The following is a 72,089-nucleotide window of genomic DNA, read 5'->3' as shown; positions in this document are numbered from 1 at the left end:
TGGTGAATTTCACAACCCAGGGTTTAGACTCTAGGATGGGTCCAAATTAGTCATATCTTTTTATGTTAATACACCTATAGTATTATGCAAAGTCTATCATCAGTGTATGTACTTTTGAGGGCAGTGAAGTTTTAAGAACACGTCTTGTTTTATACTGTTGCTGAACATTAGAATTTAGCTTAGATATTCAGAACAGGAATTTGTTTTTCTAGATTTCATAGCCCTAGGGAGTAGTGATACTTTTTCACTAGTATTCAGGTGACCGATAAGGCCTGTGGGAGTAGTGATACTTTTTCACTAGTATTCAGGTGACCGATAAGGCCTGTGGGAGTAGTGATACTTTTTCACTAGTATTCAGATGACTGATAAGGCCTGTGGGAGTAGTGATACTTTTTCACTAGTATTCAGATGACTGATAAGGCCTGTGGGAGTAGTGATACTTTTTCACTAGTATTCAAGTGACCGATAAGGCCTGTGGGCCTCTTGTTAAATGATATTTAATGTATATTTACAATACATAAGTAAACAAGAGGCCCATGGGCCATATCGCTCACCTGAGTTACCTTGGCCCATATCTGAAGACTTTCCATATATATTTGCATGTAAAACCTTAGTCTGTATTGTGGCCCCAACCTACCCCTGGAGGCCATTATTTTTACAAACTTGAATCTGCACTATGTCAGGAAGCTTTCATGTAAATCTCAGCCCTTCTGGCTCATTGGCTCTAGAGAAGAAGGGTTTTCCCTATATATTTCTATGTAAAACTTTGATCCCCTATTGTAGTCCGAATCTACCCTCGGGGCCATGTTTGAACAAACTTGAATCTGCGCTATGTCAGGAAGCTTTCATATAAATTTCAGCTCTTCTGGCTCATTGGTTCTTGAGAAGAAGATTTTTAAAGATTTCCCCATTATATTTCTATGTAAAACTTTGATCCCCTATTGTGGCCCCAACCTACCCCTGGGGGCCATGATTTGAACAAAGTTGAATCTGCACTATGTCAGGAAGCTTTCATGAAAATTTCAACTCCTCTGGCCCAGTGGTTTTTGAGAAGATTTTTAAATAACCCCACCCTATTTTTGCTTTTTTGTGATTATCTCCCCTCTGAACGGGACATGGCCCTTTATTTGAACAACCCTGAAAGCCCTTTACCTAAGGATGCTTTTGGCCAAGTTTGGTTATAATTGGCCCAGTGGTTCTTGAGAAGAAGATGAAAATGTGAAAAGTTTACGAACGCCGACAAATTTTGATCGGAAAAGCTCACTTGAGCCTTCGGCTCAGGTGAGCTAAAAAGGTGTGTAGAGGGTTAGGGGGGTGTTGCATGATCCATCATGCCTCAAGTGCCTGTATATATTAAAACTACCACTATTGTGACCTCACCATGTGCAACTTCTGGTAAAATATTGAGCCCAAAACGTACGAATTAAAAATAAGCGATAAATTTTCTTCAGAAAAATTGTGACGTGCGGGTGCGCCGAATATAGCTAGCCATTCCTGGAACGGTCAACTCACCCATTAAGACTTTACGTGTGAAACGGTCAATTAACCTCTTCCAGTCCTCTTGAATCGGCTTCTGTAGTAGATAATGAAGTCTGGATACCATTATCGTCCACACAAGAACAATCTTCAACCCCATGTACACCGATGGTGCTGCATTTGTACGAGTCTCATATACTTTATGAAAGGTGTATTGTTCAAAGCCACCTCATGTGATTGACAGTTATTTCTACGAAAATGAAAAGTCATTTTCATCTGCACCACAATTGCTCGGGAATATGGTTTTTTTCTCGCTACAGAGTTGCATGTACGTTTTTTTCTGGCCTTATATTCAAGCTACATCTCTTAAACGATTTCCGGGTTAGAATAGGTCCTCTGTACCCCTTGCTTGTCGTAAGAGGCGACTAAATGGGGCGGTCCTTCAGATGAGACCGAAAAAAAACCGAGGCCCCGTGTCACGATAAAAATTCTCTCCCTGCCCAAAGACCGTAAGCGCCGAGCATAGGCCTAGCATTTGCACTGGCAATGGTGTCGCCTCCATATGAGTGAAAAATTCTAAAGCGGGACGTTAAACAATACACACCCAACAATCTAACCCGATTTTCATCAAACTTTTAGCAATGGTATTTTGCATACAAATCTTAGTTCTTCATCGTCAATACACTTTTAAGTTTATTCCTGAACTATGGTAAACACATTAGAATGAAAACATTAGCAAGGAGTGATTAATTTATTAATGATATAGGGCCGATTTATCATGTAATTGATAACAGCCGCGGTGGTCTAGAGGTTAGAGCGTTCGCCCCGCATGCGGAAGGCAGGGGTTTAAATCCCGGCCGCGACAGACCTAAGTCGTTAAAACAGGTAGTGACTGTTCCATCGCCAAACGCTCAGCATCAGGTGTGAATGTCACGGGTCCTCGGAGATGACCTTAAAAGACGGATATCGCGTGTCACAGTTGGTGTGACAGGCTAAAGAACCCTCACTGCTCAGTGACCGTAAGCGCCGAGCAAAGGCCTAAATTTGAAGCCCTTCACTGATCTTGGTGACGTCTCCATATGAGTGAAAAATTCTAGAGAGAGACGTTAAACACGATACAAGTGTACAGTAGTATCCAAAATGGAATATCCAGAGTTTTGAGTATGAATTAAGTAAGTGATTTATCAAAAGGATTCAATGGTATGAGAAAACTGACGGGATCAAAAATGAAAACTGTCTAATATGTCCGTAATGTGCCTCCATAATACTGAAAGGAATGCGCTACACCTTAAGATAAACTGATTGACCCTGTAAAATATATATATTAAGTATAAAACCTACTACTACTATCTACAACACCTTGAACCAGGACTTGGTAAGGAGAAGCTAGTAATCTACATTATAAAATCTACTAATGTTCTATCAAAATAATACTAAATACCTGCTGTTAACATTGACGTTTTTAGCAGTTCCTAACTAAACGCCTACAAAAATCATGCTTATTTCATGCTAGAATTATAGAGTTTGAAAACCATGAGGCCAATTCCTAACCAAGTGAGTAAAACTGACCAAACACAGCCTTATATACCTTGAATTTTTTTCACTAACTTAAGCCAATCAAAACCAAAGAAATTATCCTAACTTATCTAATAAGAAACAGATAGCTTGTTATTAGTCCCCTACCGACAAAGTCGAAGGGGACTTTAGGGTTTGCGGTCTGTATGTCCGTCAGTTCAGTTTTCCGCACTTTTTTCTCTGTTCTAGCAGATATTTATTTGATATTCGGTATGTTGCTTTGCCATAACAAGTTACAGATCAAGTATGAATTTCGTCTCGGTCTGTTGTTTTTTCACTTAGTTATGGCTCTCGGACTTAGAAAAATAGCATGAGTTATCAGTTTTCCAGACTTTTGTTGTTGTGTTTGCAGATATTTATTTGGTATGTTGCTTTGCCATAACAAGTTACAGATCAAGTTTGAATTTGGTCCCAGTCCGTTGATTTTTATGCCCCCGAGATCGAAGGGCATATTGTTTTTGTCCTGTCTGTCATTCTGTCTGAAACGTTAACCTTGTTAATAACTTTTTTGACATTTATGACCCAGTGACCTTGACCTTGGAGTTTGACTTACTTTATGTAAACTTTAACCTTACTAAGAAATTTTTAACAGTAAGTGTTAGAGATTTGATACTTCACATGAGTATTCCTTGTGACAAGACCTTACCGTGGGTACCAAAATTTTTGACCCCGTGACATTGACATTTGACATATTTTTAAAAACTTTAACCTTGCTAATAATTTATGAACAGTGAGTGTTAGAGCTTTAATATTTTACAAGAGTATTCCTTGTGATAAGATCTTTCCGTGGGTACCAACATATTTGACCCTGTGACCTTGGAGGATGACCTTTTTGAAAACTTTAACCTTGCTAATAACTTTTGAACAGCAATTGCTAGAGCTTTGATATTTCACATGAGTATTCCTTGTGACAAGACCTTTCCGTGGTTACTGAATCTTTTAACCTTGGCATTTGACCTACTTTAAAACAAATTGACATTGGTCATAACTTCTAAATGGTAAATATTAGGGTTTTCATAATGCACATGAGCATTTCTTGTGACAAGATCTTTCTACTGGTACCACGGTATTTGTCCTTATGACCTTGGCCATCTTTGGAATTGGCCATTATCGGGGGTATTGGTGTTTCACAAACACATCTAATTCGCTTAGTTATGGCCCTTTCATTTAGAAAAATAGCATCGATTTTCGGTTTTCCAGACTTTTTGTTGTTGTGCTTGCAGATATTCATTTGATATTTGATACACTGCTTTGCTATAACAAGTTACAAATGCAAAGTGAAGATAACAAACAGTGATCAATCCCATAACTCCTATAAGCAATACAAATACATAGTTGGGCAAACACGGACCCCTGGACACACCAGAGGTGTAATTAGGTGCCTATGAGGAGTAAGCATCCCCTGTCGACCGGTCACACCCACCGTGAACCCTATATCCTGATGAGGTAAACGGAGTTATCCGCAGTCAAAATCAGTGTGCCAAGAACGGCTAAAAAAATCGGTATGAAACACATCATTCCGTGTATTGTCAGTTTTTAAATCGAGGTAAGCTACTGACAAACAAGTTGATCAATGATAGGTTGTATTGACGAACTAGATCGTTATAACGACCATAGCATTTGCGAAATGCTGACTAAAATCGAGATCGTTGAAACCCCTGTACCATCAACTTGTTTGTCAGTAGCTTGCCTCGATTTGAAAACTGACCGTACGCAGAACAAGCTCTTGTGTATCGAATCAGTTGAGAGATAAAAACACCATATGTAGGTGATAATGGAATATTGCTACATAAATATCGGAAGTTGACGATGGAGAAGCTGAAATCATCCCGTTTGTCATACATTTGAGTTGTCAGTTTGCCGTTAATGTCTACTTTTCATACCGATTGTTGACCGTTCTTGGTACATTGATTTTGACTACGGATAACTCCGTTTACCTGATCAAGATATAGGGTTCACGACGGGTGTGACCAGTCAACAAGGGATGCTTACTCCTCCTAGGCACTTGATCCTATCTCTGGTATACCCAGGGGTCCGTGTTTGCCCACCTCTCTATTTTGTATTGCTTATAGGAGTTATACCAATCAATTCTAGAGGTGTTGAATATTCTATAGTTAAGTGCAGTAAATAAGGGTGATTGTGACGTTGATGCAGAAGGGTGATGGCAATTAAGATGTTTCATGAATGAAACATAATATTAATTTTTTCCAACTTTATGCACCTTCGGACTGGGGATATCTGGCTGAAAAAGTTGTTGACTCATCTCTGGTGATGCGGTGAACGAAGTGCTGATTCCCGTCGGGTTCGGCAATATATAGCCCTTAGTCGTCAGTAGTAACAATCCTTTAAACATCTAACAATTAAATTCCTAGATCATAACAATATCAAAGACAAAAACATTGGAAATGTAAATATTTACTATTGTTCATCTTCACTAGTCAAGGGTTATTGATTAATTACTTCGCACTAATCCTTGTAACCATTCAAAACATGGGTTCGATTGATTGATTGATTTATATTGTTTAACGTCCCTCTCGAGAATATTTCAGTCATATGGAGACGTCACCATTGCCGGTGAAGGGCTGCAAAATTTAGGCCTATACTCGGCGCTTACGGCCTTTGAGCAGGGAGGGATCTTTATCGTGCCACACCTGCTGTGACACGGGACCTTGGTTTTTACGGTCTCATCCAAAGGTCCGCCCCATTCAGTCGCCTCTTACGACAAGCAAGGGTTACTGGGGACCTATTCAAACCCGGATCTTCATGGTGACAAAAGATGATGCAATATTTTAAAATGAAATCAGCCAATGATATTTCTTGATTAAAAAAAATAAATAGAAAGTAAATCCGAAAACATAGGTGAAGAGCATCTAAACGTTGTCTAATTGTTTCTTCAAAGAAAAGAATTTCCGAAAATCAATCGACGGTATCTGTCTACTGGTAACTGGCCACAAAGTCTACACAGTACCATGGTGCCGTCGCTATGCGTGTTTAGTTTAGTTTTCGGTCGATTCTAAAAACCATTTTATGATTGACTCCACGTTACAGGCTGCAACACCAATCATATGCTCAGTCTCGAACTCATGTTTGGAATGGTGACTGATGTCAAGGGTTAGTGCGAATCAATAACCCTTGATATGTGAAGATGACCAAAAAATTTTTACATGTTGATGCATGTCCTTAATTCAGCACTCCAAGTATCAATAAAATAGAAATTAAAAAGCTGAAAATCATGTTTGATATATTTACAGGAAAATAATTATTTTTTTAAAGTCAGTACGACTGTTTTGTAACTTTAGCTTTAGGAATGAACTGTCCTTCGTTCTCCTCTTCCCAGATTTCTGTGGTACTGGCTATCAGATTTATGGTAATACTTCACAAGCTGTTATAACACTTGTAATGAAGTCTTACAGCAACTATTTACAATCAATTTACTCCATTTCGTATAAAGTACGTCCGACCTCAATTGTGAAATAAATCACTCGATCTGATTTGTCTAAACTAACATACCCAAATAAACAAGAAGCCCATGGGCCACATTGCTCATCTCAGTCACCTTGGCCCATATCCAAAGCCTTTCCTTATGTGATATTTGCATGTAAAACTTTGATCCCTATTGTGGCCCAACCTACCCCCGGGACCATGATTTTTATAAATTTGAATCAGTACTATGTCAGGAACCTTTCATGTAAATGTAAACTTCTTTGGCCCAATGGTTCTTGAGAATATTTTTATGCCCCCCCCCCCCTTCAAAGAAGAGGGACATATTGCTTTCAACCTGTCAGTCGGTAGACCACATGTTGTCTGCTCAATATCTTAAGGACCAACCACTTGATCGTAATGATATTTCATATGTGGGTTGGTTATGAGTAGAAGAGGGTCCATATTGTTTTTCAGGTCAAAGGTATTGGGTCAATCTACTCTGGACATAGGAAGACACTGTCCGCTCAATATCTTGAGAACCCTTTGCTTGACAAACATTAAAAACTTGGTACACTGGTACATCCCAAGGAGATGACCCCTATTGATTTTGAGGTCACATGGTCAAGGGTCAGACTGGACAAGAATATACTGCCCGCTCAATATCTTGAGAACCCTTTGCTTGACAGACATCAAACTTGGTACACTGATGCATCTTCAGAAGATGACCCCGATTGATTTTGAGATCAAATGGTCAAGGGTCAAACTGGACATATGAATGTACTGTCCTCTCAATATTTTGAGAACCCTTTGCTTGATAGATATCAAACTTGGTACACCGGTAGATCTTTAGAAGATGACCTCTAATGATTTTGAGGTCACATGGTCAAGGGTCAAACTGGACATAAGAATATACTGTCTGCTCAATATCTTGAGAACCCTTTGTTTGACAGACATCAAACTTGGTACACTGGTACATCTTCATGAGAAGATGACGCCTATTGATTTTGATTGATTGATTGAATGTTGTTTAACGTCCCTTTTGAGAATATTTCACTCATATGGAGACGTCACCACTGCCGGTGACGGGCTGTAAAATTGAGCAGGGAGGGATCTTTATCGTGCCACACCTGCTGTGACACGGGACCTCGGTTTTTGCGGTCTCGTCCGAAGGACCGCTCCATTTAGTCGCCTCTTACGACAAGTAAGGGGGTACTGAGGACTTATTCTAACCCGGATCCCCACGGGACTATTGATTTTGAGGTCATATGGTCAAAGGTCAAGGGTTAAACTGGACATAGTAATATATTGTCTCCTATATTTTAGAATTATTTGCTTGATTGACACCAACCTTTTTTTTTAGGTCATATGGTCAATCCACTCCTGACATAGGAAGATATTGTTTGCTAAATAATTTGAATATTTGATACTACTATCAATTAAATGATGCATGTGTATAACCCATTTCAATTTCGCACCATGGGAGGGGGGCATATATGTTTTACAAACATATCTTGTTTTAAAAGGTTTTCCTTTTACATTTGTATGTAAAACTTTGATCCCCTATTATGCCCCCTTCCCCAGGGGATAATTTTAACAAACAGGAATCTGCACTATGTCAGGAAGCTTTCATTTTAAATGTAATTTTTTCTGGCCCAGTGATTCTTGAGAAGATTTTTTGTATATATTTGTATGTAAAATTTTGATCCCCTATTGTGTCTCCGTCCTACCTTTGAACAAACCTAAATTTGCACTAAGTCAGGAAACCTTCATGTAAATTTGTACTTTCCTGGCCCAGTGGTTCTTGAGAATAAGATTTTCAAAGATTTTCCCTATATATTTGCATGTAAAACTTTGATCCCCTATTGTGGCCCAAACCTACCCCTGGGGGTCATGGTTTTCACAAACTTGAATCTGCACTATTTCAGGAGGCTTTCATGTAAATTTCAGCTCTTCTGGCGCAGTGGTTCTTCAGAAGATTTTCAAATGACTTCCATCCTATTTTTGAATTTTGTGATTATCTCCCCTTTGAAAGGGGCATGGCCCTGCATTTGAAGAAACTTGAAATCCCTTCACCCAAGGATGCCTTTTGTCAAGTTTGGTTGAAATTGGCTCAGTGGTTCTGAAGGAAAAAAAATCGAAAATGTAAAAAGTTTGCAGACAGTAAGACGACGGACAACAGGCGATCAGAAAAGCTCACTTTCACGAGCTTTCAGCTCAGGCTGGTGAGCTAAAAAGGATTAGCGAAATGTGAAAGGTCATGCAAGATTACTGAAAGGCAAATTGACTACGTTTTTGTGTACAACTTTTAAGCTACGTTTTTCATCTAAATTTTGTTTGTAGGAATGAAACAGTTTAAGGTACTTGGTTACTATTAGTTTTAAGGTTACAGGTAAAGGTCGTGGTCACTGTGAAAGCGACAATTCCAAAATATATTGTGTACAAGATTTAATTAAGGTAAGTTGTTTTTTAACCCAAATTTTATTAGATTTGCGAAATGATAGTTTGGATATATAGATCCTAGTCCCTAATAGTCTTCAGGGTTTTATTCAAAACATCAAGGTCAATGAATAGGAAATGTCAAAAGTCTGAGTAAATACGAGATTTACGTTCCATTTCTTGTTTCATCCGGGAAAATGAAACCTTGCATAAAGATCTGTATCTTTATTGGTTTTCGGGAAAGAACGTAAAATGTCAACATCATTGGATGAATATTATCCTCGTAACCTTGATTTTGTTGCGTAGTTTGGAATTGATCTCAAATGCACTTGCAAGGATGCTATATTACTACAAGATCTTAGTTCCTCCTGGCTTTCAAGTTTATATAACAAAGGCCGAGGTGACTAGAAAGAAAACTTTAAAGATTGCTTGTGTTTCTGATTTTAATCTCACGAACGAGAATGCTATGTTATGAAGAGACACCTAGCTTTCCCGCGCACCTATTAGTCCCCTACCGGTTTGTAAAATAAAGGGGACTATAGCTAGGTTTCTCCTCCGTCTCTGCCCGCCCGTCCCTCTGTCTGTCAGTTTGTGTCATTTGGTTTTAGGTCATCTGACTTTACTCCGTCGTCGTGCGTTAACGATTGAATATTTTTAACTTCTTGATAACTAGCAGTCCAATTCTTTTCAAATTTGATATGAATCATCTTTGGGACAACGGGGGTGGGGGCATAAATTGTAAATTTCATGACTCATGGGGGCCCTAGGGGGCAAAAACTGCCCAAGATTGACCAATTTTCAAAAATCTTCTCAAGAACTGCACACATGTAAGAAAATCTAAATGCATAGTGATGTAGAGCAGGAAGGCCTCTACTAAGATTGTAAATTTCATGATCCCGGGGGTAAAGGTTCTGACCTCAGGGTGGGGCAAAACTTACAATATAGTGTTTATGTGTAAAACACTTAAATAACAACTTCTTTAGTGCTATTGATACTAAATTGAAACCAAATGGATATGTAAAAAGAGCAGGTAGTCCTTTACCCAAATTGTAAATTTGATGATCCCAAGGGTAGGGGTTTTGCTATTAGGGTGGGGCCAAAATGGTCAGTTATTAAATGCGTGAACAATAGAAATCCTTTTGATAATTATCATTCCAATTCTTTTCAAATTTGCTATGAAGCATCTTTGGAACAAGGAGGACATAACTTGTAAATTTCAGATTCCTGCACCCCGGGTGCCTTAAGGCGGAGCAAAAACTGCCCCAAATTGATAAATTTTCAAAAATCTTCCTCACTACAACCGCACATGTTTAAGAAAAGCTAGAGCGAGAAGGCCTCTACCAAAATTGTAAATTTCATGATCCCAGGGGTATGGGTTCTGACCACAGGGCAGGATCAAACAGACTATATAGTGTTTAAGTAAAGCACTTAAATAACATCTTCTTTAGTGCTATTGAAACTAAATGAATATTTAGAAAGAGCAGATAATCCGTTAACAAAATTGTAAATTTGATGATCCCAGGGGTAGAGGTTTTGGTATCAGGGTGGGACCAAAATAGTCAGTTATTAAATGTTGAACAATAGACATTTTGAACTTCTTGATAATTACCATTCCAATTCTTTTCAAATTTGGTATGAAGAATCTTTTAGACATAAATTGTAAATTTCAGGACTCTTGCACCCCTAAGGCCTTTGGGGCGAGGCAAAAACTGCCAAAAATTTACCAATTTTCAAAAATCTTCTTTTCTACACTTGCATATCTTTAGAAAAACTAAATACAAAGTGATATAGAGCATGAAGGCCTCTGCCAAAATTGTAACTTTCAGGGGGTTTTGATCACAGGGTGGGGTCAAATTTGGTATATATAGTGTATATGTGCAAAATACATAAATGATATACTAGTATACTTTAATGCTTTGATACTGAATTGAAACTAATTGGATATTTAGATGGAGTAAGTAGCCCTTTACAAAAATTGTAAATTTCATGACCCTAAGGGGAAAGGGTTTGGTTTCAGGATTTGAAGGACTTCTCTAAGTTTGCTAATACCGTATGGAATCTAAATGGATTTTTAGGAATAGCAGAAAAGGATGTACAAAACAATGGCGAATTTCGCTAACCCAGGGTTTTGACTGTAGGATGGGTCCAAATTAGTCGTATCGTTTAAAGTTAATGCATACGTATTATATTATGTAAAGCCTTTCATCAGTGGATACACTTTTGAAGACAAATCAATGATAAAAAAAACTAGTGAAAATATTCTTCTCTAGAAGGAATGGAAAAACATTGACGAAAACTGTATAGAAACATCCTTATATAGTGCAGATTCAAGTAAGTTCAATTACTCCGTTTACCCATCAAGATAAAAGGCTTACGGTGAGTGTGACTGGTCAACAGGGGATACTTACTCCTCCTAGACACTTGATCCCATGAGTGTGTTTTATGTGCTCTTAATTTTGTATTCCTTCAAATAGAGGATTTCTGAGATTGATCACTTTTCGTTATCTCCATGTTTTTCCAAATGGTGATTCCTGATGTCAAGATGGGTCTTAAGTTTTGATATAAGAATACATGTACATGTTTGAGAAAAAAATCTTCCAATCCTCTTTAGTAAAACTAATCAACAGTACAAAAACATCATATATGTAGGAATGAATAGGGAAATGAATTTACAAACCAACTTCTTCAGAACGACTGGACTACAACGAGTGAAATCATTATCACGGAAAGCATCTTTATGGCAACACCAGGACGAGATCATAAAAGGGGTTTATATGAATATATACATGTAATGAAATATCTTTAAAATATTCATCCTAAGAATAACTGGACTACACTGAATGGAAATAATTTAAAATGTTGGTCCTAATAAGATGTTAATTTCTATCTATAACTAGACTAGGGGGAGGCATATACGGCTCACATGAGTGATGGGCCTTTTGTTGATGACATGCTTCTGGTTTTGTGTTGTTGTTTTTGAATGGGGTCTATTGGAATTAGTACCAAACCTACGGGTGTGTAACCTGGACGCAGTTTACACAAGATTGAGCAGAGGTATAAATGTCTAGGTGTTGTGTGATTGGCTAATATCAATATACCTAGTACCACTCCACTTCACATGGATAGTTGTAAATTAGTCAGATATCTAATACAAACAAGGAGTTCTTTAAGATATTTATGAAAAACTTGAAATTTCAGGTTACCTGGAAACTAAAGGTATAAGTAGCTGACTTCGTTAAGTATGATATCCGAAAATTGTTGGCATATGAAGACACCTAATATCACACCTTTTCACGTGGGTAGTTGTAAATTAGTCAGATATCTAATACAAATACAGAGTTCTTTAAGATATTTATGAAAAACTTGAAATTTCAGGTTACCTGGAATCAAAAGGTATAAGTAGCTGACTTCCTTAAGGGTGATATCTGGAAACTTATGGCATGTCAAGATACCTAATATCACTCTTCTTCACTTTGATAATTATAAATTAGTCAGACATTTAATACAAACAAGGAGTTCCTTAAAACAGTGGTAGACAACTTGAAATTTCATGTTACTTGCAATCAAAAGGTATAAGTAGCTGGCTTCCTTAAGGGTGATATCTGAAAATTGATGGCATATCAAGATACCTAGTACCACTCCACTTCACATGGATAGTTGTAAATTAGTCAGATATCTAATGCAAACAAGGAGTTCTTTAAGATATTTATGAAAAACTTGAAATTTCGGGATACCAGGAATCAAAAGGTATAAGTAGCTGACTTCCTTAAGGGTGATATCCGGAAATCAGTGGCATATCAAGATACCTGATACGACTCCACTTAACATGGATAGTTGTAAATTAGTCAGATATCTAATACAAACAAGGAGTTCTTTAAGATATTTATGAAAAACTTGAAATTTCAGGTTACCTGCAATCAAAAGGTATAAGTAGCTGACTTCCTTAAGGGTGATATCCGGAAATCGATGGCATATCAAGATACCTAATACCATTCCACTTCACATGGATAGTTGTAAATTAGTCAGATATCTAATACAAACAAGGAGTTCTTTAAGATATTTATGAAAAACTTGAAATTTCAGGTTACCCGGAATCAAAAGGTATAAGTAGCTGACTTCCTTAAGGGTGATATCTGAAAAATGATGGCATATCAAGATACCTAATACCATTCCACGTCACATGAATAGTTGTAAATTAGTCAGATATCTAATACAAACTCAAAGTTCTTTAAGATATTTATGAAAAACTTGAAATTTCAGGTTACCTGCAATCAAAAGGTATAAGTAGCTGACTTCCTTAAGCATGATATTTAAAAATTGGTGGCATATCAAGATACCTAGTACCACTCCACTTCACATGGATAGTTGTAAACTAGTCAGATATCTAATACAAACACAGAGTTCTTTAAGATATTTATGAAAAACTTGAAATTTCAGGATACCAGGAATCAAAAGGTATAAGTAGCTGACTCCCTTAAGCGTGATATCTGGAATTTTACGGCATGTCAAGATAACTAATATCACTCTTCTTCAATTTGATAATTGGAAATTAGTCAGATATCTAATAAAAACTCAAGAGTTCCTTAAAATATTGGTAGAAATCTTGAAATTTCATGTTACCTGCAATCAAAAGGTATAAGTAGCTGACTTCCTTAAGCGTGATATCTGGAAAATTATGGCATGTCAAAATACCTAATATCATTCTTCTTCACTTTGATAATTGTAAATTAGTCAGATATCTAATACAAACTCAGAGTGACTTAAGATATTTGCGAAAAACTTGAAATTTCAGTTTACCTGCCATCAAAAGGTATATGTACCTGACTTCCTTAAGTGTGATATCTGAAAATTGATGACATATCACGATACCCAATATCACTACTCGCCATACGTATCGTTGTAAATAAGTTAAATATATGATATAAACACGGAGTTCCTTAAGGTATTCATACTGATCTTGAAATTTCATTGTACCGATAATCAAAATGTATAAGTAACTGATTTCCTAAAGAGCGATATCTGAATATTCGTGGCGTACCAAAACATCATCTATCACTTCTTGCCATATGTATAGTCGTAAATTCGTCAGATATCTAATACAAACATAAAGTCAAACATAAAGTTTCTTACGGTATTCACACTTATGTTGAAATTTCAGGGTAACTCGAATCAAATTGTAAAAGTAGAAGATATCTCAAAATGGATGGTATATCAAATGATTGAAGGTCTGAATTCAATCCGTATCACTTTAAAAGTAAACACTCAGTTGAAAAAGTTTATTCGTATTTTGCATTGCAACGTTATGTAACTGGGGATAATTGAGCATGAAATATCATACGACTCCTCGTCCTCTTTAGAAATAAATCTGATAGATAATAATTTTCAAACTCATTAACCATTATCTGGTAGCGAGCTGTCAGTAATTATAACTTTTATATTTTGTAGTAGCTGGCTACGAGTAGCTAACTTTTCTTACTTTTAGTAGCTGGCTACTAGTAACTGGCTACTAGTAGCTAACTTTTCCTGGTTCAAGTAGCTGGCTACTAGTAGCCAACTTTTCTCTTTTTAAGTAGCCAGTTACTAGTAGCTGGTTACTAGTAGCCAACTTTACCGATCTTGGTAGAGGTGTGTTTAAAATGAACGGTGCAATTAACTGCAGATTACTAAACGTATGTGTTGTAAGAAAGTTCAAATATGACCAATAAAAGCAACGGTACACAATATAGTTGTTGGCGTTTTTAATTAGCACTTGGAATGAACTTTGAAATGTTGGCAATCATTTGTCTAAAATTGATATAGCTAATTAGTGAGAAGGCCAAAGGTTAGTATTGAGGTGTATGTGAAACGAATTGGTACTCTTTTCCCCTGTATCAGGTTGGGAATACTGCAGTGAGATATTCTCGCAAAAACGTGATTATCCCTCTTTAACGGAGTAAATATATCCCGTACAACCGAGAAAAACACCCATGGAGTACATCACTTCGTGTTTCACGTGAAAAGAAGAAAAAGTACTAAAACACCTGGTACTTCTGCAAATATATAAATCAAAACAAAAACACTCACGATGTGCATTACAGTACAGCCTCCTCTCTTCTTACGCAGCAACGTTGATATGAAATTTATTGACTGTTGTCCATTTTATAGAGACAATTCGCGTCATGTTGAGTGCGTGTCGCACTTACTCAGCATTGCACAAAATTTGCCATTATCTTTAATCAAAACACTCGCTATAGAGGAAGTGTTCCCAACCTGTAGGTTGCATCACTCTATATATGTGAAGGTTCACGCGAATCATGGCGGAAAGAAAATAATTCCTGGAACTTTGCTTGTTTTATGGGACTTTCCTTATGAGGTAGGCTCTCCAATTTTTGTGAGGTGTGAATTCAAGTATTGTGTTTGAAATTTTGTGAGTAAAAAACATTAAAGAAGGATTTAAATATTCTTTTGAATTTTTTGTTGAAAATGTGGTTGATCTGGCGTTTGACAAGCTAATTTTGAACCTGCTTGACTTCAATGTAAACAAACTCTCACGCCTTGCTGGATGGGTTTCTATTTTTTGGTATGAAAATGCTAATTAAGAACAGTACTACATGATGTGAAAATAAAACTTCTGAGAAGATTACTTTAAGGAAGCAGGGTCAGGTCAAAGGTGAGTAATTTTGGTAAGAACATTTCGGCAAAATTAATAGAGTGGTGCAACCTGCATAACAGTTGATGCATGTATATCAGGAGTAGTAACTCGCGTGCTGTACAGTTACTATAGTTATAGTTAATAGCGAGTTACTATCCATGACAGATCAACTATACTACCCCCATACTATTGTAGTATGCTAAAGAAAACTCTTCTCTGTTGCATCATGTTTACAGACCATTGTATTGATTTCTATTGGAGACAACAATACAACCGGCGGCATAAAGCCAGTATGTACAGACCAATCGGATCACGCGCTCGTCCTTTTCCGTAACCGGTAAGAAGACTCGGACGTGGATCGGCGCAAGAACTGCATCAAATCGATGCATTTCTTCGCCGGAAGCACGCCTGTGGATGGAGTTAAAAGGACAGAACCGAATCCCGGTATAATGTGTTATTTATATTTTCAGCACAGATTCAGTTTTGGTATTATTAACGTCTTACTCACTCTAATACATAAACATGTTAGTGGAAAATGATAGTGGTAGAATACCTTAGTTATGTATGATATTTTAGATGCATCTGAAAGTTCACGTTTCATATTGTAACGTACGACTGTGACGTCATAGTTACATTTGTGTACACATGGCAACAGACTCTGATGGCGTCGATCCACATACGCATTCTCTCACCAGAGGGCGTGTTACGCAAGCTTCACATACACCTCTGTCAACGCTTGGAATCACGTGACAATATAATCACATGATAAAGTGTATAAACAATAATTCTTGGTTTCCTTTCCGTTTAAAAGTTCTGGTAATAAGTGATGACATCAGGCTCTTTTCATGGCCCACTGGCACTTTAAGTACATATTTATCATTGAGCTGTTTGTCTCTTATTTCACAAGTTTTATCGTATTTTTACAGCCTTTCTTACTTTTCCATGTTTACATTCAAATCTTCACCACGTGGATATCCTACATTCATACGTACATTACGAAGTAGTTCCAAATTTAGGATCAGAAAACGGCGATTTTAAACAATTTACAGTAAGCATCAATTTAATTGCACCAAAAACATTTCATAGTATGACTAAATATTTAGTCGAAAACATAAATGTTGGATATTAGAAACTTTTACAAGATTTCTGTAAAAAGCCGTTGACAGAGGTGTAGTGCGAGGAGCGCACGGAACTCTTGATAGAGAATGCCACATACGAGGTTCCTTTGTGGTTACGGTGATAGCCGAGTAGTTACGATTGTGTACAGATGTGTGCCTTACCAATTTTTCTTATGATTCCATGCATAGCTCTGGGCTTGTTCACTTAAATGTTTCTTAGCTTTACAAAATGACCCTGATCTAGAAAATACAATACCAAAATATTTGAATTCTTTTACATTTGTTATAATACCACCGTTGTAATAAAATTGCCTTCTCATTAATGGATCCTTTGAGAATATCAAAAGTTTTTTCAACATTAACATTCAATTTCCACTGAGTACAGTATATACGAAATTCATTTAACGCACATTGTAAATCATCAGCAGATGCAGTCATTATAACCGTATCATCTGCATATACATGTAGTAGAATTAAAAGTTTCAAGTACAACATAAGTTCCTCTTCAATTGAATTAATAACACTTTGTAGGCCAACTATGCCTTTCTCTTGTATAAAATTATTCAAGATCGTTAATGTACAAAGCAAACAGAAAGGCAGATAAATTTTCGCCCTGTTTTACTCCAACATTACATGCCAAAAAAAAAAAAACCCAAACAATTGACATACTATTTTCTTAATAATTGATTTAATTCCTATATACATATTTCTGATATAAGTAAGACATTGATACTGTTTGTAGTTGACTTATTCCACAGACCACTTCTCCACACAATGTAAAATGCCTGTTTAAAATAATAAATGTTAGGTTATGCAACCCAAAATCATTACATTGACTTTTCGCTGGGTTGAGGGACACACACAGTCGGGAGATTCGGCTTCATCCTTGCGGCGCCATATCAAAATTCTCTGGGTTGCACCCAAAACAACTTGACTTTCGTTAGAAAAGTTTTTGTCCCACTGACCATTCACATTCCAACTCACTTTACCCCTGTACCAGTTCAGTCTCTTTTTAAGGTTCGCTTCCCTTACTCTTACTTCTTGCCGATAAAAACATCGATGTGCTTGCTGTTCGTTGAGGTATTTGTGTAGGTCTGTGTCGGTGAAATCACCCATCGAGAGGATTGTACAATTTGTCCGAACCAGTTTCACTAGAGATTGTTCATCTCTGGGGTCCAGCATTTGTGGTCGCCCGCTTTGAGATTTGTTTTCTGTGCTTCCCCTCTTCTTTAATCTTACAATCAGAAACTGTTCCACGACGAATGTTTAGTGTATCAGCAATATGCTATCCCTCGTTCCTCATTAATAGAATATCATTTTTTCCTCGGACATCTTCAAAATCTATAAACAGTCTACTAAATATTGCGGACGCAATCTAACTTCCGGTATATATGTAAATTGGAAATTCCATGATACTAAAAACAGAGCAGACGATAACGAAGTTAAGATGTAAACTCACTCGGATCACCGGTCGATTCCATCTAATCTAGATGTAGGGTACCGGAATCTGCTGAATGGATGTAAACCATGCCTTTATTTCATCGTGTAATTTTTATTTGCCGCCATTTTGGAATTTTGCCGGTGACTTATTGCACGTATCTGTATACTTCTGATTTGTGCGAGTTTAGTTGATTGAAGTAAATCATATCATGAACCTGAAATTTGTGTTTGAGCCAATGAAAAAAGACCAGATCACTCTATAACAATACTGGTTTCCAAAAAGAGCATTTTTTCAGTATATGATACATATCTTTGGACAAAACATTGAAGGCTGCTTTGATTTTGTTGAATAAATAAAATGTTGAATCAGTGTACACATATACGTTCATACCAAGTATACCATTCCAAGTATAACCCATGAAAGCTAGAAAGCTTATTTCCAGTGGGGTCCTTTGATGCACATATGTTGGCGCTAGGGGTTCATGATGTGGAAGGAAACTGGAGTACCTAGAGAAAACCCACGTGTACTAGCTTGGAACCATCATACTTCTCACATACAACTACTGCCGAACACGGGGATCGAACTCTGGTCGCGGCGGTGAGAAGCAAAAGCGCTTTGGGTTTTTTTTGTTTTGTTTTTTATCTCTACGCTACCCGGACAGACAGGAAGCGCAGTGCATCGCGACTTCTCTTTGTCATGGTAGGATTTATAAACCAAATAAAATAAAGAAAGGAACGTGGGAGATGTTCAGTATTTTTATTTAAAAAATTACAGTCACTACGGAGTAATCCGTAGTTAAAATCAGTGTGTAAAAGAACGGCCTAATAGTTGGTATGAAAAACGTCAGACAGCAAATTACCCAATGGCAGGTTGTACTGGCAAAAGTAGATCGTTATAACAACCATAAAATTTGCGAAATGCTGACTTTAAAGTAATTCCACCCCCCTGTGATGTCATCAGATTTTGCAAAATCAAAGATTTATTTTGATTTATGCATGATAGGAACATAAATTTTGTTAGAGTCTTTTCCGATAGTTATTGTAAAAAAAAAAATTGTAAGATTAAACTAGTTCAAAATTGTAAGTTATAGATGAATAATCAATGATACGTTTTAAAATATTGAATCCAAGGGCAATAACTCTGTTTTTATTCTTTCTTTATAAAGTCTATTATGTGTTAGATTTCCTTTGTTTTTACAGACATTTTGTATATTTTTGTGAAGATAGTTTCATGAAATTGTTATGAATGATATTATATCGTCATAATAATCAGTTTGTATGAAATTTTGATAACGCTGTTTAAGGAAAATTGCAATTTTCTGACGGTGATATATGATTCTGTTTATGTACGTCTCGCATCTTAAAAAGTGTGATGATCTATGTATTTTATTTGATAATTTGTTAGTTTGAACTCTAATGAATGGAAATAAATACACTTTTAAAACTTGTATCAGATAAAACTGGGAGTATGGAGTTACCTTAAATGAGACTGTTGAAACCCTTGTGATAATGGAATATTGCTACATAAATGTGGGAAATTAACGATGGAGATGCTGAAGTCATCTCGTTTGTCATAAAGTTGAGTTGTTAGTTTGCTGTTAACATCTATGTTCAATAACATATCTAAATACAAAGCAGATGCTGAAGACTGTGGTGTATTTTATTTCTAGTTCATTGAGACATATCGAATCGACAGGTAATGAAAATGATTAGTATTAATAGATAAAACATCGTCGATATAATTATCTAAATGTCATGCTGAAGGATTGATAAAAAGACAACGATCAAAACAAAGAATTGAATCATTTTGTTCCCAAATGCTCAAGAATTACAGATAAAACTGATTTTTATTTTACAGATACAATAAATTATTCCATAAAGGGCAGATAACTCCGAAATTTCAATCACAATGCATACACATTTTTAAATTCCCTGCCAAATGCCGGTAGCTATGAAGTGCGAGCAATACGTCCAAACCATTATGACTTCCTTGATGTATACACCCATACTACTATAAAATACCATTATTGTCTACTTATAGACTCGATCAAGATAATCTCTTATTATCAATATGAAATATCATTAATATCTATTTATAGACTCGATCACGATATACCTCTAATTATCAATATGCACGGTTCTATGAGCACTGCTGAGTTTTTTTCAAAAATCTTTTTTTATATACCCAAACTGTACTCTGACGTCACAATAGAGTAACATGGAAAATAATGACTTTCGTGTGATGCCCCTATGGATACAATATCAGCAGAAGAGAAGCGTGCGTTTTCCACAAAATATACAAGGACAAGGTGCTCTCTGAAAATTTTCAGTATAATTTCAAAATTCTGACCGGATGATTTGCCACCATTACTTATCATCTCTCCAATGCTATTTATATATATAAAAAAAATTAAGTTCACACGATCAAGGTTATCCGGTGACCAGAGTAAATACAGGAACGGTCCGAATAAACAAAATTACAAAGTGAAGGTCAAACGGAAGCCTCAAGTGTCCGCGCTAACAGGAGAATTAATCACATCCGTGTGATGTAGCGAGTGGGCAAAATTTTAAATCTGACTTTTGTGCACTCCGATATTAACATAGCTGTATAGTGCCCCTCAATCAATACGATACATGTAGCTGTGCGTGTGTGCAAGTACTAATTCTACTAACGTAGTATCAATTCCAACACGCCATTAAATAGCCACACACACTTTAAACCTTGTAAGTAGAATTTAATCTTTAAAGGAATGTTGCACAACAACCTTGAGTAATCAAACACACACCATAAGCTGGCGGTCAGTATCGACCGACACGGCGATAAGGGATGGTCAGTACATGTAAATACTCCGCAAACGCATGCGTTAACACTCGTCAGATCTCTGTGTGCAGCTTCTCTTTGATTCTACAGAAAACAAAAACACAGGCTCTCTACCAACATCAGTGTTCGTGTGTATGATTTTATGTGATGTGGAACTTACCGTGGCTGTGTGTCACCTGGACTCTTCATCAGGTAAGTCCCAGGTTAACCTTACCTTGATCAGCTGTATCTGGCGTTCAGTCAATCAAAGCAGCCGCCATACCCTCACAACTCTCAAACACTGCACGTTATAGAATGACCAGTTTGTAAGCATGTAAAAATGTTTGTGTAGTATGGGATATTTAAGATGTAAAATTTTATTTGCATAGATTTGTTTACTTGGAGATTTGTAGAGTTATTCGTTAAATGTACACACGCATAATGACGCAAGAAATCGCTTCTTTGAACTTTGGACTTCAATTTATTTTTGAGGAACATCTTGACTAGTACCTACTCCCGACGTGAGGTTTATCCTTATTTCAGAACATATATAGCATTGATCTTATTATGTTTTCTGATTCTTTTGAAATATGAAATTTAATTGCTTAATAGGCTTTTCTTTGTAACCCTGAGCAAGACTTAATGTAATCGGGATTATACGTTCAACAACAAAATACTTTTCTTTTGAACTTTCATTTAAACACAATACTCAGGTGTCGGTGGGATGAAACATATGTGAGCATTTCCACAAACCAGGTATGTCCAAAAAGAACCCCCAAAAAATCTATACAATAACAAGTCCTGTAAATTAGATGGAAGAAAAGGATAAATCCACGAACTTCCGCTGTGATTTTTATATTGTTTAAACGTGTATTATATAAGGTTTACAAATTAAAAAATAATTCATATTCTTGTAATTACACAAGTTTATTAGAACAACTTTAAACATTCTTTTTGTCTATTGGAACCAAGTTTTTTTCCCTATATTTATTGATAATACCTTACAATTCTGATCACTTATTGATATATTTTTTTTAAATCAGCATTGAAAAAAAATCATCTTGATAGAACTACTTAAAATTTAATGAGTAAATGAAATTTAAAACTATAACAGGATATAAATAAAAAATATTTATTTTAGGACTGTGTTACAGGTTTGAAGAAAGACCACTATCACATAAGCGTGTTGTTTGTGTAGTGACATCAATGAATAAATTACAGACTTAGTAAGGACGCCTGGATTGGAAAAGGCGCTTTGGCAAACTTTCTGTCCTTCAATGATAATCAAGTTTTGTCCTGTCACGACCTGGCGAAACAAACAGGGAACAGGCCGATGCTCCCAGAGCGGTAGTACCAAAGTACTGTTTCTGATCTAAATAATCAATTAAAAGAATAATTATATTTTAATTTAGATTTCGTTTTCTTTCAATTTACCATTGGTAAGTTTTATTAGATTGTGTGTCCTCTACGGGATGTAACATATGTTTTAGTCATGTTCTACCGAGTATATTTCATTAGATGAAGAAATAAGATGACACTTACTACAAAGTCCGTGTCTATGGAATTCTTCACACAATGTGAATACTATTTGATATCTCATGTAAATACTGCGACCAGAAAGAAAATGAAAATATTTATCATTTTGCAATGTAAAAGTATCTTAGAATCCCTCTTAAAAATATCTTTAAATCTATTTTCATACAGGTTTCGAAAATCTCTGTTTATTTATGGATATTCTGTTATTTCGTCTTACAAAAGAAACACATGTATTCAATGCTTTAATGATACCTGTCAGTTATCGTAGAAGTAGAAGAGAACGAGTTCGCAGGTGCGGCAGGTGCACGATAGTAAAAGACAACATCATTACTACTGTAACAAAACACATCCAAAACTTTCTTCTACCAGGCATCGAGGCCTTGTGGTCACCTGAACACGGCAGACAATTTCTGGATCTGACATTGAAGACAGTTCGCTAGATGGATTTGTCAATACATCCATGTGGTACCTTTCTTCTGTGTTCGTGTGGTGCCTTTTGACAATACTTGAGTGGTGATTAGAGTTGACTGACCTGAATAGATCGTGTGACAAAATTTTCTTCGCCTGTTTTATAAAAGATCGTGCGGCAATCATCACGTCTTCTGTTTCATCGTGTGGCAGTTTTTTCCGTCTCCTGTTTAATGATAGATTGTGTGGTAATTGTCTCGTCTTCTGATTTATCATAGATCTGTGCTCTTCTGTTTTTATCATAGATAGGATAGCGATCCCTTGTTTTATCATAGATCATGTAGCCATCTCGTTCCCCGTTTTATTGTTCTCATCATACAATTCTGTATTTCTTAAGGTGTTTTATTAATATTATATTGATGCCAGCAAAAACAACCCTATGTGCAAATTGCATTTTTTTTAAAAATTATTTCTGGGCTTTGCTCATTTCTTCTTGACCTTTATAAAAACAGCAGAAATCCAAGACCCTTTCCCACAAGTGACTGTGTGAACCGTCTTCATTCAAATTTAATAATTAAAGAAGCTGCAGCGAATTTATATAATTCAATTTACACTCTGTATGCTGGCCATCATCCGCAGTACAAGTCATCGCATTCTTAAGAGTATCTTTTCCCCATCTATATTTGATATCCCGCGGTGCACATTCTTAACCTCTACCACTTAGCCGGACCTCGTGCTGACTTCCATTTTCTTGTTGCTTGAGAAAAAGGAAGTGTTGTGTAGGAATGATTTCATCGATCTGAGGAGGGATGAAGGAAGTGTATATTGTAGGTTTGTTTTGACATATGATTTTGTAGTTTGCTGTTCAGTCTCTCTTCCTCCAAGAGGAAGTATATGTGCTTTAACGTGCAAAGCTTTAATTGCAAGATGCCTGCTTTATTTGGCTGCTTCTGATTTGCTAACGCAGAAATATGGTCGTTTTCGTTTACTTTCACTCACACAACTTGATATAGGGTGATATTCCGAGCATAATTTGGCTGTAAACATGAAAACTACGTAGACTTTTAAAAGATGATGAATTCTTTGTGTTAGTCGCAATGGAAGAGTTTTATAACCCCACTATAACAGTTTTACGAGTCATGGGGTTATGTATCATTTGGTTCAATCTACCCAAGTCAAACTGGTCAGCTGATTTCTTCTAGTCCATTATGTAAACTTCGGTATTGTTTAGATTTGATTTTCATGAACAAAGAATTAAGCATTGGCGTGAAACCACTTAGTTGATTATTGTTTGTTTATGAAATGAATACAAACATTTTGATGTATATCATACGAATTACATTGCATTCTAACTTGTTACAGGGAGTTTCAAACCTGACTAACAGAAACCAAGCCAGTTTGACTTCTCAAGAACCTTTTATGCCTCTCTTTACCAATACAATAGTACAATTAAACCTTCCCACAAAAGCCTTCTGTAATTCGTAAGAATTTCACAGGCTCTGTGTTTGTCATGTAAACTCAGAATTAACAATTGGGGGTCTTTGATCCCGCCCGTACAAATCTAACAACTTAAATGACTATCGCAATGTTACATAATTCACTAACATTCAGTCCCCTTTCTCTTCCATACAAGTCCAATAGAATTCTCTCATCAATCGTAAATTAGCTTATTACTGCTACACTATCATTTATCTCAATGGGGAAAAAAGAACCAATTTCTAAGAAAAGGGTTATGTCGGTTACAAATTTTTCGTGGGCTCAGGGAGATCTGCACCCGAGTATCCCCGGGCTTTATTTGTGTTGTTTATGCGGAATACATGGCGCGGAGTTGAAGGACGGGTGAGGCTAATCACGCGTTAGTTGACCATTTTCATATCTCGCTATTAAACCTAGGCTGTATATTTAATAAGTAATCTTATTATATTGCCTGTGTGCGGTGTTTGGGGTATTTTCGTTGACAACTTGGTTGTGGTTCTCGATAAGAGGGGTATCTGACCGCGAGCGAGGGGACGCGCGCGTTTCACTGTCACGAAGCCAAGCTGATAACGAAAGTGACAGACATTGTATGAATATTGAACAGATCCTGAACGTATACGTTTGTCGCGAAAGCTAATCACCCAGATTATTGATTCCATTTATTTTGTATGTTGATTTGTCTATCACTCAATTTTAACGAAGAGTGACCTCGCATCACCTTCATGGTGGAGAAATTTGTTATCTATGTTTGACTCGCCTTTTAAATACAACACATGTTGATTTATTTTCATGAAAGTAAAATGGTCAGGGAATAAATGACTTACATCTTGTTTTAAACCGCCTTGTTTACCTCGCTCAAACAAATGACCTACCTGAAAAACAAAAATTGTTTATGATGTCTATAAGTACTTGACAATACAGCGGGTATAGAGGGAGATTTGTAAATAGGACGGGAAGTGCTTTTGGAATCGTACTTGTTTGTGTTGATGTGTCTTCTGTAATGGTCACTTGACGGGAATTGATGGTAAGCGGCCAGTTACTGCATTAACAGGTAATCGAATCGTGCAGATTTCAGATACTGGACTGTAGAGGATTTCTTGTCATATCAAGGTTATCTCAATACTGAGTGGGTTATTGCCACTTGAAATACCAAAGACGAGAGGCAAATAACAATGGCTACAAACATTACCGTTCTTATTCTGAACAAAGATGAATTAATGTATAGAACCTGTTAGATCAATCTCGTTTTAACATCAATCAATTGATACTGGTTATGTTTAATACGTTTAAAGGAACATTTTCAATTTAGAAAAAAATATTACAGTAGAAAAAGGTACATTTAAAAAAGCACACTGTTTTAATTACTACTAAGTTGATTTGCACTAATGAGTTACCATGCACTGTTTTAGTCTCATGAAATTGCATCTATGCGTTACCATACAAATGCATCAATTATGTTGAATTATATTGATATATTATCATACAGATGTCTCCACATTAATTTACACTGTATTATGAGCTGAACATGCTGAATTATGAGATACAAATGTCCTTTATAACAACCTGCCATTGGGTCGAATGCTGTGTAACTTGTTTCATCGTTAGGCTGTTCTTTATATACTGATTTTGTCTACGGATTACTTCGTTTACCTGATCAAGATATAGGGCGCAAAGCGGGTGTGGCCGGTCTATATGTGATGTTTACTCCTCCTCGGCACCTGATCCCACCTCTGGTATGTGTTGGTGTCCGTGTTTGACCTACTCTGAGTTTTGTATTCTTTATGGGATTTATGAGGTTGTTCACTATTCGTTATCTTCACTTTTTTTTAATATCGCTACGGGTTTAGATCAACCTATTAAGTTTTCGGACATTGTGTTACATCATGTTCTCATAATTCAGGCCACATACCACGAATAAAAGATCCTTGATCCTCTTTGGGCTACCTTATGCAATGAAAACGATACACCTCCATTTAAAATGAATGGGCATTAGACGATGTCTGTTCAATAGGCCTGTATGTGTCATTGCTGTATACAATAGATATTGCTACCTTAATCCGAGGTAATTCAGCCGAATGACCATATCATTAACGATATGTATTATTGATGCAGCAATGAGTTTGTAATCAGGGCAGGAGTATTTCATCGCTGTAGGCCAATCCAGTCCTATTACAGTCGCATTCATTGAGTGGAAATACATGTACCTGTACACACAAAAATAATCAGGGGTAATTAAAAATCATCATAGGAAACAGAATTATGCCTTTATAGAGACATTCAAATGCTGTAGAGAAATAACAGCTGATTCAAGACATATTTGGTTAACTCCGTGTCGCTTTCACTGCTGGTCTGGAAAATCAGGTCGGTCTTGTGGGGATAGCAAAAATTTCCATCAAAGTATTCACCCAAGACAATATAGATTAATCTAGTTATACCCCCCGCAACAAGTTGTGGGGGGTATACTGGAATCGGGTTGTCTGTCTGTCCGTCCGTCTGTAGACGCAATGGTTTCCGGGCTCTAAAGCATTATCCTTTCCACCTACCGTCACCATATCATATATATGGACTACCCATGGGATGAAGATGTTCCCTGTCGATTTTGGGGTCCAAAGGTCACGCGCACTGGATATTGAAGTAGCAATATGGTTTCCGGGCTCTAAAGCGTTATCCTTTCCACCTACAGTCACCATATCATACATGTACATATGGACTACCCATGGGATGAAGATGTTCCCTATCGATTTTGGGGTAAAAAGGTCAAAGGTCACGCGCACTGGACATCGAAGTAGCAATATGGTTTCCATTTAAATTCTTTAACGGCTTTTTTCATCGCATGGAGATGCTGTGTTCCTAGATAATCCATTTCTCCCTACAAACGAGAATACCCAAGGTTTGTCATGCCATTTGTTTTTTACACGCAGAAAAGAGGTAGTTTATACCTATTACCAACACCCTTTGGGAGATTGGGGTAAGCGGGGGTATTCTTAGTGAGCATTGCTCACAGTACCTCTTGTTTAAACTGCATTTATTTCAAACAAACAAAAAATTATGATGAAGTACATACATGTATCACTAGAATTGTTGAGATTGGAAAACAAGCGCATATACACTTACACCAATTCCTCTCTCATTATTAGATGTAAAAAAACAACAACAACAAACAACAAAAACAGATTGCTTTAAACCAAATCTACAATTCTGTAATTTTTTTTAGGATTTAGTGTGAAGAAGCCACAGCGAGATGAGGACTTCCGGTGAGGAAGAATGGCGGACGACAACCTCAAGCAACTGCTTTCCTTAATTCTGATTGGCTACTTTACATCCGGGATACGGGGCGTCACCGTGTTCAAAGCTTGTGGAGGACGATTAACAGACCCCAAGGGTGTCATTCAGTCTCCTAACTTCCCCAAAGAATTCCCCACCCCTATCCGATGTGAGTGGGTGATCTATAACCCCCAGACTAGAAACACAGCCATCTATCTGACTCAGTTTTACCTCAAGGGATTTGTCAGTGTCTGGCAGTTTGAACATTACTCCAGCCAAAGAGAGTACATCGAGCCCCGCCAGCTTGCCACACTAAATGCCAACAGCGAAATTAAGCACATAGTCTCCAATAAACCGTATGCTGTCATTAGATTTGCAACCTCCGAAATAAATGACATCAATGTTCGCGTGTTAGACCACATTGTGGACGTGTACGGATTCAATATCACTTATGAATTTTTGGACCGGTCTTCCCCCCGCCTGAAGCGGACCTGTTCTGTTCGGGAATGTTCGTACCTAGGAAACTGTTACGCCAGTGCCGACTTTTCCGTCTATGGGTGTCACTGTTTTGAGGGATACCAGGGGAACATCTGCCAGTATGGGGAACACTGCGACCCAGCGAAGGGGATCAATCAGTGCAAGAACGGGGGAGAATGTCGGTAAGTGGCGGATCCAGCTCTTCCAAGGAAATGTAATTACCTGCGGGGCGGGGGGGGGGGGGGGGGGGGTCAGCTCACCAATGTATGATACAATATCGTGTGTGTACATGTAATATGAAGTTTCGATGCTTAACTAACAAAATACAAAGGGCCTGTAAAGCAGTGCAACCCTTCCTAACATGGCAACGATAGCAATCATGCGAACCAGAAGGAATTTCCATTCAAATTACCTTGAACTATATATTTTACTTTGAAGGAATTGCATTTTAATAGTGTAAGGCATTCTACCAAGTGAATTTTAACGTAACGCAAATGACACAGGAACAACTACTACTAGTTTACAGGTTACTTGTGCTTTTTCTTGAAAACCGATAGGGTTTAATATGTTTCATTCCAGATTCAAGTAAATACCTTAAATCTTGTACATACAGAATATGAACATTGTGAAATATCCCTTTCAATTGCACTTAAATAGAAAATAAAAATGAACCAAGAACTTGATGAAGATATTCCTGCAAGTCTGAAAAAAAATAAATATATTTTGCTTAAATCTGATGCACAAGGTATTTATATTTGGTACTATTTCGTCTATTAGCTTGTAATTTGTGGGTTTTTAAAAAAAAAAAAATACTTAGTACTCTCACATTACAGTTCTTATAGCGCTGTTAAATTTATTTTTACAAATAAAAAAAAATAGAAAACAAAACAAAACACAAAAAACCTTCAGTTGCTATTTCAACTGTGGTTTGCTATTATACTTAATATATCCTTTCTATGTATTTAATTATTCCTAATGGTTGTTTTAAATTATTTTTATATGTTATTAGGGTAATTATATCATTACATTAGGCGCTATATAATAATATTTATGCATTTAATTCTGACACTGAATATTTTATTCACATGTACATGTACATCGATTTTATATTATCTTTTCTCTCACATTTGTAAAGCGCTTTAGAGAACTAATGTTGATAGGGCGCTATATAATTCTTTTAATTACAATTACAATTAAGAAATTTAGAATCCCCCCCCCCCCCCCAGTGACCGCGACCTTTCATACGTAACCGTGTAAATGATCAGAACTAAGAACTTTAAACTATCTATCATTCCAACAAGACTAAGTAAGAAAAATACAGCTTGAATCTTGTCCTGGAGAAATTTTGAAATTTCCATACAATGAATTTAACATTCGTAACCTTGAACACCTTACTAAACCAATGCATCACAAGGTCATACTAGTGGTTGGTTCGGTACTGTATAACGTCCCTCGTGGGAATTCTTCACTCATAATGGCGAAGTCACCGGGCTGCAAAATTAAGGCCTATGCTAGACGCTTACGGCCTTTGAGCAGGAAGGGATCTTTATTATGCCACACCTGCTAATACTAGGGGCCTCGCTTTTTGCGATTTCACCGAAGGACCGCCATATTTGGTCTCCTTTTACGTCAAGCAATGGGTACTGAGGACCTATTCTAACCCGGGTCCTCACGAGATTCATAATATAACAACGTTAGTAGATACTTGTATTGATCGATACGTCCCGCCTGAGAATGTTTCACTCATATGGAGAAGTCACCATTCCGATGAAGAGCTACAAAATTAAGGCCTATGATCGGCGCTTGCGGCCTTTGAGCGGGGAGGGATCTTTATCATGCCACGGGGTCTCGGTATTTGCGGTCTTATAAGAAGGACCGATCCCATTTAGTCGCGAATACAACCTGTCATTGGATCGAGTGCTGTCTGACGTGTTTCATGCCGATTGTTAGGCCGTTCTTGGCACACTGATTATGACTACGTTTAATTCCGTTTACCTGATCAAGAGATAGGGTTCATGGCGGATGTGACTGGTCGATAGGGGATGCTTACTCCTCCTAGGCACCTGATCCCACCTCTGGTATATACAGGGGTCCGTGTTTGCCCAACTCTCTTTTCTGTGTTGCTTATAGGAGTTATGAGATTGATCACTGTTCGTTATCTTCGCCTTTCTCTTGGAACACGCTAGAGGACAGGTACTGAGGACCTATTCTAACCCGGAACCCCACAGGACGACTAGATGCTTAAGAAATTTTAAATATGTTTTAAAATAGATACTGAAAATACTTTTGATGCGTATGAAATTTTGAATTGATTGTATATTGTTGGATGTCTCTCTTGAGAATCTCTCACTGATATGGAGACGTCAACATTGTCGGTGAAGGGCTGCGAAATTTGGGCCTATGCTCGGTGCGTATGGCCATTGGACAGGGAGGGATCATTATTGTGCCACACCTACTGTGACATGGGACCTCGGTTTTGTGTTTTCCATTTTGAATTGAAATATGAATTCAATTTTAATTGACTGACGATTCGCCCAATAGATGATTCATTTTATTTATTTTGAAAATATAAGACATTTGATCATGCTTATTGATGTTTGAAAAGATAAGATTTATCGTTGCTTTTTATAGCCGTTTTGGTTACGAGTACAGACACCAATATAAATTGCATAAATGAATATTGATATTGTAATTCTAGGTATTTCTACGGAACTAATGTAAACATCTGTAACTGCACTAAAGGCTTCACAGGAAACATGTGCGAAGTTCCTCTGTCCGACTATCTTCCAGATGGTAAGCGGGTTATGGAAGATTTATTTTATATTCTCCCTCACTTTGTTCGTCCGAATATAAATTAATTAGATGCTAATTACCAAAAAACAAGAAACTATATAGTATAAGTAGGATGGCAGCTCGCTAGCACTTTATTCATCACTCGTAATGTCCTTAAGAAATATATCGCAAACAAAACTACTCATGTTAATACACATCAATATATACACAGATTAATGTCATCTGATAAATGGTTACTATCCGCCATAGAAATATTGTAAAATTTACCTGTACGTAGAACTAGCGAGCGTGCTTAGAATGCCGCACAAACACATGTTCGCCTATTTATATGCCTTCACCACGTGACCAATACAAATGATATTCGAACCCGACTACCTATAAAACACCCGCATATAATTATAATTATTTACCAAAAGTTTAAAAGAACTACTGGTGGTAAAGAGGACAATGCAGTCATTTATTATGAAGTTTTGTCCATATATACCCGTTAACATGCATATGAATTAAAGAAAGTCCGAATTTAGAGCCATTGACTATGTACACTGTCCGGTTTCAGCTTGCGGTTACCTGGGTTGTGGACAGACTTGTATTGACGACCAGAACGGTAACAAACAGTGTGCATGTTACAAAGACTTCAGGCTGAATTCCGACAATAGAACGTGTTCACATATAGGTAAGCCACTCACCTGGCCAAGGTCATTGCAGTGTGTAACTGTGATAAAATGGTCAGCCAAAACCACGTTATCAAAATATTTATTCATTCAGAAAAGTAAATTGTAATGAATGGCATGGATCAATGATCGCTTTTGACATTTGGCGAATCTTTTTAGTTTTACTGTGTATACTTTACAGATCGAAATCGAGTTGTTGTTACCATGCGACCGACCGACAGCTACCTCAGGTCAATTTCCCGAACCGGAAATGACGTCACATTCAGTGAATCACAACTAAACAAAGTTTTCCAAGATGTAAGAAATTTTGATAATTTGATCAACAATATATATTTAAATTGTATATGACTAATACAATTGGTTTTGAAGAAAAAGACTGAAAGAAAGGGACTAGTACTGGTTCACGAATTTTTATGTTTACAAACAACCAATGAAATGATAATTTTGTAATTTAAAGCATTTTAAATTTTGTACAATCACAAATTTACCTTTTAAATGACACATTTAACTTTAAGACTACTTTAAATGTGGTATATGTAATATCCAATTATTTTTGAAAACTTTGTTAACAATAACATACCCCAATCTTTGTTTACACAAAAAATAATAAACTCTCTACAATGAGCTTCTGTCCTAATGTATAACCTTGATATTTACTGTCAAACCATTTAAATACATTAGACAGTAGATGTTGATCATTAGAAGTGAAAATAAAATTTGGGGGGGGGGGGGTGGAGGGTCGTGAATCAGTCCCTTTAATTAAGGTGTTACTTATCTTTAAGATTTTATGCATATGTAATTTAGCATGAAATAATCTTTTATATTATATTAGCTAATATCACGGAACTGGCTTGGATTTCTCAACAAACTTAAGTTTGAATTTTCTTTTATTTGAACAGTCAAAATTTGAGCAAAATCTCATATTTCGGTCCAAGTTTGGACTTGGGTTTCTTTCGAGAAACCCAGGCCTGGTGTGCTAACAAATTGAACATCATGCATATTATTAAGCGCGTTATGAAATTTCCCAGCACATTTTTGATTTTTACATTGAAGGAGAATAAGGAAATTAAAAAGAAAAAACTGGGATTATTGAGCTACAATGGTCTAAACATGACCTTTTTACACTTAGAAATGACTCGAGATTTGTCTGTTGGTATCAACACTACATAAGCAACACACATCAATCATGACATCAAATAGATATATAATCATGCCTTCTAAGAATACAGATAAAAAAGTTTAATACTAGTAATGAAAATAGATAATGACCTTTTTGCACTTGATATACGAAAAAATTCATGATATCAAATTTGAGAGTTTATAAGGACATATTAGGAGTAATATCAATTTCTAAAATTTCACATAATTTTCAAGGTCTTGTCTTCAAATATAAAATGGAACTAAAAAAAAAGTGGGGATTAGAGATAATGTTTTAAAATTATTTAGTGATAATATTGATTTATTATACAAAATATGTAGTAAATGATTTAAACTTTTTAAAGAATCAGTGCACTGTTTGAAAAAATATATCAACCAAATCAATGATTTACAACACAACATTTGAACTTGTTCCAAGTTTCAACTACTTGTATCATAAATTATAAAGTGAAATACACATATATGTATAGAAGTATAACAGTAGAGGATATATATTGGATGAAACAGAAACTGTAAAATCGTGCAGATTTAGAACTTTTTGATTAATCAACCCGTCCGCCACACAAAATAGTCCCTGCCAAACCCTTTCATAATTTGAATCGACACAAATTTTTTTTCAACTGGATAGGGTTCAGCAATAGACGTGTGTTAGGTTTGCACCAATGGGATCAGTATTGATCCAGTAAATACTTAGTTGTAGCATCCTGCGCAGTTGTGCTCAAAACCACAAAAATCGACGCTGCTTTGAACCTGTATATGAAATTGATAGAACAACAGAAGCTGGATCGGTCTACTCAGTGCCGATATTGACTGGTTCTTAACACGATGAAGCGGTGTTCTGTGGCTCTCCATACATGGCTTAGTCGCTGTTTTTTCTCAGATGGAATGACTGGGGTGGGGGCAAGAATGCTTTCATTTTTATTGTGGAATTAAACACAAGGCTTGCAATGCAGTTTAAAAGAAAACACAGTGGAATGTTAATTGTAGTATATGTATATCGTACTAACTTCAGAGCTCAGAAATAAGATGTTTTATAAGGGATCGCTGTAATTCACTAAACAAAAGGTATTACCATAGAGGTCATTGTACTAGTATCTTTAAAAAAAAAAAAAGGATAAATATAGGTGTGGTATGTATTATTTCAGATTCAACTCAGTCTCGCAAACATTGACATCCACACAATGACGAACTTCAGTTTTATTGGATTCAGGTATGGCAAACACTGAATAATAATTGTTTTAACTTTATGTGATTATGCAGCACGTGACTGTCTATGAATCTATCCTGTTATGTACGTAGATTTTTGTACGTTGACTTCTTCTTTTTTTTTTTATGTATTACAGCCCATCAAACTCCCAAACCTTTGAATTCCGTTTCATTATCGAAGCAACCGACGACTCCAAGATGGAGGACTTCAGAAACACTCTCGTGGGGCGAGGATACGTGGGAGACATTCCCTTCTACAACACGTCATTATCAATCCGAATCATCCCAGGTACAATCAGATACAATACCCTTTTACAATAGGTAGCAGGGGACAGTTTCGCACTATAGGCCCGGTCAACTTTTTCAAAAAATGGAATTACCCCGTATTTGAAGTGATATTACATGTGTAAAAATGTATACAATAATTTTAGGATGCATGTCAAATGTAGCTGAGTGCTTAGTAAAAATGTTGATATACAACATGTAGGTGTCACCATGATTCCTAGCATATAGATGGGTGCAAATACGAAACTAAGACACGTGGTCAGTTGCTGAAGAAATTCCGGTGAAAACATGCAGGGTCTAGCAAAAGGTCTGTAGCTGTGAGGGAAGGTGGATGTCCCCATATGAGAGGTAGATTTTTGAGAAGGGCAGATAGGGTTCTTGATTGTGCACAGTGTCTAAATCCCCATGTTTGGTACTGTGATGGTGTGGGGGTGGTGCGGATTAGCCCAAATGAGGGGAAATCAAAGCAAAAAAGGGGAACCTGCTCAGAGCATGTTTTGTGCACCAGCACCAGTATTTATAGATTACATGTAATTTAGGGTAATAATTTATTAACTACACTAATATGAAATACAAGTATGGACATAAAAGGGAAATATGATTTTTCATTAGTCTGTCATAATCTGACTTTGGTGTATACCCCCTATCCACATGTTTCAAAACCAAAGAAACTGTCCCCTGCCACCAATAGGTTATTATTAGTCCGAATCATCCCAGGTACAATTAGATACAATACCTTCTACAACACGTCATTATTAATCCGAATCATCCCAGGTACAAACAGATACAATACCCTTTTACAACAGGTTATTATGATAAGTCTGAATCATCCCAGGTACAGTTAGCCTGGTGCCCTGGCCTTCCCCAATCTCTACCCAGAGTTGTCGTTCCTTAAGTGAGTGTAAGGAACGATGACTCTGGGTAGAGATTGGGCCTTCCCATTTGCGGAGCATTATGGGAAGGTCAGGGCACCAGGCTAAGGTACAGTTTGATACATTACCTTCATCAGTCCGAATCGTCCCAGGTACAATTTCGCACTTTACTTCGTTACCAGGGCCGTAAATTAACCTTCAATTTGGAGGAGGCAGGAAATTAGGCGGGGGTCTGGGGGCCGCCCAGACGCTGAGCACATTTTGTGCACACTGAACACGTTTCGTGCAAAATCCTTGATTCTAGGGCCTTCTAAGATGTTACTTGACTAACTCATTCTAAAAGAAAGATTTGGAATGCTTTTTAAGGGAGGTATCATGTTCTTAGTTATTGGAAACAACATAAATTCTAATGAACTTTAAATTTTAATTTTTTCTGGCTCAAAAGTTGGAGGAGGCAGCTGCCTCCTCCGCCTCCATGTAATTTACGGCCCTGGTTACTCTGTCATTCATTCTCTCACCAGAGGGCGCTTTACGCAAGCTTCACATACACCTCTGTCAACGCTTGGAATCAAGTGACAATATAATCACATGATATAAACAATCATTCTCGGTTTCCTTTCCCTTGACAACTTCTGGCAACAGGTGATACATCAGGCTCTTTTCATAGTCCACTGGCACTTTAATAAGTATATATTTACCATTTAGCTGTTTGTCTCTTATTTTACCAGTTTTATCGTATTTTTACAGCCTTTCTTACTTTTGATTCCATGTTTACATTTAAATCTTCACCACGTGTATGTCCTACATTCATACGCATTTTACGAAGTAGTTCCAAATTTATGATCAGAAAACGGCGATTTTAAACAATATACAGTAAGCATCAATTTAATTGCACCAAAAACATATCGTAATATGACTAAATATTTAGTCCAAAACATAAATGTTGGATAATAGAAATTTTTACAAGATTTCTGTAAAAAGCCATTGACAGAGCTGTAGTGCGAGGAGCGCACGGAACTCTGGGTAGAGAATGCTCTGTCATTATGCAAGTAATTTTGACACACACACTCTCCCACCCACCCCATGTATATATATATATATATATATATATATATATATATATATATGGACAAACAGGCAAATCGCGTAAATGGACAATGCTTTCATTGTTTCAACATGAAGTCTTCAATCGTACAATGCTTGACTTGGTAAGGTTTAGAACAGCTTTCTCTCTTTATAAACTATTGGGATAAAATCGTTTTCACTAGTGGTTTTTAATTAAAGCTTAAATGGACAAAGCATTCATTGTTTCGACATGATGTTTTCAATCTGTACAATGCTGGAATTGGCAAGGTTTAAAACAGCTTTCTGTCTTTATAAACTTTTTGGTTGAAGTCGTTTTTACTTGTGGGCTTGACTTATTTATTAATTTTATAAATTGAGGGGACATGGTACGTAATCTGAGAATCTGAAACCTTTCAGTGATGTACCTAATAGAAGTAGTGACAACGGAGGAAGAGCACGATTCCTTCTGGGGTGATGAATATATCAGTTACACCATCCAGGGCAAGTTCTTAACCATTTCCTGTCTCGTGCGGGGATCAGAGAACACAACCTTCCGGTGGTTTAAGGACGGAATGTTGATCGACATGAGCATGGCGACCAGACAGGGGTACCAGACCGTCATCAATTCGAGGCTGGACGGAACAATCCGCTCTGTGTTGTATTATGGGAGTGTAACAGCATTCGACAGAGGTAAGCTTCCTCAATGACAGTGGCAGGGACGTCAAAAGTAGCAACAAGCGCATTAAATAACGTGAATATTGATAATTAGCATCATCGTCACCTAAATATAGTGCACTGGATGATATCGTAGCAAGTACTGACTTTAAAGATGTGAATAAATAGGCTAGATGCATGCCCAAATGATTGAAAATAATTTTCAAATAAAAATAAACGGTATGTATGACATACACACGTGATCTAACATAACTTGCAGAATGTTATCTTGTTTATTCGTGTAACCATGACGAGGGGTAGAAAATACACACTTTTTATCGTTTATTTTGGTTTTAGCCGATTGGTGTTTTTTTTAATTTGTAACAACGCACAAGTCTCAACAAAAACAAACTTTGCAATGAATGACAAAAACGTATCATTAAGTAACATCGTATGGTTTGTGAAAGAAGTTTTGCTCAAGACAGATAACAATGGTTGAAAGCTGAATCACTCGGTACGCGGTGGAATAAAAGACAGATCCGTCGATGTAAAACTATGGATTAGCCTCAAAGAGATAAACGCGTTTTGTTTCTTTGTTTTACGTTTTATTCAAGAATGATACTTAACCAGGATTAAATGAGTTGCCCTAAATTTTGATTGATAAATGGCGCTCAAGGCCGTTGTAATAAAGGGTTTTTTATTGTCCCAACGCCTACCATGAAATGGAACCTCAGTTTTTAAGGACACGTGACATTCAATTCTATTACCGGGAGGTTAGAAAAGGAACAAACACTACCTATTATAGAACCTTCTTATGTTTGTCATGGGGCTGTAATCGAGAATCGAACTCTCAGTTTCGAAGTTAATGCCCAGACCATTCAGCTGAACATGCATGTAGGCTAAACATGTTTTGGAAAATTGTGATAGGTTATTGAGTAATAATAACCATTACATTTAGAATTAAGGTGATCAAATGAATCATTTTTCAGGTGAGTACACTTGTGAGGCTAGTGATTATGGAATATCGCAGAATAAATCGGACCTCGTAGATGTGATCACGACTCCCATGGTGGATATCGACCCAATGTCGGATTACGTCCCATTCCGCGGATCTATCCGGATCCGGTGTTTGTCTTTTGATCCAGACGCACCACAGTACCACTGGTACGTCAACGGATTTCTCATCAAAAGGGGGCGTTCTGACATGATCCCGGAAACCCTTCAGCCGGCCGGTTCTCAGCTTTATGTACGCAGTTTGCAGACACGTTCGGTATTTACTTGCAAAGTCGCTAATGCTGCTGGAGCTCAAAACGTCACAGCCGATATATATGTTCAGCCAGGTAAGCTTATTCACCAAAAAAAAATACTTCGCTGTCCATTCTTTATTTCACTTTTAGCTTTTCATGTACATGTGCTCTTTTTTGGTCCATTTATGACTTCTTTTCACAGCCAATCGAGCAAATGATACATGTCCCCAACAGTGGTACAAAAACATCATCTGGGCGGAAATGGCTGGAGGACATTACCGGAAGGAGCGATGTCCGGCGGAGGCAGAAGGTGAGAAATCATTGTTTCTCATTGATACTATGAATAGATTATCGAAGACAACTCGTGTTCAGGTGTTTTATATTTGACCATACTTTGTACAGATTTTCAAAACTATATCCCCATTGACACAGGTAAGCTATGGAAGCCCTTTCTGTGTATGACCTTGAAAACACTACTCCTTCAGGCAGTGGGCGTGTACCCCCATGTATTCTGGTGTTGAGGATGTTGTCATTGTATCACTATCTCTGCACTGTACTTAACAACATATCAAATGTCGTCAAATCTATATGTGTTTCAGTGACTTAACTAAAAATTGTTTGAATTGTTTTGATTTCTGTATAATTCAATTTCACTTCTGACTTTAACAATGTCCTTTTTATCGTATACACTAAGGTCTCGTTAAGTCGTGCCATAAGAAGTTCGGGGAATTATGGCTTCTGTATTTTAATAATCATTGCTATGACAATATTGCTCCGCGTCATATGAAATCCCTGCTTTCATTAGAATTATTCATCTAACTACAGCAAATGCCTTTTACTAAATCAGATTCCCAGTACGAGGAATGAAAGTATTTTCTACTTATCTTATACGGTATAAAGTGACTCGAGACAGTTTACACCTTTTTAATAAACCGTTAAACCACATCGCGATTTATAATGCGTGGACTGTCCCAACTTCCTTTATTTCGTCTAAATGAGTATAGATTACTTTCATCCCTTAAGTACAAGTTGTTTTTATGGCGAATATAAAAGCAATCCCCATAATACAAACTACCTAGAAATGCCAAATGATACTTTGAGAAATGAAATACAAATGTACATTGAATCAGCATAAATATTACAAACAAATCATTGGTGAATGTAGTTATATATATAGCAATATTTAATACATATACATCCCTATATCTATCAAAATATGTATTTATTGTTTCATAATATTATATATATGTATATGTTTTGACTTATTCAATCAACACGAATGAGCCAACTATTTGCAGATTTGCACTTTTTCACGTTTGGTGGATATTGCTTAACGACGAAACTTGAAAGAATTGTGTTTACTTCCAGATTTTGAGATTAAAATCAATTTGATATTTATATTCTACAAGTATATGATAACCAGGTATGCATCTTTTACTAATATTTATCTGTGAAATTCCAATCGATAAATGAATATTCACAGGATTTGTAACGAGAAAATGCCGATGCCGAGCTGAAGGAAGGAAACAGGCGTGTTCGTGGGAAGAACCCAATTTTTCAATGTGCCAGTCCGTTAGTCTAGTTCAAATATACGACGAGGTACATTACCGCAGTTCCTAATTCAAACGTTGCAATTTTCATTACTGGAAATTTGATTTGGATTCCATGAAAATAACTGTACAATAAAAGTGATAAAACTACCTGTTTCTATTTCAGATGGAAATCATGCGGCTGGGATACCGATCATCTTCTCTACATAACGTGTTCGATAAGCTTTACCGGTATGCCACGAAGCCCCAGAACCGGATGTACTCCGGTGATGTTGAGATTGCCGCAAACGTATTACTAAAAGTCCTCCATCACCTCGCCAACTTACCCTCTCTGTCTCATGATGGATCTAAAATCTCATTCGTGGTATGTCATTATTGTTATTATCATCATCATTGTTATCATCATCGTCATAATTATCATTGTCATCATTCTCAACATCATCATTATCATCATCTTCATAATTATCATTGTCATCATTCTCAACATCATCATTATCATCATCTTCATAATTATCATTGTCATCATTCTCAACATCATCATTGTCATCATAATTATCATTGTCATCATTCTCAACATCATCATTGTCATCATAATTATCATTGTCATCATTCTCAACATCATCATTATCATCATAATTATCATTGTCATCATCATCATCATCATCATATAACCATCATAAATTTGGTCTTTCTAAATTTCTCTTTTTTCTATCTTTAGAACGTTGTATATTTGTTGGACCAGCTTCTGACAGCTATTTCCAACGCAACAACGGAGGAAAAGGAGGTTCGTTGCATAAACATCAATTAAGATTTCTTTCGGCATCTAGGTCCTTAAATATAAACTATTGATAACAGCATGTTGAAGCTTGATATTGGAATAATCGTGAAAAAGTGTTCTTCAAATGCCCACAATAGTTCTTTGGGCTCCATTGATCCTCTTCCTTCAACTACTGACCGTTCTCTCTTAAGGCTGTTAGTTTTGGAGGCAACATGGTGGGGATTCTGAACGCCTTGACCAGCAACTTGTCCAGCTACCTAGAGTTTTCTCCCCACACAGAGATTTCGTCCGACAACATCGGTTAGTTCAAGGCATTTGTCAATCATACGTTTTACAGGGAAATGAGCCCGAAAGGACATTGCTATGCAGACAAAGAAATAATATTTTCCTTGAATTTGTTCAATATATAAAATTTGATTTTTCGAATTTCCCGCCGCTAAGGAGGCTTATATCTTATATTTGTCTTGGTGGCGACGTTGGATTTATTCAGGTTTCCAGTCTTTATCAAATAGTTGGGTAAACAAATAATGACATAGTAGATATATTTCTTAACTGAAGGGCGAAGGTACATGGCAGTACGGTGTGAGTTTTTTGTGAAGTATGATATAATGTAGCTGTCGATTTACCGAGTCTTACTGGCATAACCGTATTCGTTTGCTATTTCTTCTTTTATTGGACGAGTGCCTTAATACTGCTAAATTTACGGTCAAAAGTGAACGTACATTTATGAAAGTTGAATCAGGCACTGGCCAATCCGTAAGATCGTAAATATGTTAAGAGAATATATTAAGGATTTTTATTGCAATATCGAAGAGAGTATCCTTGACGTGCATTCAGTGTGTCAATAAATTTGGGATAGAGGGATCAACCTTCTAGGTGTTCTATGCTTTTGAGAAGATTACCTTCCAGTAGTGGTTTATTTTGACACTCAAATAAATCTACCTTTCTTTAACAGTGCTGAACCATAACAAACGATAAAACACACTGCAGTAATGTCTTCCTGTCATTTTCGTTATATTACGTATACAAACTACCCTTCAAAGTAATTGACAACGACGGCAGAATTGGAAACTTGAAATTCAGTTATTTGAGTACGTCGAATATGTATAGAATTAATGGTTTTTATGATTTAAAACAAACAAATATTACAGATGTGAGATTTGGAAGCAGTTTAAACAAGCTTGTTAAAGTTTATACAGCGAACGAAGAAGGAGAGTTCGTGTCTGAAAATAAAGGTAGGGTGTTGGAAAATACTGTAATGAACAAAATCTGGATAAAATTATAAAGTACCTTTAATCTGCGACCAGCACTTGTTTACACTGTACATTACCTTCCTACATTTGTTTACTTTATTTGTTTACAGACTACCCGGTGATATTAATTTCACTGCGAAATTTGAACGAAATGTTTCCTGTGAAGATAACGGGGTAGGTCTATAGCAGTGGTAATGAGATTCTAACGTAAATAACACTGTCATTTTATATATCGACAGTTACAAATATAGCTGTAGTTCATGGACAGCTCAGCTAATGTGAAACCCGGCTTTAATTGTTTTTACAGAAAGCATTACTTGCGCACTGTGACAGATATGTATGACGCCAGTCTTTTTCCCAGTGAGACATTTGCAGCAAAACGTGTTACCGGAGATATCAAAATCCCGCTCAACACACTCGTACGTAACCAAAAAAATCGTCTGTCACATTTGTTCAATCCGTTATAAGATTAACTGTATATCACAGTGGCGGATTAGGGGGGGGGGGTCGGAACCCACCCCGCTCTTTTTTTTTTTTTATATACCACACCCAAACCTATAAAGGATCTGGTGACTATAAATGAAAGGAAGAAGGAACAAGAATTTCAGTCAAAAATGCTTTGAAATGCACCATTTTAAATCAAGCTTTTTAAACTCTTTTTAAAATTTTCCCAGGGGAGGAACAAGAATTTCAGTCGAAAATGCATTCAAATGCACCATTTTAAATCAAGCTTTTTAAAATTGGGTTAACCCCCCTCCCATGCCCACCCCCTTCGGGCCTCAACCCCCCAACCCCCAACCCCAACCCCCCAACCCCAGTAATGTCTAGATCCGCCACTGTATCATACGTCACACTGGAATAAATTTTGTTATCAATAGACAATATCTTTTTCATAGGTTTCCGTTAAAGATTTTCATAAATTCAGATGTCTCTCTCTGGAGAAAGATGAGAGGTAAGTATAAAAAAAAAACCAAAAAAAAAAACAAACCCGCTGCGTAAGTTACTATATACCCATTGTCGTAACGATAGAAACTAAATTGAGGAATTTTACATAGATCCAGGAAAAATGAATGGAGGAACGAGAGCTGTCAGTTTGTGTCAAGCACTGAAGCCTTTATCACGTGTCATTGTTCACTTCCTGTCAAGTTACACGTGGTCGGCATCTATCAGAATGAGACGGTAAAGTTTTGAATCAATTTTTTATTGGAAGTGAAATTTTCGACATTGAAACTTTTAACTGGATCTCTTGTAAACTCTAATGTTGCAGATTGACATTCCTTCCATTCCGAACAACAACAGACTGCTCTTGGCCGGCTGTATCATCGCAATGTCCGGTCTAGCTGCCATATTCATCGTCATTCTCCTCTACTGGAGGTAATCTCGGGGACCAAACATTATCTTTATAATCCATTACAGCTGGTACTAGTATATTTGTATGGCTTTTCCTTCCACGTTGTTTGTGCCTTGCTTTCATTCGTTCGTCCATTCTGTTGCCTGTTGGCACTTTTCGTTCCAATATGTGAAGTCTAGAATAAGCAAACCATATGTCGGTAGTATATGCTACGTCCAGAACTTGGTTTGATGACCGCCTCCTTCAGCCGCGGTCGATGCTATGTTCAGGGCCAGGGTTAGGACTGCCTTCATTTTGTAAATATACGGCCATATATTGTAAAATTATTTCTGAATTACGATGTATTCTGTGAAACTTGTCAGGTGATGATCCAATTGAATTGAAAGGTCTCTAATGGGAAGATTTGTTCTTGCTCATAGTAGGTCACGATGGCCACATCCGAATCACAAGACCGTTTCATGCACTCAGCTTGGCCCACGATTTTCTCTTGGGGTTAATGTATAATGACTCTAAACTAGGTCCTTGTGTATGAAGTTTTTTTTCCGTCATCGTAGCAAAGGGGAATAATACTTGCATATGTATGCAGGAAAACATTCACAAATATATTAGGAATCCCGGGAATTCACAAGCTGGTGGCAGATAAACCGTGAGGTTAATTTGTTTAAGTTGTTGTAATGCGCATCGTTAGGTTAGAAATCAATTTATAGCCATTATGTGCATACAAGCAAGCTTTATCTTATCGTGGCTTGCTTCTTGCAAGATGTACAAAATGCTTAAATGTAACTGTAGCAAAGATGTTTTGCCACTTCAGTTGCCCATTAGCGAACTTCTGTTAACAAGTCTTGAAATAATAGTTTACTTTCACTGTAATAAATATACTTCCAATTATGTCATGGCGGTGTCGCGTGGTTACATTTATAAATACATTTATCGTGTGATATTAATATCAATCCATTGAATTATTACATTCTACTTTCCTATGGTTACCTTCATTTACTACATCAATTGTCAGAATATCAATGCATATAATATCATTCTGCTTCTGACGAGTTGGAAATTAAAATGAACAGATATCCCTCGCAGTGAAACTGATTTTCATAATTTTTTTTGTGCGAAGACTACTCTATTGGGGGTGGGGGTGTCTTTAATGAATTTTTATTTCGTTAGAAATGAATACTTCATGCAGATACACATTTTTCTTTGCAGACGGTTATCCGGAGAGGAGTACCTGGTATACCTGAATTTTATTTTTGTGTTGAGTTGCTTGAATGGTGTATTCATCATGTGTTTGCATCAGTCCGACATTGAGGTAAACATAATAAGGACACACTCATTTTGTATTTGTCAAATGCTGTCTGCCGTGTTTCATACCAATTGTTTGGCCGTTCTTTACACAAGGATTACGCCGTTTACCTGATCAAGAGATAGGGATCACGGCGGGTGTGACCGGTCAACAGGGAATGCTCTCTCATCCTAGGCACCTGATCCCACCTCTTGTATATCCATAGGTCCATGTTTGCCCAACTCTTAATTTTGTATTCTTTACAGGAGTTATGAGATTGATCACTGTTCGTTATTTTCACCTTTTCATGCTGAGATAAGCAAATTAAAGGTACGGGCATCTTGTCTAGTTGTATTAAAGTGACTGCTTATTGCTCGGTATTTAAAAATGAGAGTCGCGAGTCTTTTGGATGAGACCTTTCAGCCGCACTTCCTTGTTTCGAAAGGCGTTGGCGCTATTTAAAACCTTCACGGCCACATCTCTGAGTGCCGTGTGTAGTTGTAGGTCTGAATCATTGCTACCTTGAAATCTACAGCTTTTAACGTCTCGATATGAGTGAAAATTCTTGAAGGAAAGAACCATACAAAATATTTACGGTGAAATGTTAGATATTATTGATGGGATTTTTTTTTATACAAATATTTGAATTGTAAATGCTTGGTGGCGGCACGTTCTATAAGTGTTCAAGTGGTTTCTTTGTATAACTTTTATGTGATTAAAAGAATGCGTCATTTGCGGGTTTTTTTTTTCAATTTCAGGTTATATGTACGATCGGAAGGATACTGGCGTTCTTCCTTTACACGGCAGCTTTATCGTTTTTATTGGTAGAGAGTTTCCATAATTTCATTGTGGTTAGCAAAATATGCAAAACTGGAAAACACTGCTGGAAATACATGATGTTTGGATGGGGTAAGACCCAAATGCTAGACGATTTATATACTGTCTTGAATCTGACTTGTTGTCATGTTGTGAAAAATTGGAAGACAATTATTAATATTTCAGTGAAAATGTATCCCCACATATTTCTAATACGTCGGATATTTTAACAACATTTCATAAGATTTTTTGTTAGAGCAAATCCTTTAAGCTTTCAACTGTTACATGTACCAATTCTCCTTTCTTTTTACATCGTATAAACTTTCAACTGTCAACAATTCTCTTTTTCTTTTTACAAAAGGGTTTCCAACAGTTCTTGCAATATTTTTTGCTGTTGCCTCGAAAATGTTTGGTTTCCCAAGCGAGGGTTCATTCATGTGAGTATTATGAAGACTTAGCTTTAATTATTGAACTGAGTACAATGTAATGTCTCGTTAGTTATCAGCGATGTAACATGCCTCAAAATGGAGATTTTTTTTTGGTATTTCTTTTATTGAATTAATTTCAGGTGTTGGTTACAAAAGAGTCATTGGTCATTTTACATGTTTTCCATTCCTTTTGCCATCATAACATTTGTAAGTGTTCTTCGAAAGATATTCTTCAACATACATCTTGTACAGTTTTATCTTATTTGTTGTAATTTTTAATTAAAGTATGATAACATAATATAAAATAAAGGATCGCAATGAGGAAATTATCAACTTTATTTGTGTTGGTTCCCATATTTTTGTTCCTAACTTTTAGATGATCATTGTGGGGTTTTCAATCTTCTTTCCGTGTTTCCTTCTACTAGGTGATATTTGTGTTCAGTGCTTTAACACTCAAATCCACAACTGTAAAATCTGACGAGACAGCGGAACGATACACAAGAAAATCACTGTATGTATAGAATTGCATGAAGAGAAAATACGTTACATAATTTTCAGATTTCGAAATGAATTCTCTATTACTGAGAATTTTTTTTTTCAGTTGTAACTGCTTTAAGACAGTTATCTTGCTGTTTGTGGTCGCCATTGATGCTTTCTTACTTATGGACACACCCCTACATCCGGACTCGTTGCAGCTTATATTTTTACTTATCTGTAAAACTGCTATGGTATGACTTTGTTCAGCAACTATAGAAAAAAATCCATTCTACCTCAGTCGTATTATGTCTTATTGAAGCTTGTATTTCTCTACGATAATGATTACATAAAATACCCGTGTCGTCTTACAGGTGGTATCAGTTTTCATAACCAGAATCGTGCTAGACAATCAGGCGAGTATTTATTATACTAAGTAAGAAATATATACTAGAGATATTTTCAAACCAAACTGTATGAAGTATCTAATGTAATCGTACTACTTTTATTTTAAAGATGTGTAAAGTGTGGAAATGCAATTCTAAGAAATCCAACAATTCTACAGAAAGTGCAGTAAGTACACGTGTTTCTCGGGCAACAAACAAACATAAAGAAATGAATCTTAGCACGCATATTTGTATCAATATATAATGAGATTTTATCTTTCCAGGATGACGTTCAACAAACGTGTGAAGGTAATTTTCGTTCCTGTATTATCGTACCACCCTCTTGGAATGATGTTTATTATTGTTAACCGCAGTTTTCGTAACTCGAAAAAAAGATTTTTACATAATATTATTTCAAAATTTATCAAACAGGCTGTTGTGGTTGTCTTTATCGCCCCACACGGGAACAGGAGAAAGCGAATAAGTATTACGAGGAAGTAAACAGAGCGAAGTATACTGCGGAGAGAAAGCGCCACCTGTCTTCTCTATTAGGAAGTTCTGCCGCTCACGAACTTCCGCTAAATAGTTCAGGTACAGCTGATAACACAAAGAAAGAAGCGAGAGACTGCAAATCTAGTCAAAGTTCAGGACCTCTGTACATCCAATCAGATAACAGCAAACGGGTCACATTTGTCTCGGAGAAGTTACCAAACCGGAATCAAAATGGTCTTAGCATGAGTAAGCACAAACCAGACGGGCAGTCTAGCAATGCAATAAACACTCAGGCCCGGAAGAATGGATATAACAGAGTGAATCTGCCCGTGCAAAATTCCCGGATGAAGGCAGAAGAGGAATTAACTGCTTTAATACATTCCAATGCTGAGGGAGATGTTCAGCAGAAACAGTCATTATGAATCCATTCCATCCAAATTGTACAGATATTTGTTTTTAATTTATTATATTTGTCTCGTACGAAATCCCGATGTTTATTAATCACACTGAGAAGGTCTTTCAACCGGAGAAACCATTTCTGGCAAGAAATCGTCTTTATGCAAAATCTATCACACATGTGAAGTGCTTTATGAATTATTTGTATATTACGTTTTATTGTTTTGATATAAACATTTTCTTCTTTTGAAACATTTTCTGTATATTTTTTCCTCCTGGTTATCTTATTGACCGTGTCTCTACACTGTATACATCTCTATATTTAGTTCCTAAAATGTGATATGTTCAATATATAACTCAAAATAAAAATGTGCAATTTTCACCCGGATTCAATGTTTTGTAAATTTAGAAGTTGTTTGTGATACCTTTCTGTCTTACAAAGTATTTTTTTGTTTCCATAGAATAACACTAAAGTCAATGCACAAAGACAGTAAATTATATTACATTTTATTGAATAGATAAATGTGTATAGGTAATAAGCAGCACCATTTGAGTTGAGACCCGAGATCGTCTTCCATGAAATATCTAAAATAATCCAAATTTAAATGATTAGACAGTATAGGACAATAACATTTTTCTGTATGAAGTAGAAATTCTTAGTATAATTGTTGACTTCATGAAATCTTATACATTGCACGTTGAAGAATTCCATTAAAACATTTTAAAGAGATACATCAGAGGAAAATAAATTTACTACAATAGACGATGTTGTTATATAGAAACGTCGTTAGGATGAGGATATACCAGGGCTGTTCGATATGTAAAATGTATTGTACCACAGTGCGATAACGCTTTGCACGATTTCGTGGATGATGATACTCCTGAATAGATCTATTCAATACCTTTCCAATGGAGCCTTCAGCTCCACATAGTTTTAAACTTATAGTCATTTCAATAAAGCCAGTCGTTGACCACTGTTGTAAAAACGGTTGGGAAACGGGTTGAGAACATTGAAGAAATTAGAAACTATATAAAAGTTCGCACAAAACTCTGTCATTCGGTGAAATGAGGGAAGTTTTTGGGTCTGATAAGGTATCTTATAAGACAGTTCGTAGTCGGAGAAAGAAATTTCTGACTGGCACAGAATCCGTCAAAGATGCAGCAAAATCTGGCCGGCCTGTGACTGTAATAGGCAAGGCAAAAGTCAGGCAAATAATTGAAAGTGATGGCAGATACACGATTCGTGATTGCCAAAGCTATTGGCATATCGCTATCGCGGGTGCATTTCATTTTGAAGCGTATTTTGAAAGTACGAAAGATTTCTGCCAGATGGATACCGCATATATTGACAGATGACCAAAAACGGGTACGAGTACAAACCGCTAAGCAGTTGCTCAAAATGTTTCCCAAATTCAATCAAATACAATTTGCAAACATTGATTACTGGTGACAAAACATGGGTCCACTATTTCGAACCAGTAAGAAAAATTGCAAACAAAATATGGCTAACTATACACAGTGGAAGGTCAGTAGTTGCCAAGAGAACTATAAGCACAAAGAAGGTTCTTTATTGCATATTCTTCTCATGTGATGGTATAGCCGTAAAAATTCCGGTGCCGAAGGGCAAAGGTATTACAGGTCGGTATTACCGAGATATTATACTACAAAAGCTCAAGAATTATCATAAACGACGCCCTGTGTCAGGATTTAGGCATGTTCGTCTATTTCATGATAATGCTCCATCACATACATCTGATATTGTGAAGCAATTTTTGAAGTATGAGAAGGTTACCGTTTTGCCACACCCACCACACTCTCCAGATCTAGCCCCATGCGACTTTCTCTTTTTCCAAAACTTAAAAAGTTCTTATCTGGTCATCGTTACAAGTCCCAACAAGCCCTTGGCTCAGCCATCAGTCAGTGCCTCAGAGGTCTACTTAAATCAGCGTACTGTGACGCATTTCAGAAATGGATTCAGAGATTGAAATTATGTATTTCAAACCGCGGAGAATACTTTGAAGGGATGTAATGTTCATTTCACTATTTGAGTAGAATGCTTTTGAGATATCGTACAATACACATCACATGTCGAACAGCCCTCGTACTTGTATGATTATCAATGCCGTATAGAAACATTATGTTGGTGTTGAGATGAAAAGAAATCGTTACAAAAGACTCTTTACGTTTTTGCGCTGAGAGGGAATTGGTTTTAAGATTTGCTATAGAATTAGTTATTTCAATGATTTCTTTTAATGTAATGGAGGGTTTGTAAATATAATTATCTCTTGTAATCGCATAACTATTTAGGTATATAGAAAGATAACTCAATTTTCAGATTTGCTAATGAGATGTCTAAGGAATTATTATTGGTAAAGGAATGATGAAACCTTGGGTGAAAATTCTGTTATTTCTGGTTTGTGTATAGAGAGGGCTCGTAATGCACGCTAGGTTTCGTACATTAATTTTTCCTTGAAAAATCAGCACACGTTTTAATACAATGTCATGCACCTTAATTCTTGAATAAATGATTGACTTTCCATAGTTCATACTGACTACATTTAGATCACATTTTTGCTATCTATAGTTAAAGTTTGACTATCTATAAGTCACTTTATCACCTGCATATGGTGTTCATGTCTCTTAACTGCTTCGATACATGAGCGCATGTTCTGCGTATGATCAATCTTTAAAAATAAGTTGATGTTAGAGGGGTTTCAACAGTCTCCGATACAGTAAGTATTTCACAAATTCCATGGGAGTTATAATGATTTAATTTGCAAATACAACCTGTCACTAGGTCGAATGTTGTCTGACGTCTTTTATACCACTTGTTAGACCGTTATTTACACATTGAATTCGACTAAGGATACCCCCTTTACCTTATCAAGATATAGGATTCACGGCGGATGTGACCGGTCGACAGGAGATTCCTACTCCTAATCCCACTGTTGGTGTTTCCAGCGGTTCGTGTTTGTCCCTCTCTTGATTTTGGAACTTACCGGTATATAGGATATAAGAGATTGATAACTATTCATTATATTCTTTATTTCCACGTCTTGTCTTTGTAGTATAATGACCGATTAGCAAAGCGTCATTTGAGCCCATCTAGATTTTTGTTATTCAATTACTTACTACACAACACACAGAGTACAGCCACCTTAATTCCTTAGAGGTAATGGCTGACTTACCACTCTTCAATTAGAGTACATCCACCCTAATTCCTTAGACGTAGTGGCTGACTTACAACACTTCAATTAGAGTACATCCACCTTAATTCCTTAGAGGTAACGGCTGACTTACCACACTTCAGATGTCGTCATTGTGGCTTTGTATGTTGGTGCGACACTTCTTCTTCTTCGTCGTGGGCCTACAAAATCTGAAAATACCATGACCACGTTAATGAAAATCGGGGTAAATCAAATGGGATTCCATGTGCACATTCTGGATTATTTCATATTTACGAAAGCATGTGTATATCCTCCTTACATAGAAATGTGTATGCGCATGTATACGTGTATTTTGAATCATATCTTCAAAGTATTTCAGTTGTAAACTCTTGTGTGTTTCTCACCTGGGCCATAACAGAGTCCTTTTCGGGTACAAAAGTTACCTCGGGGACATCGTGAACAAGGGCGGCCGGGGGTGTAAGGGGTCTGTCCTATATAGTTACCCCTACAAACATATGAACAAAGTCAATCCCACTTTAAATTAGAAATTCGTACACTGAATATGTTTGAAAATGAATTTCTTTAACCTTTATTTTATAATATTGATTATGAAAGTATATACAATGTATTATATTTCTTGTGAAAGTTTGTGACAACATGATTCATCTAGGAAAACGAAGGTATTAGATAGGTAATGTGCACATACGTTTTGGAAAACAGATTACTTCCCATTATTTAGATGATAAAGCAAACATTCCTATAAATAGCACTCTACGACTATCCTACACCGCTGTAAAAACTTCAATATTAAAAGAAAGCAGATGACTTCAGAAACCATCTTATCTTTACGATCTTTAAATTTTAGAACAGAATAAGGGTTTTGAAATTTAAAATTTTCTATACAAAAGAAAATGTGATACATTAAGTCAATATTAAGATATATATATTTGAAATGATTGCGGGTTTCAATAATATTTATTTTGTAGTAAGTTTGTCAGTAATGTGAGAAACGCGAACATTGACGAAGAAGCCGTGAAACAAAACATTCTTTAAAATCTATTTTGAAACTTTTCTAGAACTTTTAATCTTCTATCTTAAAAATGTAATGGAAGTTGTTTTCCTTCTGTTTTTGTGTGAACTAAGTAGCGGTTGACTACAAATCAAAAACTACAACTCTAAAATCATTACTACCATATATATATTGTATCACTTATAACCATATGTATGGAAATAATGGGAGGTAACATATATGAGAAATTATTCAAATTTGAAAACCTTGTAACGACTCAAATTCATTCGAACTGGTAAACTTAAGCGAGGTTGCCTGTGCAGTGAAATAAAGCAGGTTAAAAAAACCCAGTAAGATAAAATAAAATGTGTAGTTGACAACTTTCTACAAGTTCAAGACCCGTAACTATAGGTTACTTACTGAGGTGAGTAAAAACAGACGAAGTATTGTGCATTTCTGTACACACGCCCTCTACCATCAAACAGAGTGTTGCAATAACTCATAGCACAACCCAATCTGGAAGTACGAGCCCAGATCATCTGTAAAAATCATGAAACAGTGTTAGATCCGTGCCCAAATTATCAGTAATAATCATAAAACTGTTAGATCCGCGCCCATTTCACCTGTAGAAATCATAAAACAGTGCTAGTTCCGCGCCAGATCATGTGTAACAATTATAAAACAGTGTTAGATCCGCGCCCATACCATCATCTGTAGAGAACTAAATGTAGAACACCCCCCCCCCCCCCCCCCCGAAATCAAAGAGTAGTGTTAGATTAGATCCGTCCACCAAACTAGATTATCGATTTGCGTTTAATTCACGTCAATTTCTTTATAAACATGTAAAGAATTTAGGTGCTATTCTCAAGACACATTCAGCTTTTGGCAACAAAAGTACAATTAAATGGACACCAGGTAAATCCTGATGGCGTCTTTTTCTTTTTATTTCAAGCATACTATACTTCGCAATCTCATTGAAAAGTCCTAGTTATACATACAAGTCATTTTCATTGAAAAGTCGTAGTTAGACAAATAGTCACTGGATTATGGATGCAGCAATTCAGCAAATGGACCAAATACTCGGTGTCTCATCTGCCTAGAGTGCTAGTACTTACTCGTAGCTAGATATACAAGAGAGTGCTAGTACTTACTCGTAGCTAGATATACAAGAGAGTGCTAGTACTTACTCGTAGCTAGATATACAAGAGAGTGCTAGTACTTACTCGTAGCTAGATATACAAGAGAGTGCTAGTACTTACTCGTAGCTAGGTATACAAGAGAGTGCTTTCTCGGACACTCTTTATAACGGCTTTACAGGACAAAACCATAATATAATTGTTGTGTTTGTTTACATGTACAAAGATCCGATGTTTAATGTACTTTACCTGGTAATTAATTATATTAGTACGCCGTAAACATTGATTACACCACACTGATGTCACAAGAAAACATGCAACAAAGCATCGCTGGTCATGTTAACTTCCATTTCAGTCATCAATACAAGGAAAATAGAACCATCATAATGGCAGTGTGTCCACGCATTGGACGTCAACGTGATATTTTATGAAGCTCGGTGACCAGTAAATCAGTAGTTCTATAAAGTTTGGTGATCAGTATATCATTGATTTATGTAATTGATCAAAAGGTAATTTACTGGTGACGGTAAGAAATTCCTAGAGCAATTTGTGCAAAACATATGAAGGTTTATTTTTCTTCTTTTAAATATTCAATCAATCGTACTACATGTACCACCAACACTGAAATCTAGTTACGTTGTAACTGGTCGTTTTAGCAGTACTCGACACAGCTGTGGACCACGGAAATCTACATGAATGTTTAACAGATTACCGTGGATGTTCACGTACGACCAGCTTCCCTATTATCCATGTTCCAATGCTACACAAATATTGGGGACATGCTACACAAATATCGGGGACAAGCTACATAAATATCGGGGACTCGCTACACCAATATCGGGGACGCGCTACACAAATATCGGGGACTCGCTACAGAATATCGGGGACAAGCTACATAATTATCAGGGATACGCTCTACACAGATAGGGGACACACTACACAAATATCGGGGACATGCCACTCAAAATTTAAAGTTTATCAACAGGAGATGCTTACCCCTCCTGGGCACCTGATCCCACCTCTGCTGTGTCGAGCAGGAATCCGTGTTTGCCCTACTCTTAATTTTGTATTCTTTATAGAATCTATGAAATTGATCACTGTTACATATTTAAATTTTTCACGATACATGCTCGTGTTGCAAAATAAATGATAGAACTTTATATCTACCTGTGTGTAATGACAGGCGGCTCCACAGGATTGGGTGCCAAAGCTGTATAGAGGGCGCTCGTTATACCATTGTCGGATGGATTCTCTGATGACGTAACCGGGCTCTGGGGTAGCACCCGTGCTGGAGATAAAGGCAAGGTTCTCTCCATACCCCCGCATCTGATGCTCAAACTCACACCTGTCTGCCCATTGTTGAGCAGCTATCTCGAGAGACCTATCGGTTGTCTGGAAACAGATTTAAAATTCGTTTGTATTGATTTTATAAGCAATGTTTGCTGACTAAACTGTGGGACATTTTTTCATGTGGAAAGGAGTCACATTTTGGTGAGACACATTTACAATTCAAACATTTGTTTCAAGAAATGCATCATCTAACTTGCATGGATATATTGATAGTTGATAGGTCTTTTGCGAAAAAAAATATACAACAAAATAAAAAGAAAAAAAAGAGAAAACCTACACACATAAAAACCCAGATGAAGAAATTTGATTCATTAACAAAACTGCAACTTACCATGTACTTCATGTCTGCAGCGCCCTCTAACGACCTGAGATCGTTATGAGTATTCTGTATGTATCCTCTGAAGCGTCTGATGTCGACATACACAGCATCCAGTCCTACAAACTGAAGCACAGCACACACCGCTAACACCACCACGGACTGCATCTTATCCAAATCCTGCAAGAGAGAGGGAACGTCTTGTCCTGACCAAGTCTGAGCGGACAATGGAGCCACTGGACACGCGGGACATTATTAAGTAACTGGCGATTGGAATCGAAACGTCTCACGTGTTTCTAAGCGGTAGTTCGTGTCAAGTTACAGGTTTTTTTGTGTGTGTATATCATGTGTTTTCTTGTAAGCAATTCGAGAGGACATTTGGTAGTTTCCGGCTAGACCAGGAGGATGACTCCGTCCGCTGTCAGACTTCTGTGTCGCCAGGCGACGAAGTCTGTCGCGCGCCAGTGTTCAACTCAATGCTTACCAAGTTTCCAGAGCGAGATTTCGAAATTTACTTCTTGGAAGCAATGTTTTTGACTGATGTTTACACAGGGAGGATCGTCACCTTGCTTTGAAGAGTCGAAGACTTTGGATGGAAAAGTTCTTGTTTCGACACCATGGTTGTTAACATTGAAACATACATTCTTAGTTTACGATGCACTTTTTGGTATCAAATAAAAGTTGTATTGAATGTGACCTGCAAGCCCTCATATAACGACAGTTTTTTGCGTATATTATTTGTAAATCGTATGTTTCTTGGTATACTATATCGAGTTTTATACTTTGAAAATTTCCCAGTTAATGTTTTAAATCAGTTAAACCCTACACGTACGTGTATACAAATTTCAAAATTTTAGAATATAAGATAAAACTGCGGCATTATATAAATAGTGCATGTAGCTGAGGGTAACATCGACAATTTTCACCCCGAGAAAACCATCGTCAACCGAGGTATAGCCGAGGTTTACAATAGTTTCTAAGGGTTGAAAATTTTCAATGTTACTAACTACAATTAAACCGTACGCGCACAATTTTTGCGCATGTAATAATTTTTATAATATCACCCGTTGTCAAGTATTGTTTTCCGTTGCAAGATATTAGCACCCCGGAGGGCGTGGTTTCTGTTCTCAGAGGGTAACAATGTTTTTTCAAATGCTTCTCGACCAATCAGATTCGACTAAATTACATGAAAGTATGATAAAAAGGAATGTTGTTTTTATGAAATGCAACGCTTTGGAGAAAAATATTGGTCTTGTATGATATAATTTCATTTCTAATTTTCCCATAGAAAATCGAACTAAAAAGAAATTTCTTAATTATAGGATTATGTTTAACTTAGTATTTCAATTACCTACTGTAAAAAAAAAAGAAGAAATTCCTTAATTATAAGACCATGTTAGTATGAAAAGAAATTCCTTAATTATAAGATCAAGTTAGTATAAAAAGAAATTCCTTAATTATAAGATCATGTTAGTATAAAAAGAAATTCCTTAATAGTCTTCAATTACTTACTGTAACGTTGCCCGGTGGATATAATTTGATTTTTTTCCCAAAAGGCAGAGTCTTTATATAGAGAATAAGGACCTGTATTCGCATTGCAGACAGCAATCAATCTTCGGTTGATTGTCTCTATAAATGTATTGATTGGTGTCATAGTGTTCCTGACTAATTAATTGATTAGTTGATAAGAATTTAAAAGTTTTAGGAAGGAATAAATGTAGGGATCTACAGCTGATTGTCCAAACACTCTCTATGGATTTGTTCTACAGTTTTGGTTGTCTACAAGTAATCGGGACATGTTGGGAACGTGTACGACACAATCACCACATGAGGGCATGTTAGAGGGGCTAAAAGGTCGCACTTAACCTAACATGACTAATGACTGACATACCAGGATTGTTTTTGTATCTGATTCTCGTGTTAATTAGAGAGACGGATTCTGTGATTTACTTTCACTGGTTCGTGGTGAACTTTCTAAGGACACTTTCAGTTCGGAATGTTGACCAGAATGCAGTGTCTGCAGATCGAAACTCAGGGCATTAATGCACCATGTTATGATCTACACACAGTGTAATTATTTTGCATTTGAAAAAGATCGTGAATATCAGTTTCACAAAAATATCTTATTCTCAGAACGAAAAAAGAAAGGCAGAATATACAGGGATCATGAATCTCTTATTTTCTATCTCAGTTTATCAGTTCGTCTCAGTTTGGGGAATAGGTGTTTGTTGTGGGACAAAAGTACGTGTTAACCAAACTCAGGAATGATTATAACTTTATTTCCTGTGGGTAAGTATTTAAATAAGTAGGGACTGTGTTTGTCTCCTCGGGGAAAGATACTTCCAATACATGTACTTTTCAGATGAAATAGTAAAATCCGAAAATCTCAAAAAGACTCTTAAAAAAACTAAAAAAAACTCCACTTTCACATCTTCATTCTTATCTCCCAATGAGATGGGACACTTGGACAAATTTAGATCCTCCCTACCCAAGTATGCTTTGTGGCAAATTGGTTGAAGTTTGCCCAGCGCTTCTTGAGAATGTGTAAAGTTTACGACGAGAACAACGACAGAGGATGGAAAACTTCTCTTTTGAAAAGCTCACTTGAGTCTTCAGGTGACCAAATGAAGTATTAAATTAAATCACTAAACGGTGTGCAAAAACAATATCCCATTATCTTGTAAACTTGTGTGTACAACAGCGTACTCGTTCCATTTTAACCTAGTAGAAAAAATTAAATAAATCGTTTCTACAATTTAAAAAGTCATTTCTACGATTTAAAACATTGTTTGCTCAATTTAAAAAAAAAAATGTTTTTTACGATTTAGTAAATCGTATAGAAACGTTTTTAAAGTCGTGTTTTTAAAGTCGTTTCTATGTTTCAGTAAATCGTACAAACAACTTTTTAAAATCATTAATACAGTTGACTAAATCCTAGAAACCAATTTTACAAATCGTAGGAACGATTTTTATAAATCGTAAAATTATAGAAAGGATTTATATAAATCGTAGAAAAGACTTTTTACATCGTTTCTACAATTTAAATCATAGAAACGATTTATTCTTTTTTCTACTAGATCAGAATGGCACGATTACGGCGTCGTATTCTTTCTTAAAAATATTTGCAAAGCATGTTCAAAATGCTGCGATTCATTCTAGACCCTAACATTCAAATATAAGTGGCGTACATATAAAATATTTATACTTGAAATCTAATTGTGATTCAAAACATTCTGAGTTTTTTTTTTTAAACTCTCACTCTTTTTTCTTTCTTTTTACATATCTTTGATGATCTTCTTTGGATTGTACTCAGAAATCTTGTGATGCATATTATATATTCATTCTGAAAGTAGGACCGGGCCCCAGCCCAATACTCCGGTCATATCAGGGGAAACCGGTACAATGTAATTCCTAACAGAGAAAAGAAATATAAGGGATATACAACATCCACGTTCTGGCACAATGTATAACAGTTTCGGTGTGATATACCGCGCTTGTTATTTCGCGTGGCTGCCTTTTTATGTCCATTTTTAACGGAAGGGCTATTTCCCTGTACAGTATCTGTGATTTGTTGCTATTAGTGAATCTGAAAAGTGCAACTGAAAAACAAATCGGTCAAATGAATGCTACGGTCATTGAAATCTAACTAAAATACCATTGAATATCTACAATGGACACGGTTCACTACACGTGTATTTCCTTGATGCATGATCTTGTTTACTTAAATTGTTCATATCTTTAAAGACTTTGTAAGTGTGCCGCTGGTCTCCTGAAAAGTGCTTGGTCCCCGTTCGCGTGTACTCTGGAACGAAATCCCTCTAGTGAGCAATGTGTGGTCTACCACACGGGATACTTGACATGATAAAAAAAGTGTTCGCAGTGGTTCAACGTCCCAGTTCTGAAGGGATAAAGACCTCATTCAAACATAGATCATAACTTTTACAAGATTACCCCCCATGGATTTTTACCTCGAAGTGCAATTTATCTTTTCATTACACGGAAAATGAATTGTTTTGTTGGTCTTGAGATTAATTATCAATGTCAATATTTGATAGATATTTACAAGTCACAAAGTTAATTATGTGTCTCAGTTAATCGGTTATCTAACCTTATTCTACACTAATTTAGCACAAGTGATTGGATATGATCATGTACCTCCTACATTAGTTTGCAAAAAATATTCATGGAATAAATATAACCATTTTTACATGTATCTAATTACTCGTTTTACTAGATCTATACATCAATATTTGTAAAAACAAAAAATGCCATTATTTTGTATATTTGATATATCTCTAAATTCGACTGCATATGAAGTTTATTTAAAGGATACATGTATATCAAAGGTGCAGATTTAATCGCAAATTCTTTTTTTTTTTTTTTTTTTTTTTTTTTTTTTTTTTTTTTACGTTTATTGGTGAAAAGTAAAGTAGAGCGAATAATCAAATGAAAACTGTTATATTTATTGTATAAATATTTTTAAGCACTAGAATTGGTCCCCACTTCATCTGAAATATCCACATCTTCCAGAGGGAGGAGACACAATTTCTTTGGCGGATTTAGAGGGGACCTGGCCCGCCCCCTTTCTGCAAAAAATATTCAAAACAATGTGAGTAAAACTCCAGATTTGGCACCCAAAATGGCTGAGGATTTTAGCTAATACTTGACTTTCATATGCCCCCCCCCCCCTTCTGAAATCCTGGATCCGCCACTGAATTTAGTTATTTCAGTTTGGAACCATTTGAAATCCACAATCTTAAATTTCACATGAATGATTAACACTTTTTATTGCGGTTGGAAACTCCTGGTACAAAGAAGCGAACGACACTGATACAGCTTAATTTCCTCAGTGGATTGCAACATTGCAAATGCGCAAACGCTACTTTATGACAAACGGGATGATTTCAGCTTCTCCATCGTCAACTTCCCATATTTATGTAGCAATATTCCATTATCACTTGCATATGGAGTATATATATCTCAACTGATTCGATACGCAAGAGCTTGTTCTGTGTATGGTCAGTTTTTAAATCGAGACAAGCTACTGACAAACAAGTTGATGGTACAGATATTTCAGCAGTCTCGTTTAAAGTCAGTATTTCGCTAATTCTGCGGTCGCTATAACGATCTAGTTTGCCAATACAACCTATCATTGGGTCAAATGCTGTCTGACGTGTTTTCATACCGATTGTTAGACCGTTCGTGGCATACTGATTATGACTACGGATAACTCCGTTTACCTGATCAAGATATAGGGTTCACGGCGAGTGTGACCGGTCGGCAGGGGATGCTTACTCTTCCTAGGCACCTGATCCCACCTCTGGTGTGTCCTGGGGTCCGTGTTTGCCCAACTATATTTTTGTATTGCTTATTGGATTAATGAGATTGATCACTGTTCGTTATCTTCACCTTTCGTTTATTGGAATCCGTCTCCTGGCAGCAGGTTTTGGTGGAAATATTGGGGTTTTGCTAAAACGCGGAACGAAAAACGAAACGGAAGACGGAACGGACGGAAAACGGAATAGAATTTAAGAATTAGAATGATTAGTATAGCTAAGATAACACCAAATTTCGGAAGAACGTACTTTATTATGATTAAAATCTAAATTGTGGGAATTTGCGGTAAAACAATTTTATTTTAAAATTCTGCATCATAAATTGATTAAAAGCGATGTTAAACGTCTGTATAAGAATTTACAAAGCGTTTTACAAGAATTTTGAAATGTCGGCATTGACAGATGTATAGCGAGCAGCGACACCTATGGGACCATGGTAGAGGAAGGAAAGAACACACGTACTTTATATGCCCCTCCCCCCAAAAAACGTCATTAACTCACATTTACATGTACATGTAAATTTACATATAATACATGTACATTGTGTGTGTACCTACAACAGGGGAGTGTGGTATGTATCTAACAACGACAATTCATGATCTTATTAAGTCAGCAAGTTAAACATCTTTTGTTTGATACATTATTTTTAAGTAATAGAGACTTTGTGACCGCAGCACTCCAATCCTAAATAGGGAGGACTTCTAGCAGTATATTTTTAAACTAAATACTTGTATCTTAATATTTAGATTAATGATGAGATGACTTTTTAATTCCATTCAAGCATAAATTGTCTGTTAGCTTTTTACCTATTTCATATCTGTTAATTTCTCATACTATGGATCGTAAACTTCACCTTAGTTTTCATTGGTTTTGTTTCAATCTTTCTTTCCCGTTGTATCTCTTCGGGTTCAACACTAATCCGCAGGATGTCAATAAATGTACGAACTTTCAAATAAACTCATCCCCATCGGATTCGTTCGCTTTAAAAGTTGATGTGATACATAATACATACACTGTACATGTATTATACCAGGTGTATATCTAAATTACGAATAAAAGCAAGTTAGATTTAAGAATGCTGTGTTTGGGGAAAATTGTTGAAAGTCTTTTTCAGTATGATTTTTTTTCTTTATTCATAATTTTCATGGCAAGTTAATGATTTTAAAATACATAAACATTAGTATGAAGTATATCAAACGGTGGATTCTGTGGATGACTACCCGCTCTCTCTCTCTCTCTCTCTCTCTGTAATTTCTGCTTCCCTTGTTCATGATAAACCTTTTACTTTGCAAAATGCTGACCTCCTCATAATATTGCATACAATATTTTCCGTTTTCCGTTCCGTTCCGTCTTCTGTTTCATTTTCCGTTCCGCGTTTTAGCAACACCCGATATATTGTGCTTCCGCCACGTGTGTATCTGTGTAGATATATTGCTGCGATGCCCTTGATGATGTTCTTGTATTTTCTTTAGACAGTATTGCGCACTTGTATTACAAGTTCCTTAAAACAGATGTGTATTCATAATGTAGTCTCACAATATATGTTTTCAGGTTCAGTTGGTATCAACTGCATTTGATCCAGGATATGATGGTCCAACTATGAGAAAGACCTGGTGGAGGCGATGTTCTTTTTGTCCATCCCCATCCGACTGTGAAAGAGTATCAGCGACACTACCATGGTGTGGACAGAACACAGCAGTACAATTCCAAATGTCCATTCGATCGACCTTCAAAGAAGTTCGAAAATAGCTAATCCACTTCATATTTAAAGTATCTACATGAATGATTAACACTTGTTATTGCCGTTGTAATTCCTGGTACAAAGAAGCCAACGAGACTTCTACACCTTAATTTCCTCAGCAAATTTTGGAGACTTTTCATGAAGGAAACGTGCAGCACCCGAAATAGATACCACCGTGTGTTCTGCTAATCAGAACAGACATATAAACATAAAGCTAGATAGACCTAGATCAAGATGTAAGCAGTGCTCTCAGGAAAGAAAAAGAACAAGCTCCTAATTATGGTTGCAACATCTGCATTGTACATTTATGTACAGGTGCTTGCTTCATGGCTTAAACAAACTTGAGTTCACATTTACATCCTTAATGTATGGTGGATACAATTCTCTTTAGAAAACTTTGAAACCTACTTTGGTAGTGACCTGGCATTAAAAGTCATAGTTTGATTAGTTTGCATGTATCGTGTCAGGGGCCATGGTTTGATTGGTTTACTTGAAATGTAGCCAAATCCATGTGTCTGGAGCCATGATTTGATTGGTGTACTTGTACTGTGGCCACACCCTTACGCCTGGAACCATGGTTTGATTGGTTTACTTGTAATGTAGCCAAATCCATGTCTCAGAAGCCGTGATTTGATTGGTGTACTTGTTGTGTGGTCATACCTTTGCGTCAGGAACCATGGTTTAATTGGTTTCCTTGTAGTGTAGCCACACTTATGTTACAGGAACCATGGTTTGATTGATTTACGTGCATTGTGGCCACACTCTTGTGTTAAGAGTCGTTTCAGTGTGGTTTACTTGTATACGTTGATGGGATAAATCTGACCTCAGTATATAAAAGTATCTTACGGTGCTTCAAGAATACAACTCTCAGTTCCCATTATTTCTAGGTCGATTCCCACATCTCACAAATATATTTTTATCATCATCAAACAAAATAAAGCGTTGCAACAATAAGCAATTTTAGCAATTATGAGGCGCTACTGTAAGTCTCAATTGATAAACCTATGGACACCATTGGTTACACATTCAGTTTGGGACATACTAGTAATACGGAGTCGTATTTTTTTTTTTTTTATTTTTTTTTTGCTGTTTTCCGCCACACTCAACAATTTTTCACTTATCTGGTGGCGCCCAGTTTTTATTGGTGGAAGAGAGAACCCAGATACAATGCACCTGGGAAAGAAACCACCGACCTTCCGAAAGTAAACTGGGAAACTTTCTCACTTACTGGTGCGAGCGGAATTCGAACTCGCAATACGGAGTCATCGCGGGTGTGAAATATAAATCCGTACTGGGAGAGCAATATGTCCCGAACTGACCATGTAACGAATTTATCCCGCTGAAGAACTTTACAAAATTTATTCAAATTTCAGGAACATGTTTAATAAATATCATTCAGTTATCAAATTGAACACCGTATGCATGTATTACATTGGAAATCATATACATGTAATTACAATATCAAAATATCACAATTAAAGATATCAACAATAAAATGAATAAACAAATCATGTGTGTATAACAATCAAAATAGTAAAACAATCTCCAACTTTTATTGATATTTACCGTTTGGAAGCCTTTGACGGGTAGAACAGAACGAATACACCCCTTTTCGTGCGTAATGTGATTCGTTTTTATCAAATAATATCTGATTTGATAATATTTTATTGTATAAATATACAAAGGGATTTATGGAGTGCCAAATTAACATAAACTCAAATAATTGAAGATATTTGATGCGCGCAACAATTTAATTAAAGATCTCTTCAAATAATTTATGATATCTTCAATTCTGAATTATTGCGCGCATTAATTGAATTGATGATAGCATTAATTCTTCAGCTGAATTGATGCGCGCTTTAATTGAATGAATGATCTCTTCAAAGGAATTAATGATTTCAACAATTGAATTGATGCGCGCTACAATTCAATTGAAGAGAGCAATAATTGATATAATGCGCGCATTAAATCAATTAATGAGAGCAATAATTGAATTGATGCGCGCACTTATTCATTTGAAGAGAGCAATAATTGATTTAATGCGCGCATTAATTCAATTTTTGCTCTCTTCAATTGATTTAATGACATCTTTAATTCATTTGAAGAGAGCAATAATTCTTTTAGAGAGAGCAACTATATAATTAAAGATATCTTCAATTCAACATATCCACAATTGAATTAAAGATATCTTTAATTGAATTGTTGCTCTCTTTAAAAGAATTGATGCGCGCATTAATTCCTTATACAAAAGCATTGTAAATGATTTAAAGATATCTTCAATTGAATTAAAGAAATCATCAAATTATTTATACTGAGCTCTCGCGCATCCAATCTATTATTGCTCTCATTAATTCAATTAATGCGCGCATCAATGGAATTGAAGAGAGCAATAATTGAATTAAGGTAACTCCATACTCGCAGTTTTATCTGATACAAGTTTAAAATGTGTATTTATTTCCATTCATTAGAGTTAAAACTAACAAATTATCAAATAAAATGCATAGGTCATCACACTTTTTAAGATGTGAGACGTACATAATCAGAATCATATATCACCGTCAGAAAATTGCAATTTTCATTAAACAGAGTTATCAAAATCTCATAAAAATTGGTTATGACGATATAGTAGCATTCATAACAATTTCATGAAACTGTATCTTCACAAAAATATACAAAATGTATGTAAAAAATAAAGGAAATCACCGCATAATAGACTTGATAAAGAAATGAATAGAAACAGAGTTATTGCCCTTGGATTCAATATTTTGAAACGTATTATTGATTATTCATCTATAAATTAAACTTTTGAAATATTTCATTTTAAACAAGATTTTTTACAATAACTATAGGAGAAGACTCCAACAAAATTTATGTTCCTATCATGCATAAATCTAAATAAATCATTGATTTTGCAAAATCTGATGACATCACAGGAGGGTGGAATTACTTTAATGCGCGCATTAAATCAATTATTGCTCTCATTAATTCAATTGATGCGCGCATTAATTCATTTGATGAGAGCAATAATTGATTTAATGCGCGCATTAATTCAATTAAAGAGAGCAATAATTGAATTGATGATATCTTCAAATAATTGAAGATATCTTCAGCTATTGAGTTTATGTTAATTGGCGCTACATAGGGATTGGTTATAAGTTCTAGCAACGTAGAAAACCTCTCCTCTATCTGTCTGAAGCAGGATAAAATCGAACAAACGCATTTGAGTTCTATTGATACCGCATGGTCCACAATCCAAGATCCCCGCTCTTCTATTGGTCTATTGCGAAATCCGGCACTTCAACCGGAACATCATTCGACCTTTTTTCCTGAAGAGATGTACAGAATGCATATTGTCAGTGTGGTCCGATCTGGAAAAAAGGAAAATAGTATTATTTCTTTCATCTTCTGCGGCCCGATATATTTGACGTTTGCGTCAAGTTGTTTTCTTGTATGTACATTTGAACGGCCATATTACCCTTACTCCCACGGGATTTTGGGGAGATCTCGTTGCAAATCCGTACAGTGGCCACATGTGCGGAGATTCTTCGAATATGTGACCATACTACATTCTCCGCGGGATCTCCACAAGAGGCACGGAGCCCATGCGATTCCCGTACAGCAGAGGTCGCCCTTATGTCATTCAAAAATCGTGCGTGTGCTGTCCGATCGGCGCACATCATTTGAAGAATGACCGGACAGGGATCGTGCAATAATTTTGCAACGTCTGCAAACTACAGGCTTATGTTTGAAAAATTGTCTAAAATTCAACTAAACAAAATTGCAGATCAAATATAGACTAGGCTTTAGGAGACATTTTTTAAGTGTACGTATACTGCCACCAAAGATAGTGTGGCTTGTAGTTTCATTGTTGTATTTCATCGGAATTTCAGGTATAGGTTAATTTAATGACTGGCAAGAACATATTAGATTTTGGAAGCAATCTGTGAATGAAGAAAGTTCCAGATAAATGGGAGGGTTTAGCGGATGTTTCCTGTCTCGATTTTTTGCTGTGTGTTGTTGTTGCTGTGTGTTGTTGTTGCTGTTGTTGTTGCTATTGCTGCTGTTGTTGCTGCTGGTAGAGGAGGTGTATAACTTTATTAATACTTTGAAACACGTGGTAGTTCTTTCATAAACAGCTTATGTAAAAATTGTCACGTGCTCCAAGGTATGTTCCATATATTAATCAACTCCAATATATGATGTATAGCAGGAAGTCAAATTATCCTGTACTTCATTAATCATTAGACCTTAGGTATATCACCATGTCGTCAGTTTTCTGCACCGATAACAAAAGCCATTGCATTAGATTTGTCCATGAAGCAGCATTTCAATTCATGAAGTACACATAAGAGGATGTCTGGTAAAACAGACTGGATATATATGTACAAAAGCATTGTTGAAGTACATAAAACCTCTAGGAGAATATTTATAATTCATTACTGCCTCGAGCCGGAGCAGCAAACAGATATCAGATGCACGCAGAAGTCGACACTGTTCCGAAATGGAATATGTTAGAATTAAGAAATGAAACTTATAATTCTTTGTTTTATACATGTATCAAACGAAACATTGGACGGAAAACTTCATCAATGCGCGTAGCATGTAATATGTAATGATTGATTTGTGTTGCTTATGTTGTGCTGGTTGTGTCGTTGGAACTGTGGAATGCAATTGGGCTCCATTTCAATATCGAGGATAACGTTCAAACGCACTCGTTGACTGAGCCCCATATAACGCAGTTCAATTTCATTGATATTTACCAGATCAGAAGTCGCCACTTGCTCCGTCATGTTATCGATCTCGTAAAGCAGACGATTCATACCGGGAACTCGTATAATCTGTCTACTTCTACCAGTAAGTGGTCTACGTCATCAAATTGACTATTCTGCCACGTCATCGCCTATGTATGTTGTTTCTTTAAATTAATTTGTATTTTATTCATATCTTTAGTTGTGCTAATTTTTGATAGCAATGAAAAACAAAACTCAAACAAATGCATTTCGTTATATGTAATGCTTGTGTGGAAAATCCCGTTCTATAAATAGCGCTAAAATTAGAACGGGGAAGACGCATTCCAGAGAAAAGTAGTCCCGCGTGCTTAGTGCAGATGAACTCCGAACGAAATTTTGACAGAGAAATCAAACGAATTTTTCAACCAATCAGCATCGTTTATAAGTCATCACTTTAAAAGTTATTAAATGATTCATATATCATTTAATGCATGAAGTGAAATTTAGTAAGCTAAGAATAGAGACATTAATATTTAATTTCCATTTTCACCGAACTGCCCAGATGTTGGCAAGCAGGGTGTGGGAAGGAAACCGAAGTACCCGGAGGAAAAGTACGTGTCCAAGCGAGAGACTGTCAAAAACCTCTCACAGGCAACCACTGCCGATTGTGTGTGGTGGTGAGGTCACACGTGGGTTGTGTAGGAAGTAATAACGCACAAACTAATACACTACCATGGTACTCAGTTTTAATTCCGCATGAAATTAAATAAAAATGGCTGTATACTGTGTAATGACACAGAACGGCGTGCAGACCAATTGATTAACAGGTGTTGGTGCGGTCTGCACAACGGGTTGTGTTATTTGCCTAGTGGATTAAAAAAACATTTCATGCTTCTATCTGTATTTTCTACTTTAATATTTTGAAATTGACAAATCAGCAACAGCTGTCTCGGCTGGAACACGGGGGTGTAATGTAGAATCCCCGTATGTACGTGGACGTGGGCTGTGAGGGGTGATCATACTCTAATCAGGCAATGCTATTTAAGACATCAAAGTTTGAATAATTACAAGTATTAAAAAAGGACCACAGAATTATCATAAGGACCATTTTGTCCTCATTCAAAAATATTTTTATTTACCAAGGTGAGTGTTTAATTAACCTAGTTACTAAAAATATATATGGGATTGTTCAACCATTGCGTTGCCATGGAAACGGGCTTTTGCAAATCAATGCTTACGTTACTGTAGCAGCACAATGTGAAATACTTTAATTTTGAAAACCACATAAGGCCTGATAAATAAGCACATATATAGTAATTTGTAACATGTACACGACGACTCTTCTACAAAAAAATATTGGGTAACAAGATATACACAATGTGCATGGAAATAATTCAAAACATTTCGATTGGTGCAAGTATTTAAGTGAAATTAATTAAGGATATGTGGGGCATTATCCTCTACGTGATATTGAATCGTTATAATTGTCATCAGGTATACACGTGAATTGGTACATCTTATACATGCATTGTATATAATTAAGTCAGGTGGTACAAAGACCTAAACCTAGGGTTTTGTATAAATAATACCATTATATCCAATAAAATTTGTCGTTATATCCCTTTACTGTATTGATATTGTGCATTTTGACTCTAAAGATTTAATTAATTACTAGTATGTTTCTATGCTTGATTTAATGGGGGTATCGTTGGTCCTCGTGACATTATCAAAGTATTTAACTTGCTTTGGTTTATTATTAATTAAGTCCCAGGTCGTATCAGATTTCACAATGAGTCAAAGAAGTCAGTACGAGATAATGAAGTAATTGTATGATTGATTATATATTGTTTAACCTTCCGCTCGAGAATTTTCCCCTCAGTTGGAGACGTCACCATTGCCGGTGAAGGGCTGCAAAATTTAGGCCTATTTTCAGCGCTTGCGACCTTTGAGCAGGGAAAGATTTTTATCGTGCCACACCTGAGCGACACGGGGCTTCAGTTTTTGCGGTCTCATCCGAAGGACCGTCCAATTTAGTCGCCTCTTACGACAAGCAAGGAATACTGAGGACCTGTTCTAACCCGGATCCCCACGGACTAATGATAATAACGAGAGAGAAGTAATAATGAGAGAATGAATTCAGTGATTACGAGATGTGAGGCGTTATTACGAAAAGCGAGGCGTTATTACGAAATGTGAGGTTTTATTACGAGATATGAGGTGTTATCAGGAGATGGGAGGCGTTATTACGAGATCTTAGGAGTTATTACGAGATCTGAGGCGTTATTACGAGATCTAAGGTATTATTACGAGATCTGAGGTGTTATTATGAGATGTGAGGCATTATTACGAAATGCGAGGCGATATTACGAGATGTGAGGCGTTATTAGGAGATAACAGTATATGCCAGTGGTTCAGTGATTTCGGTTGCATTTCTTTTGGTCAGATTTTTTTTTTAGAGTCGTGTCTTTCATTTGGACTAAACTTTTTTATTTCATTTGAGCGAATTATAACATTTCATTTGAGCAAATTCTTTTTATGATATCACGGAAGGAATTCATAAAAGTTGTCTTAGGGGGAAACTGCCAAAACTGACCAATCTGCAAAAACTTCTGTACGAAAAAATTAGTGCATATATATATATATATATATGGTGTGTGTGTGTGTGTGTGTGTGTGTGTGTCTGTGTGTGTGTCTGCGTGTGTGTCTGTCTATCTATCTATCTATCTATCTATCAATCTATTTATCTATCTATCTATCTATTTATCTATCAAAAAGAGCTTCATTGGATACTAAACTGAAACTGAATGGAGGTAGGCTTTTCCCAGATTGTAAATTCCATGATCTCAGGGGTAGGGGTTTTGGTTCCAGGGTTAGGCCAGTGATAATCTGAAATACTTGTTTAAGTTTGCTGGTATGGTATAAAAGCTAAATGCATATTTACGAAAAACAGAAAGGGGTGTCAAAATTGTAAATTTCGCAACCCATGGGTTGTGACTCTAGGGCGGGTCCAATATAATCATATAGTGTAATGTAACATATATTATGATATGTAAAGTCTGTTATCAGGGTGTGCACTTTCGGGGATATTTGGTATATTTAAAGATAGTCCTTTCTTGTTTTATGAAGAAGGAAATTATAGAGGGCGAAGCCCTCTCACGGCCCGAAGGGCCGTGAGAGCGGAGCTCTCCCTATAGGTAACACGTATATACATGTTTAAAAGGAAAATATAGGAAAATAATGAAAAATTAAACCATACCTATGGAACTTGAAAAGTTTGGTACCAATGGCGTCGATTCGAATATTAGCTCGTGGACATGTATTCTTCCATTTTGAATCTCGTCTACCCTAGTTCACGTCGTTCTGAGATGTTACACATAAAATCCGTAAAAGCATGTGAATCTTATTTTCTTAATCATATATAATCACTCCACGATTAACGCCATGTTTTTTGTTGTGGTTCAAACGGTATGTTTGTGAATTTGCTAAATAACGACGCTGAATAGGACGTCACAATGTACTGTTTACATCAATTTGCGTTATATTTCCCGCGTTCAATATATAGGCGGATCAAATGTCCAAAATTAGGATGCTTTGATACAGCTCTGTCCGCGTGCTAACTTCGAGTTGTTTTTGTCCTGTTTTGGATCGATACTAATGCCAAAACTTTTTTGCTTCGCCCTCAAACACGGTCACACCGTAAAACATATTAATTATAGATTCCATGACCTTAGGGCTACATATGTAGCTATACTTTTAACCAATACCCAGGTGACTCGGGTGACTGATACGGCCTGTGGGTCTCTTGTAAATTTTGTTATATTCCTTCAATGTAGAAATCAAAAATATACTTCCAAAAGAAATGAAAATATTTTAAAGCTCAGGTGCACATTTTTAAGGAATAAAGAATTTTGAAAATCGGATAAAAGGTACAGATATATATCAAATTTAGAGAAAAAAATCAAGTTTCGAGACGGCGCTCCCTGTCTGACGAGGAAGAGGTAGGCAGAGTTTCTACAGTCATCTGGCCCAGAAAACGGATTATGCCAGTATAGGAATCCCAAAATCTGGCATTTAAAGAAGGAATAAATATATGGCATGTCAAACGTTGCAATATTATACAAATCTTAATATATATTCGATAATCTTGATGTTTATATGCATATTCGACAATCTTATGTATATTCGATAATTTTGTTATGTATATTCGATAATCTTGTTATGTATATTCGAGATTTAACGAATATAAATCAAAATTTATTGAATACAAATATCAAATTAAAACTATCGAATATAAATATTAAGATTATAGCATATAATTATAAATCAAAATTTTCGCATATAAACATATGAATATCAAGATTATCGAATATAAAGATTTGTATAATATCGCAACGTTTGATATGCCATATAAATAAGCAACCTCAAACTATATTCAATTTCTTCTCAAAAGCAAACATTTAAATTTTTTAAAATAATAATAATGATAATAATATAAAACAAACAAAAAACAAAACAATGCTTCATGTTATACGAAAAGAGCATGGAGTTGACATAAAATTACAAAAATGCCAAAATCAATGAAAAAAATCGTAGATTCTGGTGGTTTTCCTTTCAGAAAACATACAGCCCATGTGTCAAACAAATTCATTTTCAAACATATTCTCCATCTTCTGTTGATACACAATATAAACGAATTTCACTTTGTCCGACCGAGGGACGGATGGGCACACCTTTTTCTAAGCAATAATCTGGATGAAATTTAACAATCAAGAAAAAAGGCTAGGAAAAGTCTGATTCATACGTGATAATGCATAATTAATTCTTAAAACATAAATTAATTAAACTTAATACGGGATATCGGAACTAGAAAATTTTGGAACTCTTCAGAAAAAGAAGTTGCGAAAATTTTGCGTCACTTGGGCAACTTTTGTTCATACAAATTGGTGATGGCTCAAGACAACTCATTTCTGATACAAAAATATTTGCCTGGTTTGAAGATTATTTTTCAGAATGTTGCAAATGAATGCCCTGGTACCAAAACATGAGATATTGGATTAAATTACTGAAGTTTGGCAGCGGAGATAAAACAAAAGATCTCCAGACCACCACCACCCTTTCCTGACATCGCGTTAAATTATCACATACATTTGTTATTAGTACATGCAAAGGTCGATTTATTAGCTGGTCACTTGATATAGTTAGTAGTAGCGGTGAATGGTAGTGTAAATGCAAGGTTAAATTGATGGAAGTCATACATGTACTAAAGGATACCCCCACCCACCCCCACCCCCTTTACGATTTAGGAATATGGCAGAGTAAGGCACATTTTGAAAAAGATATATTTTATGGGCCTTTTTATGTACACAATCGTACTTTGTTCAAATTAAGGTATTCCATGTATAATGAAAGAATAATGAACAATTTTGAAGGATTTAGATCAACATAAAAGTTTATTGTTAAATAATGATGAAAGTGAAGCAGATGAAATTCACACGACTGGTAAATGATTAGAAGCTGACCTTTTTGCACTTAAGACTTTTTTGGAAGAGTTGTCTGCCCTTTGTAAAAATAAGAAAAATCTAATTTTCCAAAAATGTGTGTGGTCAATGATTAATTTTATTTCATATTTTCATAAAAAGAAAGTGTATGTAACTTTCTACGTAGAGATTAGTATGAGTGTATAATTTGTTTTTAAAATATTGTAATAAAAGATGCTTTTCCCATATACTTCAATGTTAAATTCTAGGTGAAATATATTAAGTAGTAAACAAAATTTTGAAAATTCCTACCGTGGGTTATTTTTATTTGATGAACCCTTCAAAATGATACCATGATTGCAAATATTGCACCATCCATTTATTAGATATGAAATATGGTCATTATACATTGAATACCTTAAGCCATCATTAGACTTTATATATATATATATATATATATATTGGTTATTTGTTTATCTGCTGAGCGTTTCATAGTCCAGGTGTATACCGGTTTAATCCAGTTTACATCGGTTTATGTCAAGGGAATCAAATACTCGCTGGACATAAAAACTGACAAGACATTAAAGGCCACTTTTTCTCATCATTTATC

At 36.3% G+C, this 72,089-nt stretch overlaps 2 protein-coding genes and 1 pseudogene across 3 annotated transcripts; 2 read left to right on the top strand and 1 right to left on the bottom strand.

Annotated features, from left to right (window-relative positions):
* The first annotated feature begins 21,007 nt into the window (after positions 1-21,007).
* Positions 21,008-47,599, top strand: LOC125671747 (uncharacterized). Its single transcript, XM_048907626.2, has 30 exons — positions 21,008-21,112; positions 27,534-28,242; positions 30,759-30,853; positions 31,410-31,526; positions 31,706-31,821; positions 33,828-33,892; positions 34,026-34,177; positions 36,528-36,800; positions 37,754-38,104; positions 38,214-38,321; positions 39,495-39,610; positions 39,728-39,925; positions 40,280-40,345; positions 40,531-40,639; positions 41,491-41,574; positions 41,703-41,766; positions 41,900-42,011; positions 42,489-42,544; positions 42,648-42,771; positions 42,860-42,966; positions 44,150-44,252; positions 44,984-45,134; positions 45,403-45,478; positions 45,610-45,676; positions 45,895-45,980; positions 46,071-46,197; positions 46,318-46,359; positions 46,460-46,516; positions 46,614-46,638; positions 46,762-47,599. The coding sequence occupies exons 2-30, from the start codon at positions 27,584-27,586 to the stop codon at positions 47,241-47,243; spliced, it is 4,188 nt and encodes a 1,395-aa protein (XP_048763583.1). The 5' UTR covers positions 21,008-21,112; positions 27,534-27,583; the 3' UTR covers positions 47,244-47,599.
* Positions 47,600-47,699: 100 nt separating this feature from the next.
* LOC125671746 (cysteine-rich secretory protein LCCL domain-containing 2-like) lies at positions 47,700-54,380 on the bottom strand. Of its 2 annotated transcripts, XM_048907624.2 has the most exons (6): positions 54,211-54,380; positions 53,697-53,921; positions 51,814-51,932; positions 50,789-50,889; positions 50,518-50,593; positions 47,700-47,802 (listed from the first exon to the last, which is right to left on the bottom strand). In XM_048907624.2, coding segments are annotated over exons 1-6 (675 nt in total). In that variant the 5' UTR covers positions 54,364-54,380; the 3' UTR covers positions 47,700-47,801. The 2 variants fall into 2 exon arrangements, with proteins under 2 accessions (XP_048763581.1, XP_048763582.1); XM_048907625.1 differs by lacking the exon at positions 47,700-47,802 and having other exon boundaries at positions 50,514-50,593.
* Positions 54,381-59,964: 5,584 nt separating this feature from the next.
* LOC125668899 (uncharacterized) lies at positions 59,965-61,607 on the top strand (annotated as a pseudogene).
* The last annotated feature ends 10,482 nt before the right edge of the window (positions 61,608-72,089 follow it).

The sequence above is a fragment of the Ostrea edulis genome, chromosome 4, assembly GCF_947568905.1.
Source record: "Ostrea edulis chromosome 4, xbOstEdul1.1, whole genome shotgun sequence".
Classification (NCBI taxonomy): domain Eukaryota; kingdom Metazoa; phylum Mollusca; class Bivalvia; order Ostreida; family Ostreidae; genus Ostrea; species Ostrea edulis.
This window is presented reverse-complemented; position numbering and strand designations above follow the sequence as displayed.

Excerpts from the sequence above, each read along its gene's own strand:
- LOC125671747 (XM_048907626.2), top strand. The coding sequence starts at position 27,584 with ATGGCGGACGACAACCTCAAGCAACTGCTTTCCTTAATTCTGATTGGC. Across the intron at positions 38,322-39,494 it reads ATGTCCGGCGGAGGCAGAAG|GATTTGTAACGAGAAAATGC; the intron begins GTGAGAAATCAT and ends GAATATTCACAG. Across the intron at positions 42,012-42,488 it reads AAATCCCGCTCAACACACTC|GTTTCCGTTAAAGATTTTCA; the intron begins GTACGTAACCAA and ends TCTTTTTCATAG.
- LOC125671746 (XM_048907625.1), bottom strand. The coding sequence starts at position 54,363 with ATGCAGTCCGTGGTGGTGTTAGCGGTGTGTGCTGTGCTTCAGTTTGTA. Across the intron at positions 51,933-53,696 it reads CCGCCTGTCATTACACACAG|ATGATCTGGGCTCGTACTTC; the intron begins GTAGATATAAAG and ends TGATTTTTACAG. Across the intron at positions 50,594-50,788 it reads AGGACTCTGTTATGGCCCAG|ATTTTGTAGGCCCACGACGA; the intron begins GTGAGAAACACA and ends TGGTATTTTCAG.